This window comes from Anastrepha ludens, chromosome 2, assembly GCF_028408465.1.
Source record: "Anastrepha ludens isolate Willacy chromosome 2, idAnaLude1.1, whole genome shotgun sequence".
Taxonomy (NCBI): Eukaryota; Metazoa; Arthropoda; class Insecta; order Diptera; family Tephritidae; genus Anastrepha; species Anastrepha ludens.
In genome coordinates, this window is record NC_071498.1 from 152,948,362 (window position 1) to 153,020,450 (window position 72,089).

General features: G+C 38.4%; 3 protein-coding genes across 7 annotated transcripts; 1 reads left to right on the top strand and 2 right to left on the bottom strand.

The window, feature by feature from the left end:
* Positions 1-5,735: 5,735 nt before the first annotated feature.
* LOC128855628 (actin nucleation-promoting factor WASL) lies at positions 5,736-48,523 on the bottom strand. Of its 4 annotated transcripts, none has more exons than XM_054090684.1 (8): positions 48,222-48,523; positions 47,310-47,485; positions 16,975-17,202; positions 13,946-14,045; positions 13,313-13,866; positions 13,040-13,237; positions 12,794-12,970; positions 5,736-12,724 (listed from the first exon to the last, which is right to left on the bottom strand). In XM_054090684.1, the coding sequence occupies exons 2-8, from the start codon at positions 47,439-47,441 to the stop codon at positions 12,461-12,463; spliced, it is 1,653 nt and encodes a 550-aa protein (XP_053946659.1). In that variant the 5' UTR covers positions 47,442-47,485; positions 48,222-48,523; the 3' UTR covers positions 5,736-12,460. The 4 variants fall into 4 exon arrangements, with proteins under 4 accessions (XP_053946659.1, XP_053946658.1, XP_053946657.1 ...); XM_054090683.1 differs by having other exon boundaries at positions 48,213-48,523; XM_054090682.1 differs by having other exon boundaries at positions 47,310-47,500; positions 48,213-48,523.
* Positions 48,524-64,912: 16,389 nt separating this feature from the next.
* Positions 64,913-66,139, bottom strand: LOC128855382 (uncharacterized). The gene has a single exon (XM_054090246.1). It carries the CDS (start codon positions 66,137-66,139, stop codon positions 64,913-64,915), a length of 1,227 nt encoding a protein of 408 aa, XP_053946221.1.
* A 1,041-nt stretch (positions 66,140-67,180) lies between these two features.
* Positions 67,181-68,887, top strand: LOC128855629 (sarcocystatin-A-like). Of its 2 annotated transcripts, none has more exons than XM_054090687.1 (3): positions 67,181-67,269; positions 67,524-67,633; positions 68,620-68,887. In XM_054090687.1, exons 1-3 carry the CDS (start codon positions 67,267-67,269, stop codon positions 68,816-68,818), a joined length of 312 nt encoding a protein of 103 aa, XP_053946662.1. In that variant the 5' UTR covers positions 67,181-67,266; the 3' UTR covers positions 68,819-68,887. The 2 variants fall into 2 exon arrangements, with proteins under 2 accessions (XP_053946662.1, XP_053946661.1); XM_054090686.1 differs by having other exon boundaries at positions 67,213-67,335.
* Positions 68,888-72,089: the final 3,202 nt, after the last annotated feature.

Below are 72,089 nucleotides of genomic sequence, written 5' to 3' on the forward strand. Positions count from 1 at the left end.
CAAAAACTTTAAATAGTCCGAAAAGTACGGTGAATTGAGTCAAAAAAGTTTAATGAAACTTTATCGATGGAACGAAGACCTGGCAGTGGAAGAAAAAAAGGATTTCCGTTGGGAACAAAAGCCAACAAATGGTGTCATTATTTCGAAAAAAGCTGATTTTGAGATGCTGCAAAACAGGCTCGTATGTCGGAAAGATACGCAAAAGAGTGCAAAAGTGAAGGTTTACGATCATGTAAGAAGATTGTTGGACCCAATCGAAATGATAAATAAAATAAGAGTAATAAAACACGTGCGTGAAAATTATTGTATATAGTAAAGATTTTCATAAATATGGCTGGGCGGTTATAGACGATGAAATATACGTAAAAGCAGAATTTAAATAGATTCAGGACGCTGAGTTTTATACTGCAGCCAAGAGGAAGGAGTAGTCCCAAGTGCCTTTAAGCTAGAAATATTGGACAAGGGCCTAAAAAAATGTTTGGTTTGCCAAGCCATCTGTCAATATGGTATGAAAAGCAAAACGGATATGGATGGATATTATGAAACAAGAAATTTATATGAAAGAGTGTTTGCAAAAACGTTTGTTGCCATTTATAAAACAATATAAATGCTCAGTTCTGTTGCGGTCCGATCTAGAATCGTATTATTATATCCGTTCTACAGGGTGGGCCAAATAAGACCTACTAATGTCACGCAGCAGGTCCATAGTTTGCCTAGCAGTATGCGCAGTTGTTCTGTCTTGTCGAAACCACAAATTAGGATACTGCTCCGCCATTGGCCGCAAAAAGTTTTCAATCAATGTTCTGTAAGAAGGTCCTGAAATCGATTCCGGCGTTTCATCCTGATTTTCGAAGAAATATGGACCGATAACTCTAGTGGCCATAACACCGCACCAAACAGTAAATTTAGATGAGTGCAACTGATGTTGGTGTGTTGCCCTTGGATTTTCAGAGCCCCACAATCTACAGTTTTGTTTGTTGACATAACCATTTAAATGGAAATGCGCTTCATCCGACATCAGCCGATATTTACGCTGCGTTAAAACAATTACTCGTTGACAAGAATAGAAGAACTCGATAATTTTAATGCGTTGTGTTGTACTGTAGGGTTCCATAATAAATTTCCAACAATTCAATTATAACCTACAAAAAGAGAAAAATAAATATGTCAAAAAATAAAAAAAGTTATTTGCGCCTAACATTAGTAGGTCTTATTTGGCCCACCCTGTACAATGAACTGGTACGAAAAACATGGGGTAAATATTGCTCAAAAGGGCCACAACCCTCCAAACTGCCCACAATTGTGACCCATAGAAAAATATTGGGCAACTGTTAAAAGAAAATTGCTAAAAACAAATAGTTAAAAATGAATTGGCAGACAGCGGCAGATACCGTAAAAAAAAAAAATGGTGCCCATGACCTAATGAAAGGAGTCAAATCTAAATTGCGCACCTTATACAACCACATCACCGGGTACTCGGCAGCAAAATTTTGCCCGCTCATTTTACTCGTATTCACACACTCAACCAATCAGTCACTGGTGAGATGGCAACGAAGTAATATGAGAGAAGACTTTGTTTAATTTTTTCGTATATCTCCAACACAATCGCATTAAACGACACGCTATCATGAGCCCGGTCAGGTCAGCCAATCAGCTGATTCCTTCGAAATTGCTGAGAACCGGTTAACGGTCTAATCTTGGCCACGCCTCTGCGTTCGTACATCGTGTATACTGTAAAATAGCATGCGTCCATGCCGTTGTCGCGGTGATCGATATGATAGAGTAACTTCTGCAGTCATACGCAAATTTAATTTTTTTTTTTAGAAATAAGCGATTGGAAGTTAAGTGTGCTCTGCACAACCCATAAGAAGGGTGATCCTGCAATCTGTGCCAATTACCGGGGAACTAGTCTTCTAAATATCGCCTATAAGGCTGAAGCCCACCATCAACCAACTGATTGGACCTTATCAGTGTGGCTTTAGACCTGGAAAGTCTACCATCGACCAAATATTCACAATACGCCAAGTCTTGGAAAAGACCCATGAAAGGAGAATCGGCACACACCATATTTTCGTCGGCTTCAAAGCTGCATTCGACAGTACGAAAAGGAGTTACCTATATGCCGCGATGTCTGAATTTGGTATCCCCGCAAAACTAATACAGCTATGCAAGATGACATTGCTCAACACCAGAAGCGCCGACAGAATTGGGAAGGACCTCTCCGAGCCGTTTGATACCAAACGAGGTTTCAGACAGGGCGACCCGCTGTCGTGTGACTTCTTTAACCTGATGTTGGAAAGGATCGTACGAGCCGCAGAACTTAATCGCTCAGGCACAATTTTTTATAAGAGCGTACAACTGTTGGCGTATGCCCATCATCCGCCTTAGTTCTACCTTCTCCAAACTGGATAAAGAGGCAAAGCGAATGGGTCTGGTGGTGAACGAGGACAAGACGAAGTGCCTCCTGTTATTAAACAAACAGTCAGCGCACTCGCGTGTCGGCACCCACGTCACTATTGACAGTTATGATTTCGAGGTTGTAAGATACTACGTTTATCTAGCAGCCAACATTAACACCGATAACAATGTCAGCCTTGAAATCCAACATAGAATCTCTCTTGCCAACATGTGCTACTCTGGACTACGTAGGCAATTGAGTAGTAAACACTAAATAACACTCTACAAGGCTCTCATCAGGCATGTCCTAACATATGGCGCAGAAGCTTGGACGATGACAACATCCGATGAAGTGACGCTTGGAGTGTTCGAGAGAAAGATTCTGCGGAGGATTTTTGGACCTTTGCACGTTGGCAACGGCGAATATCGCAGACGATGGAACGATGAGCTGTATGAGCTTTACGACGACATAGACATAGCGTAGCGAATAAAGATTCAGCGGCTACGTTGGCTGAGTTATGTCGTCCGAATGGATACAAAGTATTCGATCCGGTACCAGCTGGTGGTAGCAGAGGAAGAGGAAGGCCTCCTTTGCGTTGGAAAGATCAGGTGGAGAAGGACTTGGCTTCACTTGGTGTGTCCAACTGGCACCGGTTAGCACGAGAAAGAAACGACTGGCGCGCTTTGTTAAACTCGGCCAAAATCACATAAGCGGTTATCCCGCCAAACAAGAAGATTAATTCCTTGGGATTTGTGCGAGCGAAATTATTATCGCTGTGGCTTTATTGATATTCTTTAGCTGACGCTCAGTTCAAAGTCTGCTGCAGTATTGCAAGTCATTTTGATTAGAACAAGATTCGATTACCATTCGGTAGGACCCGGGTTCCAAACCCAGTGTAGGCATGAAACAACAAATTATAGAAAACGTGTTTTCTTTTGTATAGATCGCCTCTCGGAAGTCAAAAGCAAAGATTCGAATGCATTTCGGTCACGAAAAAAGTTCTCTTAAAAAGTCATCTGCCGCACTGTGGGACCGTAAAGCTGTAGGTGCTTTAATTTGTGAAACACCATCAAAGACGCACACCACAAAATGGAAGAGGTGCTCTGCCAAACGTTCAAAGAATGATGTAGGCGCCAGGTAAATGGTGTTCTTTTAAGAGCTCGAGAACTTAAAAGGATACAACAAAAAGAAACGAACATATTGGAATGAATTTTAATTTTTATTATATTCTGTTGATAATTTCAGGGCATTTATTTTTTGAGTATGATATCCGGCGCTTGATGCGCTTGACGCGGAAGCCCAATTTGGAAGCCTTGTTCTGGTGTTAACCCTCCGTTGGGCACCTTTTTTAAAAATATAAATTCAGAAAATCATAAAGATCGGAGCACTAGAACGACAGTTACAGACCGTGGAAGCGCGCGACTTTATCCATAATTGAAGTGCACGCAAAACTTTAGACGCGATTATCTCGAAGTCGCGTTTTTTTTGAAAATTACCGTCGCGGTGATCATTATTTATCAAACACTATTTGACCGATTTGCATAAACTTTTTTTTTAATTATTGGAAGTTACAACCTCGTGAATCTGAACGGTTCACTTTTTATAAATATTTGCATAGTTCGCTGGATTTAATTTTTTTTTAATTTTGCAACCCCTCAAAAATCGTTTTTTGGTGCAAAGCGGTTTTCATATCGAGAAAAAATTTTTGTGGGTAAATAAACCGTTCAGATTAACTAAAAACATTTTTCTTCAATAATTACTTAAATTTTTTGATTTCAGTTGAGCTGCTCATGCGCTACCGTGATCACCGCAAGCCTCTTCTAAAAAACGGCGTTTCGGGGGAGGGGCGATATCAACAATAAATAATATTTTTAAAAATAAAAACACCAAAATGAGTGTTACCCTTTAGTATGATATATGAAAGAGGATTTAATTGTATTTTTTCACAGCTAAATTCACAGTTAAGTCGCATTGTTATTATATGTTTCGACAGCTGATATAGCAAGGCTTGTGTGCGAATAAGTTCAATTGATTTTAGGCAATAGTTTTTGGAGGGTGCCCTTTTAAATATGGAGAGCAATAAGCAGCATTTTCGTCATATTTTACTTATTTACTATAGAATGCTGCTCAAGCCAGAAAGAAATTAAATATATGCCGATGTGTAAGGAGTAGATGCATTGACGCCAGTGCCACAAATGGCTTGCAAAATTCGGTCCGGCAACTTTGATGCCGAAAATGCACAACGTTCTGGAAGGCCGGTTGAAGCTGATAAAGACGCGATAAAGGCATTAGTTGATGCAAACCGGCGATTAACAACACGTGAGATTGGTGAGAGGTTAAATTTATCGAATTCAACTGTAAGCGTTTTTCAGTAAGAGCGCTTCAACTTTTGAACTTTTTTGAATAAAACACAAACGGTTTGACTTTAATAACTAATTTTTTTTTTATTATCGAGTTTGAACATATACATTTAAGTATGAAATTCGATTTCTTTTGCATGACCACCGCGTCCACGTTTTACGAAGTCCAATCGTTGAACCCAATTGTCGACCACTCTTTTGCATAAATCGGCCGAAATTCCAGCAATTTCGCGTTCTGAGCTCACAAATCGTCGCCGGCTTGTTACTGTAGACCAATGACTTCACATAACCCCAAAGAAAATAATCTAGAGGCGTCAAATCACACGAGCGCGGCGGCCATTCGACCGGTCCATTTCTGGAAATAATGCGCTCATCGAACTTACTCTTCAACAAATCTATTGTAGCGTGTGCTGTGTGGCTTGTGGCCCCGTCCTGTTGAAACCACATGTCGTCTAAGTCCATACCATTCAATTGCGGGCAAAAATAATCGTTTATCATGTCGCGGTATCGATTTCCATTCACAGTAACGTGGCGATCGTTCTCGTCAACGGAAAAATATGAGCCAATTACGCCGCCGGCATGTAAACCGCACCAAACAGTGATTTTTTCGGGATGCAACGGTGCCTCATGAATCACGTGTGGATTGCTTTCTGCCCAGTAACGCATATTTTGCTTGTTGACAAAGCCATTGAGCCAAAAGTGAGCTTCATCACTGAAGATGATTTTTTGGAATTATTTGGATTTAAAGTAGCAGCAACAGAACGATTATTTTCATAAAAAATTTGCACGATTTGCAATCGTTGCTCAAGTGTGTAGCGTTCCATGATGAAATGTATACTAATGAAGTTTACAAATGACAAGCGAAAAATAAAAAATATTGCGTCGTTCGCCCTCCCTATCGGAAAAAATTGAAGCGCACCTATTGAAAAACGCCTTACATAGAAAATCAATATTTGCATATTGAAACTACAGTCGCATATCTTTGGTGATTTTTTATTTATTTTATTTAATATAATTTAAATTGATTACACATATATAGAATAGTAATTCGCATTTTATATATGTATTTTAATAATTAAAATTAAAATAATATTTTAGTATTTCACCAACACAACTTTTACACATACGAATGTAATTTTTTGTTTTTAAATAATGGATTATTCCTATTTTTTAATAATAATTTGCATTGCTAATGCGTTACGTAATTTAATTGCTTACAATGAGTTTTTTTTTTTAAATAATAAATTAATAATTTGATCTTATTTATTTTTTTATCAACTGCATTGCGCGCTCAGCTGAATAGCAATGAATTTTTTACATTTCAAAGAAATGATTACATTTTGTTTTTTTTGCATTTAATGCGTAACTTTTACTTCACTAAGTATAAATTAAATTAGCGAATTGATATTTTCATTTAATTACGGGACTATTAGACTTATCTTGGGATATGCGCACATATACATACGAGTATGTACATCTGTGTTCACAATAATAGCAGCGCAATATATCGCAAAATTTTGACTATTTAATAAATATTTCGTATGTATCTCAATATTTACCACAAATAAACCATATAACTCAAAATTTTAAATTTAACGAAATCCAATACAAAGAAATTCACGAAAAATGTGATGTCAAACTGCAGTTATTTTGTGGATAATCGACTTTATTATTTAATTTCTAACAGGGTTAATAATTATTTTGTCGAAATGTCATACATCTAGAGTTAAAGTGTTAATAAACTTTCGATTTTTTGACTAATCAAACTCAGCAAATTCCTGCTGCACATTTACGCCCGTATGTATGTATGTAAATTGCTCAGTGTGTGCATTAAATCATATTTTTAGCATGATTCTTCGGTTAGGGTGTTTATTGCTGTATTGGATTTCAATAAGTTCTATTAGCTATTTCTTGTATTGCGGCTTTAAAGTGCATCATTGTAGGTTTGTTATCAAATGTTTACATTTTGTTTTCTTTTCTTTCATTCTTCAATTTGATTAGATTAGGTAAGTATGTTTGTAGTTGTAATATTTTTTCAGTCACAATCTGATCTGTGCAGTTCACATTTACAATTCCCTTGCTGATATAATACATACCCACACATACATATGTATATATGTATGAAATCAAATATATACAATATTAGTATTATTATTAAATACATGCATTTAAATTGTAGTTTGAAATTTGTGTTTCTCTTTTCTTGTTTCAATAAATAGGCACGTTTTCACAATTTCGAAAGTAAATTTTTCGAATTCTCAAATACAGTAAAATTCATACAAAACCGACTTCGTTACAGGCCGTAACCGAATTTAAATATGTAAATGCCCCCCGAGTTTTGCTAGCCAATCGTTAATAAGAGAGAACATTTGGGGAACATTTTCCAGTACCATGGCTAGCCATAGAAAATCACGCTAGACTCGTGCTACGTCAAAAATCAATCCTCATAGTAAATACGTCTATTGATTATTTATAATATTTATACTTATTCTATGTATGTATGTCCTACGCACTCGATACTATTATACAAGTTATGAATACATTTTTGGCACACCTGTAACTTACGTATTTTTCAACACACAATTAGACATCATTTTTTCTTTCATTAAATAATGTTTTATTTAATTTTTTGTATATATTTTTTTTAACTTGAAATTTTTTTATCTTTTTTCTTTTTATTATTTTAGTATTTGGATGGTTAATTATCATATATACATACATACATCCTATATATACCAAATATGAACACCAAATTAGCATCCTTAACATTCCAGTCGGTTCTATGTTGCTCGAACGACCGGATTTTCTGATATCCGACCAAGAACTGTCACTCCAACAGCATTCCCCATTCTTATAAGGGGAATATTTATGCTACTACAACAATAATAACCACACTAGCATGGGGTTCACCGATCTAAACGGGGTTGGATCGCTGAAATAACAGACGTTGTTAATATTATTTTACCGCTGGAAAGGTCTTTTGCAAGCCGCCACCTGACTTCACAATGAAAATACAATTCGATATGTTTTTATTGTACATCTGGAATGACTCTGGCGGAAAAAGAGACTTTCGGCGAGAAACTACTTCTGCAATACCACCTTGACCAACAAGTTCCCGAAACAACCGGCAGATGATGCTCTATGTCAACTGATTTTGGGCTCGGCTGCCACATCTGTGATTAACATTCCTACCAGAATTTTATAGCCATTGACATTTTGTTAAAGTTATGCCATCTTGAGTAAATCTACCTCTAGACGCGTTTTCGTGTCAATTAATAAGGACTATTATTTGAGCGTGAACCAATTCAGCAATTCACCAAAAAATAAAGGATTTGTGGGAAAACCACTCGTGGATTTTGCACTATGATAACCATCTGTGTGATCCTTCTGACAGAAAAATGTGAAACACAGATGGCGCTCTAAACAGTTAGAAGGCATTGTTCCTAAGCAACGACAGGTCGGTACTCCCACTACTTAGGACTGGTAGCGGCAGTCTAGTCACCTACCCTGCCAGAAAGCAAAAATATAGTAACGAAACCAACGCAAGACCGAGTCTTGTCGAGGCCCTATGAACCCGAGTAGAGTGACCAAGGAAAAAAAACACATTCGTGTTATTATTAACCGTGAATTTTTGACCAAGCACAAACGAATACCATTCAACAGCCATCGAATTCACCTGATATGGCTCCCAGCGATTTTTGTCTGTTTGATTGAGTCAAAAAACCACTACAACTACAGGGAAGGCGTTTTAACTGCTGAAAGGAAGTAATGGAAAAATCGAGGACGGCTCTGATGGCTATACCGAAGATAGAGTTCCAGAAATGTTACGAGAGCTGGATCAAACACTGGCATAAGTGCGTTGCAGTTGATGGGGAGTACTTTGAAGTCGATAATTTCACTTTTAATGAATAAACTTGTATTTTGAATTTTCTGAATATATTCCGGGAACTTTTCGATTAAGGTGGTATTGCGGCAGTTATTCAGATAGGTATCAGCAACATAATAATTCCATATGTACACCGAATTTGGTAGCATACTCAGGCTCGAAAAATGCTTTATGGAATTTCTAAAAATGAACGTTTGAAAATTATTCGCATCAATTAAAAATGTATAAAAAATATTTTTATTCGTAAAAATTATTGTTGAAATAGATTTTTTTTGGTTTTATATTTCTACGCAGTAGAAGCAAATCATGCGCGGAGAAACAGCAATTGATAGAAAGGGACGGTCGCACTTGGGCAGGCAATAGGAAACCTCTGGGTGTATTTCTGCCATCAAAAGGCTCCTCATAAGAAATATCTGCTGTTTGGAGTCGGCTTGAAACTGTAGGCCCCTCCATTCGTGGAACAACACCAAGGCGCATGCCACAAACAGGAGCAGGGGCTCGGCCAAACACCTAACAGAAGTGTATGCGAAAATTATTTATTTATTTTCTTTTTTAGAAGCAAGTTTGCAGCGTTGCGTATGATTACAAATATTTTACATTCATTTTCGCGTGCAGTGAAAAAAAAATCGAATAAATCCCGTCACGAAATGGATATCAGTAATTTTGTTTTTCTAATTAATTTTTCTAATTTCGGCTTTCGTCATTCGAAAATTGTATCTTAAGTATTTTATATATAAAGTAAAAGATATACATAAAACACTTCCAAAAATGTACACTTGTGGACAAAATAATAGGTGTGTGCTGAATCTGTACTGATTTTACGCCCAATAGTGTAATAACTGTTATTTATTTTTGATACCGCTACATTTTAATGAAACAAAAGGGAAATTTGAACGTAAGTAAAAAACATTTTTGCGACTCAATTGGTAATTTTGCGTGTTATTGGAAAGTAATTATTGTTTGATTGAATTCGCTTGGCCATAAAAATTGGTGTATCAGCATTTTTTCGAAAATACCTTGTTAATTGAAGTGTTATCAAATATGTTTTGCTGCATTGTTCAATTTGTATTATTTTGACTGGTTCAATAATTATTTAGAATGGGTCGTAATAGCCACTGTACCGAAGTAGAACGTCAATTGGTGAAGAAACTTCGTGCGGAAGGGAAAACGTATCGCTACATTGCCAATACATTGGGACGGTCGGAAAACTTTGTTACGAACTCTTTAAAAAATAAGTGTGAGAAAGAAAATCGTGGACGGCCAAGATTGACGGGCCCGGCAGAGGATCGCCGTATAGTTCTTATGACCAAAAAGGATACTTTTGTGTCTTCGCGACAAATTGCAGCAGAAATGGGATTGAATATAAATAAGCTCGCGGACAATACGACGGCGCTTAGTGGACGCTAATTTACCAGGACGAAAAGCTAGAAGAGTTCCACTTCTACGAAAGGTGCACATACAGAGAAGAAAAGCATTTGCTAATGAGCACAGAGATTGGTGTGGTCCTACTGGAGAAAAAAAGTGGCGAAATATTTTATTTAGTGACGAAGTAAAGATGAATTTATACGGTAATGATTCCAAAAGAAGTGTACGCCGCCCGAAAGGCAAAGAATTTGCGTCTCGGTATACCAAAAAGACCATTAAGCATAGAGGCGGAAACATTATGGTGTGGCGATGTTTCTCTTGGCAGGGTGTTGGTCCTTTATTTTGGATAAAAGACACAATGACCGCGGTTGAGTATAGGGATATTTTGCAAAATGTTATGCTTCCATATGCAGAAGAAAACATGCCTTTGAGATGGTGTTATCAACAAGATAATGACCCCAAGCATACCACGAGGTTGGTGTCGGAGTGGCTAAGAAATGCAAACATAAGTTGTATGCAATGGCCAAGTCAATCCCCTGATCTCAATCCTATTGAGAACTTGTGAAGTGATTTGAAGAGGAGACTGGCAGACTTTGCATTCCAAAACAAGGAGCAATTGTGGCAGAAAACCAAGGAAATATGGGATGCTACGCCTTTAGAAACCTGCCAAAAATTAATAAAATCCATGCCCAATAGAATAGGCAAACTTATACAGACCCATGGAGGATATACTGGTTATTGAAATACTCGCGGTTAAATTTAAGTTGAACTGTCTTTTTGTTTTGTTTTTTTGTCATATAATATTTCACACCAATTATTTTGACCAATGGTATTTTTTTGTTTTGTTAAATTTTCATTTGAGTGTAAAAAGTAAAATGAATTTCAACATATTTGTATTTAATGAAATTAAACATAACTAAAACAATAAAAACAAAACTCTTTTCTTTACAAATTTTTGAATGTTATTAAAAAAACTTTGTTACACCTATTATTTTGTCCACAAGTGTATATGGAATGCAGGAATGACAGTCCTTGGAAAGTTATAAATCCGGGTAGACCCGAGTGAAAACCGCGTAGTCGTCTTTTGGTTATGCGAAATATCTATACCGGCAAGTGAGTTGCTACAACAACAATATAAGCCAGTTAATAGTAGGTGACCAATCAAAAGAGAAGAGCAAATTACACGACAATAAGCATCCTTGAGACGTTCGTTAAACAAAGAACTCCACGGGATTTAAACTAGTAAAAATATTACCTAAATAATAAAAATTGTATTTTTTAATGGTTAAGAAACTTCATGCTCTAGTAACCTCTTACAACTCTCCACCAAGACTTTCTATATGGATTAATATCAGCATTTCTTCGATTCGATCTTTTAATCAAGTTTACAAATTTAGTACATGGCGTTCATCATTGGTATATATAAATGTTTATTCAATTTTAAAAAAGATCTAAAAACGCACCGCGCCACACATGCACACATTCCCTCACACCTTTTAAATATTTTTTTTCATGTTAGTAAAGAAACGCAATTAATTTAAATTTTGTTAGAACACTCGTTATTTAAAATTTTTTTTGGACATTCATTATTCTTTCATAGAATTCAAAGTTATATGATTGAAGTTTTTTGTTTTTTATGTTTCCCAATTGAATTTAATATTCATTTCACAGCAGTGAAATATTCCCTAAGACTATCACTTTTTGGGTTTTTACTAGTTCCAAACACATTCACATCTTTTCTTCAATATTAGCTACTTAAATGTAATTTATTTTTATCTTAAATGAGCAGAGATATGCAATTTACAACTGTACTGTATGTATGTATGTATTTAAGTATACTGTCAACGAGGAAGTTAGTACACAAGTTCCGTGTAATATAAAAGTGCCTCACACCTTTTAGAAAAAAGAAAAACAAAAATAGTCCGAGTTTCAGTTAAGAATTCAACAACAAAAATTTTAATGTGCTGCCTTAAAGCACAATATTGCGGCGAGACGCAACTATTTTTCTCAGTAGGAAAATAAATAAATTGTACACACCCGATAATGCCACAACTGAGTGCTTGTTTAACGTTTACATCATTTAAGAATTTGTAGTATAACACAATTTTTATTTGTGGTTCACCTTTGTTCCGCTTATTTGTCTTGTGATTTTTCTTTTTTTCTTTTCGCGTTAATATGTCAATTGGCATCACTGGCTTTAAATTAAAAACCGAAATAATTGATCGAAAATCCATATAGTATAAGCTTTTGGATACGTAGAAAATAATATACAAGTATGCATGTATTAAGACTGATATATGAAATTTATATAGTTAACGAGTTATCAATGCAACATATGACTTTAGAACGAATTCGTTTGCATTGAATACACCCCTCTCTACATGCATTGTTAACGTGTAGACGCATTACATCACATCGCTGTTACAATCGACTCAGTTAGTTAGTTAGCATTTAATCCTCCCATTCATCGTCATTGCCCGACGACTCGTCGTTTTCGTCATCTGACGGCTGCATAACGCGTTCACGTTCGAATAGTGCGCGTCTCAGTGCAACTGCCAGTGCATCGCTGCCAGCTGGGCTAGTGCCGTCATCGCTGTTGCGATTCACAGGCGCACGATCGTGCGATGGCTTCAGTTCGAAACCGCTGCGAATTTCAGACATCAAATCGCTATGTGAATCGCCACTACCAGTACTGAGCGCTGCCGTATCCACTTTCTGTAAGCATTAAATGACAAAAGTGCGTTAAGTATAGAAAGAAAAAAAGCACGTGAATGGGGACATTACCTTTAATGTCGTGCCCTTACGTATACTCTCCAGGAGTGCGCTACGTACGTCCGGCACGACAGGTAATTGCGCTGTTCGCCGTTTAGTTTCAGTCGCCGGCGCATCAGTCATACTTGTTGAATGTGGCTCGGCCATTGCCGGCGGTGGCGGTGGTGGTGGTGGCGGAGGTGGAGGCGGCTGTAACGGTAAAGAAAATCCATTAATTGAAAATTTCAAGTCATTCACATTGGTTAGGTGAAAACGTACAGCTGCCGCTGGTGCAGCCACTGTGGGCTGTGGTGGCGCTGGCGGTGGTGGTGCGATATTTATGGGAGGTGGTCTTGTGGGTGGTGCTGGCGCACGTGTCGCACCTGGTACTGTTGTTGGCACCGGTGGTGGCGGTTGCCTCGCCGGTGGCGGCGGTGGAGGCGCGGTTCTTTGGCTTATGGTTGTGCCATTTTGATGCTATTTTTATGTAAAATTATTTGTTTAATTTATTTTCAAAAATTCCAAAATTTTTTAATGTTCTCAATCACTTACATGCTGGTGACGACTTGGCACTGGTGGCGGTGCAATCGGTGCTGCAGCTTTTGGCGATTCAATGCGCTCCGATTTCACCGATGCTAGCACGTTGTTGCTCTGAATGAAATCGTAAATGAAGGCACGCGTGTCACGATCCTTCAGTTCATTCTCTGAGACGCCAGCTTTGGCGAAGAAGCTCGTGAGTACTTCATCATTTTCATTGCCTGTTAAATCGAAGCCCTTATCAGCATCCCAGCCAACATGACTGATATGCATGAAATTGGTTGGCGTACTTATATCGGCTTTTGTTACTTTTCGTTTTTTATCCTTGCCGGACGATGAACTCGACAGACCAAAACTACTGCTGAGGAAATTTTTGGATGGTGCCACCGGGTTGGGTCCAGGTGTCAGTGTTATGGAGCTGATTTTTTGTGGATGATTACGCAATTGTACACTCGAATCCGTTGTCGTCGTCGTTGTCTGATTGTTCGCTGTTGTTAATCTGTTTGCATCTCTGGTTACCGGCGGTGGTACGGTTGGTGCAGCTTGCGCTTTAGCACGATTCCGTTTTTCTGTGGAAAATGGATACGAAGCAATTTTAATTTCTCATCGCTACTTTTGCTAAAAAAATAAACCATTAATGGCACCAACCTAGTTTCTTTCGATTTCTCGTTTCGATTGTTGTGTCCACAGCTCTGTAAAATGATTCGCACTCTTCCTCCGACACAAAGTTCAAGCCTACGTGCCCATCCTGGCAAAGAATTGTAGATTATGTACATTGATTGAAAATTCTAGTTAGCAAATTTAGACTTTTCCGGTAAAACAATGTTTGGTTTTATTCGATTGTTCCGATAGTTTATACATTTTTTTGAAATAATTTTGTTTGAAAGATAAATCCAAACTTCTTTGTCAAGTGCTCTTAAAAGTTTGGCGGAAACTTGAAGATGAAGTCATTTTAGGACTAAAGCTCACCACAAATCAGGTGAAATATTTATACATTACGGCTTTTTTTCTTTGCTCTGTTCGTCGATACTTCTAAATTTCTCATAAAACCAAGCATGCCATATATAGTACGTCAAAAACTTTGCTTAAGTCTTCTAAACGTAACCTTTCTTGCTGTATAATCTAGTCAATAGGCCCAACGGATATTCACTACATTCAGCCCTCTCCTTTCTACTTCTCGCGTGCGACATAAAGTAGGAGATTAAGGAGCCCTTTTAGTGTTTCTAGGAGCTCCTGATGTTGAGTTGATCCCTAACACTACGTAGTTTTAACTATATCTTCATCAGCACAACCTGCTTGTGCTGTGTTGTAGAGATCTACATTTTCGTTGTGTGTAGAGTTCAGCTTAAAATAAGTTTCGCTAGACTATTTATAAGTGTGGGGGCCTATATTGGTCGAACCTATTAGAAACCGATATCTTGGTTACATAGCTCATAAAACAAATACCGAGACTGACGTTACTGTAGAATAAGTACGCATGCACCAAACGCTAACGCCCACCAGTAATTTACCTCTGGTCTCGAACCAACCAATTTGTATTTTCGTTGTTTTACTTCAATTTAAAATCCGATACCTCTGAATAGATCACGCCTTGGAATCAAATCATTTTAAAATTTCCCATGGAAAATACTGCTGAAACTAATAATTTATTAAACAATTTTTTTTTTCTTATATTTTTAAGTAATCTAAACGTCGCTATTATTGATAAATCTTGTGAATAATTCACGCTTGGGTCGTGTTTACGTTAAATATGGATTGGTACTGTGTTGGTTAGGTCTGCCAATTTTCTTCGGATTCCTGAAGGTTCAAATATTAGTCAGCATTACTACCTTTACATACTTATTGAATTTAATGGAAGAATAATGAAAGATCGAAGCTCAAATAGCCCTTTTCACAAGTGGAAGAAGTTGGAGCTATTACCACAATTCCTTGAATATATTAGTTTAGGGAAAAGGAAATCCGTTATTTTCGAGTAAAATTTGTGTGCAAATAATTTAAAATTGTTTTATAGTCGGTCTTTAGTTCCTGGGCGATGCTCCGTCTACTAACATGCCTTTCTCCTAGCAAGATCCTATGGATCTACACGGTTATGACCTATCATCACCTATTCATCAGCGGCCTGGATGAGTAGACTCTCTCAAATGGGAGTCAGGAGGATCTTATCGAGACTACAACGCACTGCAGCTATCTGTTGCAATGGATCTTTTCCGACTACTTCAGGCCCGGCATTAGATGCTCTGGTTGGTCTACCACCACTTAGGCTGAAACACAATGGAAATTGGTACGGCCCCTGTCTGGCATTGGACAACAGAGAAGACATGGATTTCGATCCAACGATTCTCTCCATACCATCAATAGTCGTACTTTATTTAACATCACGAGATACAATGTGGTGCTGCCAGAGGCTCAATTGTGGTCAAACTCTGAAAATGAGCCCGCCAAACACTGTTTTTGTATTTTCACGGATGGCTCCAGGACCGAGTCCAACTTCTTTGATTCGTAGCCCGTTCTGTCACTTCCTTCTGAAGCCATCAAAGCCAAGGTTAGCAAATGGGTTACTATTACCCACAAGCGAGTTTGGCAGGCTGAGAGAGGCTGCAGAATGGACTAAACAGATGTTACCTGCCATGTCTGACCGACTGTAGCACATCCTGTAGGCGAAGCACATGGAAAAGGTAGGCATCTCCGACAGTGCACCCTGCCCAATTTGTGGAGAGGAGGATGAGACGGCGGACCACTTTCTGTGCGTTTGCCCCGCTTTCGCTCGAATCAGGCTCGAGGTCTTTGGCACTGATGTGTTAAGAAGCGACCGCCTTGGTTCCTTGGCACCACAAGATCTAACCAGATTTATTCGGAGTTCGGGTGGATTTAAAGAACATTAAAAGAGAATCCGAGTGCAGTACAATGGACTTAATGTTGACTGAGTGCTGTACTTGCTAGTTGACCCGACAAAAGAAAAAAAAAAACTAACATGCCCCTGAAGTTCGACTTTTTCTGTGATTTTATCGACATTTTCTTTAACATAAAAAATGCCTGAATTGAATCGACGAAACCAAATTGCACGTAATTTTCTGTTACGGTAACGGCACCATAAACATCATTCACATTTTCATTTCACGGTCTGGCTTGCATTTTCGCCTTTAGCAAAGAAAAGCTGTAAAATGTACCGAATTTTCTCTTTGTTGAGCTCCATTGTTAACACCCTGTAACTCACAACTGAATGGAACGGCAAAATAATTTTTTTATGTGAAATGTCACCTTGACATCGAGCCTAAACTTTAAATTGTTTGATCGGTACTTTACGAGACATCGAACACTACAGCCATCTACGGAGAAAATAATGGATTTTTTATCCCCAAACTGAAGATATAAATATTAGTCAGCATTACTAGCTTTACATTTTTACTGAACTTATTGAAAGAGTGTGGAAAGTACGAGTCTTGAATAGCGCTTTCCACATATGGATGAAATGGGGGCTATTTCCATAATTCTTCTTACATATTTTTAAAAAATTTTTTAATCAAATTTAATTGTTAGCATTTTTGCTACTCAACATAAATACCTTAACTTTTCTATTAAAAACGGCAGTTTCTTCTTATTTTATTTTATTACTTGCATTGCAGTGAAGTGTGAATTTTTGACACTCTACGACGATCATTTATTTGAAACCCACTTACCTGGCCTTGGAAGGTGAGTAGAAAGGGTCGCGCTTTAATGATTTTCATCGCATCATATAACTCATGCTCCCATATCAGTTCGTTCTTTATCAAACAATAGGCGCGCAGGAAGTACGATCGCATTCCACTATCCTTGACGAAACAAACGACGCCCGTGTGCTTCTTCTTCCAATGGGAATGGGCGGATCCCTCCGTTTTGTAGATCTGCACCACCGCTGTATTCAGCGTCTGAAACATAGTAAAATTACACAATCGATTAACTCTAATGAATTTATTAACATTTTTCACAATTTTCAAATCAACTCATTACAAAAAATTTTCGTTAATCAAAATTAAATAAGTACAATAAAGTACTTTAACTTCGTTTTCAATTAATTAACCTTCGTTGCTTTGATCATTTAAATCTCCACTTTGTAACTTTGAGTCTATGTCGTTTTATAATTAAGTTGTTGTCTGTTTTCGGTCATGCGCCTATCTTTCCCGATCGATAGCGCTGATGCGTCTAAACTCTGGCAATGCACTTTCGTTTTCATTTGGCCGCTTTGCGCTTTGGCTTGGCGACGACGATCGGTTGCGCATAATGACAGCGACACAAATGAACGGGGGCCGACGAACGGATAAAATGGACGGACAGTTCGTGTGGTAGGCCTAATAAATGTATGGGTGGATGGATGGTCGTTTGCAGTCATAGATAGGTAAGTGGACGGTTGGATGGATGGATGGTTCGGTTGGATGGAGCGTATCTATTTTTATGCGCAAAAATCACTTATTTTGCATATCAATGCGTTTTGGTAATGAAGAAAAAGTTGTATGGCAACAAACTAACATTCACTTGCAATTAACAAAACGAAAAAAAAAAAAAAAAAAAAAAATTAAATGAATGAAGTTTAGTTTGCTGGCAATTTCAGGTGTGGATTGCGCATGTGCGCGCGGTCGATGGGCGACGAATGGCTACTGTTCGTATTCATATGGATTTTGGCATTGTAGGCACGTAGAAATCATATCAGCATACAGATTCAACATTTGACAATGTCAATGGAACTTGCCCGCAACAAAACCAACAAGTATTTTCGTAGTGCATTGCGCTGCTGAATAAGCAGTAGACAAAAGTACTTAATACACTTCGTTGAAAGTTATGTGTAAACCCAGCAGGAAGAAGAGCCTTTAAAAATGCCATTAATCTTAAGAGGTAGAAAGTTCTCAGTTGACCTAAGCCTCTTTACCCAAGACAACGCGAAGTGAAAGGAAATAATTTCTTTTCTGTGTGATTTTGTATGAGCCACGCGAAGCTGAAACGTCTGTAGGTATCCAAAATGAAAGGGGTGAGTTTATTATATCTATGTAAGTCCAGTATATGTATGTCAGTTTTTTCAATAACACTACTGAAAATTTTAGGTGAAGTAGGTAGGCTAATGGTGGAAGTACCGGCCTTCCCAAGTAGCACTAAAGCGCCGTTTTGATACCAATTTGTGACCTCCAACGGGCAGTTATCAGCAGCCGATCAGAGCTGTTTATGTAACGGAGAAGGTTGATAGGTTTTAGGTTGGAGCACTGCCCCAGGCTGTCGAAGAAAGGAGCACTCAATGACCTTAATCGTCTGGCTGCTAAGCCCGGACATTTACAGAGAAAGTGCTCAACAGACTCCTTCTCTGAAAAGTCCCCACAGTTTCTGCAATGGGGATTAAATGGTAAACGCAGCTTTTCTGCGTGAGCCCCGATCAACTAATTACCTATAAGCACAGGTACAAAATTGGAAATTGAATGGCGTGGAGTTCACAGGACTATCTGCGTTCTGCCTCAATTGTACTGGGGCCATAGGATTTTTGAAATAGCACACGATGAAATGGAGCGCCATCTGATCTGAGCTTTCTTTAGAAATAAGTTATGCAATTCCCCTTTAACAACACCCAAGAGGATGCCGATGACCGGGTGGGAACCCCCGGTGACCAATTCAGTCGACCCTTTCCCGGCAAGCAACTTTATTTCTCTCTATGTTTCATTTTCCTTGAACTCCGATCCGAATGTTAACTGTGCATCCAAGAAATTTCATCTCATCCTTAAAGGAGTTGACCAATTAGGATCTGCATGTTGGCGTCGTCAGAGCTTTAATTGCAGCTTGATTATCGGAAAAAATTTTGATATTTCCCTCGCATCCGTGTACCCTGCAAAGACTTCTGCCTGACAAACACCAGCAGTATTCGGCAGTTTTAAGGAAATAGATAAATTGGGTGATTTAAAGACTACGTAAAGTAAAAACTTTTTAATCTTTTCCGCTTAATGCCGTTGTGAAGTCATATCTCTTGATGTATACAGAACATCGGCCCATAATATACGGCGATTTGAAGTTGACACCACAGGCTTAAAAAAAATCGTATCAAGAAAAGGTTTCCAAATGTAGACCAATCGCCGAAAATGTTGAGAAAATCATAGAGAGGGTCGGAAGGGCATGCGAACACTCACTCCATTGTCTAGGCTTTGAAAGCTAGTCAAAAAGCTGTTTAGAACCTTCTGCATAAGGATAAGTTATAAGTAAGTTAATCTTCTCTTATAATTTCTTCTTCACCGATACTGGCATAAAGTCTTAAAGAGGTCGTTCTTTGGTATATGTAGAAAGAGCAGCAGCTAAAACAATTCAGGCAGGTCGCGATATATTCTTGCGTGTTACAGTCTTCGATTTCCACCTTTCCTCCCCCTAAACAATAGAACGATGACCACACAAAACCGTGCATTACAAAATAACTGAGATTTCTTATACTTGCTTTATTAAGACTGCCCAATCACCAAACGATAGCTTTACCACAAAACTTTCTTTGTATTCCAATAAAAGTAATAAAGGGCACCAAATACCGTGAGGTCGAGGTGCAAAACCATGAAGTAATCTATCTAAAATAAATAAAAATACATGTCTTCATGGCGTTATGAAAAAAAATATATGTAGGCTCGTTTCGAAAAAAAAAAATATAATAAAATAAAATAACAATAACTTGCCTTCTCATTGTCGATGACTTTTGACACTCTATTGAGCCAGATGTCGCATGAGTGCTAGCCATTAGTAGCCACGGTAAGCAGCTAATTGCTTGAATCAATGCCAGCAAAAAAAAAAGGAGGAGAGCGTGTTAATTGGGATTGCATACGAACATTGGCAAGCCTCACTCGGAATCGGACAGATAGAAGACAAGAGGAACTCAAAAACAAAGCTACGTTTACAGAGCACATTCAATTCGGAAGTTTTGTGACGCGACTTGAGGTGGCGGTAGGTTAAGTGGAATAAAGCTTCACACCTCGATGCCTCCGCCACTATAGAAGAAAGAATGGACCAGTACCATTCCAAAATGGGCTAGCCCTACTCTGAGTTAGATATAGCCTGATTTACTGCCGGGTAGAATGGAAATAAACACGTACATAGAAGTAATACAATGCATATGTAAATGCGTTGGCTATGATGGAAATTTATGTAATGCTATAAAATATGTAATGTGTTTGTCCGGAGCCAGTGACGACAAGAGCATGGCAAGTGCGTGAATTACAGGGGTTAAGAGGAAATTCCATAGGTAGCCGGCAAGCATAAATCGATTGCTCAATTGCAGATGCAGTAAATATGGAATAAATTTTTAAACGCAACGGAAATTGCCGATGACTCTGATGGGTTGTATATTTAAAGAGGAAATTTCAAATGTTTCATAAAACACAGTAATGAATTAATCGTAGTAAGCAAACCCCTAATTTGTACAAGTAAAATCAAGCAGTTTCTTATGTTAAAAAACCGGTGTATAAGTGATTGGGTTTTCAATTTGCAAATAAGTTTTTTAGCGCTTTTCTCGTTATATCGGCAGTTTTCACACCTAATGTGAAGTGATCCAAGTGAAAAATACCACTAATGTACGTAGTGACGCTTCAATAGATTAGCAAACGGAGGTAATACACTGATGTGTGTTAGCACTTCGCTAGAATAGTACCGGGGTTTTTTAAGAGCTTGAGATTTTAAAATGACACAGAAATATTGTTGGGATAATTTTTTTTATTATAATCTGGTAGATAATTTTATGGCATTTATTTTTTAAACTAATATTCGGCATATCTCTGCCGTGGTCAGGAGTTACATGGTCCATTCGATCAGTCCAACTTTTGACTTTCCAATAAATCTGTCTGTATGGCGTCAATGGTGGCTTGAATATATGGCAATAAATCGACTGTTAAGCGCGCTGTATTGCAAGTTGCGCCATCTTGATTCCAAAAATATCGTCGATGTTTAGTTGATTCATTTTTGGAAATAAAAATTCATTCAGCATGGCTCGATAGCACTCGCCATTCACCATTCAGCAGCCGAGGTCCTTCCTTATTTCGAAAGAAATAACGACCGCCAGTGTCCTATGAACTTAGCGAAAAGCTTCATTTTTTTTTTCAAAGTGAATTTCCACAATTTGGTAGCATTGTTCTGGCTTTAAACGATTCATGATGACTTGCCAAACCGTACTGAACAAAACTGTCAACATACAATACTATGTCATTCTCAGCTGCTAAATTATAGTTACCGATATCCATAGTTTTCATGCAACTAAACAAAACACCTGATATTTTGCACTGATATTTCACTGGTTGGTTATACGTATTTCAATATGACCAGAAGAGTTATGGGAATCTCACCTCGAAATTTTTAAGGATCACCGACCTTAAAAAAAAATCTGAGTTGGAGTGTTTTTCAAAAATGGCAAAATAAATTTTTTACCAAAAATAAATATTTACTAAAAATTTCGAACAAAATAATTAAATTTTTTTAAGCGTACTCTTGTTTTTTGTCTTTAATTAAAAAAAGTTATCAAAATCTGAAAAAGAATCGAAGATACATCAATTTAAAAAACCCTATACCAAACTTGTTTTTTTACCAAAATGTTTTCGGTTTATTGCTTAAATATTCGAATAAAACCATTTTGCAAAAATTGTATGACAATGTCCAACTGACAAATAAAGGGTGATCAGATTGGAGGCACTTTTTTCAATAGGGATCTTTTGGCAGAAAGAAATTGAAATTTGAATAGGTCGAGTCAAGGAGCATCAGGAGATTTGGTGGCTCCTAAAACACTCAGGCTAAAAAGCCCATTGTATTTAAAACTCTGCAAAGAGGGTAGATAGTCAAGGAGGGAAGGAGAAAACTATCAAAGAAAGAGATAGGAAAGAATAGAGACAGAGATAAAGGTAGTTAGTTCTGTAAGAATTTTCCCGATTCTTTGGCAAATCTGTAAATATCCTCCAGTTTTATAGGACGAATTTTACTCATTCTTACGACATCGGAACCCAAAACTCGTAGCCTTGCTCTATCAAAGGCAGGACACTCACAGAGAACGTACTCATTGGGTGCTCAATGATTCCAATGGTGGTCATATGCTGACCCCATGGGTTGTGCCCTGTAATAATACCGACCATCACCCGAACGTCTTTCCTTCCAAGTTTAGTAGAAAGTTTGACAATTTTCTGTTCGGACTTGTCACAAAACAGTTTGCAGTTCTGCAGCGTTCTAGACCGGACCATCGCTCTTTATGTAAATTGCATACATAATCGCTGATCCAATGATTGTCAAACTAAATACATAATTTTTTCAGTATTCATATGGAAAGACTCAAAAGACTCTCAACAACGTTTACAAATCGTACAATTGTATTACGAAAATCGACCCCAATGTAATGACTGATTAACACGAACACGACTTTTGAACATGATGATAGATTACCAAGTTTGGCAGAACGGAATCGAACAAGTAACTTCGGCTGCCACGTTTTAGGGGATTCGTCGACAGAATTCTGTCCGCTCATTTCACACACTCATCCAATTAGTTGTTGTTCAGACAGCAACGAAGCAAAATGAGCGTAAACTGTGTTGATTTTTTCGTATAGCGCGACAAATCGCAGTTTTTCCGTAAACAAATCACTGTCATGCTGCTGATTACGTCAGTCAATCAGCTGATTCTTTCAAAATCGCTGAGAGCCGGTTAACGGTTTAATCTTGGCCACACCTTTTGAACTTTTCCCACCATGGTAATCTGTCATCGGTGCCATATACATATATATGTATTAGGCCGGGTCGATTTGTGGGGAGGCAAAAAAATCGCCCATTGCTCTGTGAAAATCATATTCTAGGGATCAAAATAAGAAACTTTGCCGAAGGAACCATACCTCTAAAACGAATTCTGATGTCCCCCAATTTGGGTCGAACTTTTTAGTTTCTTTTCTCATGTAAAGGCCAAAAATGGTGATATTTTGAAATATTGTATGGGGAACCCCTCAGGGGAGTTCCAGGGGGTGTGCCACTGGCATGGGTGGATCGGCCGTCCAAAGTTAGTGAGGGTCGGTCATACATTTGGACTCGATTGGAGCACTCTAAATGTGTCAAAGTGGGATTTTTCGTTCGACCAAAATTGGGGGACATCAGAATTCGTTTTAGAGGTATGATTCCTTCGGCAAAGTTTCTTATTTTGATCCCTAGAATACGATTTTCACAGAGCAATGAGCGATTTTTAAATCGATCCCCCTAATATGTATAATTGGCGCGTACGCCCTTTTCGGGTGTTTGCCCGAGCTTCTCCGAATATACTTGGAGTTTCTCCATAGCCTGCCGAGAAGCGAACGCTATTAGAAAAACGTTTTCTTCGTTTTGGTGATCCTCCGAGATTCGAACCTGCGTTCTCTCTGAATTCCGAAAGGAATTTGTATAGAATTTTATCATAGTAAACATTTATGTTTAGAAAACATTTTACATACAGCTTGTGGCTATTCAAAATAATGCATCTAATGCAGATTTTTTAATTTTTTATTTATAACGAGGAAAAACAATAAATTATTTGTACGTGAAACAAGGAGTACTGGCTGTCAGGGTCTTCGGCTAATGCAGATTTTAACATTTCCTATTATAGTTTAATCTTTCAGAACACACTTGCAACTATATTGGATATCGGATGCTTAGCTAATCCTCTTAATTTTATTATGTCATTGAGTATCACAGTTATGACTTGTTTACATCACACTCACAATGTGCCAACTGACCCAAAGCAATCACAGGAACGTATATGTGTACACACTCTACATATAAATACATATAGGTATGATATATGTTTGAGCTCAAACTAAGGTTTGCCTCTTTGTGGCTGTTTTGCAGTTGGACGCGGTGTATGTGATGTACCCTAAGCGGTCTATATGTGGCGCCACATTTTAACCTGCATTCTGTCAAATCGATAAATTTGTCGTTTTTGTTCGTTTCTCGTTTCTCAGTTGCTAGATTCTATTTTAGTGCAATGCATTTAAGTAGTATGAATATATGTACGTACGTACATATGTATGCTGGCTGACCTTGCTTGAAAATGTTGTTTTTTTTTTTAGGATAGAAATTGGTGCAATTGCGACATTGCCAAAAATGTGTGTCGCCGGTATGTCTCGTTAGGATGAAAGGCTTAAAAGAGAATGAATGTACCTTTGTAATGCAATTTGGATTGTTAGCACAAAAGATCTAGTTAGATAATGTAAAAATTGTTAATGTACTACAATAGTAAGTACTTTTATATGTATTATAGTGGCTGGTGCTCGCGGCTTTGCTTGCGTATAAAACGAAATAACTAAAGTATTATAATATATTTAAAACTTATAAAACAATTAACAACATTAGATTTTGTATTTTTTTTTCATATTTTATAATATATTATAGAGAAAATTGGCTGTCACCCCTATGTAGAGTCACAACACGCATATACTAAAGGCAGACCCACAGAGACTGCGTTACACTCACTAGTGTTAAGTATAGAAAAAGCTCTAGAGTTTAAAGAATATGCTTTAAGAGAATTTCTAAATATTAATGGAGCACTCATTAATGTGTCGAGAAAAGCCATTTTAAAAGGTTTAGATACAACAGAACCCACTGTCCTTTTATATGTAAAGGGTGATTTTTTTGGAAAAATGCATGAAATTTTTATTTAAATCGATAGTACAGTCCATATAATTTGATGTTTGAAGATTATTTCATACAAATGTTGACCACGACTGCGCTTCAAATGGTCCATCCGCTTAATCCAATTTTGGCATACTTTTTCAATGTTTCTGCCGGTATCTCACATATAAATGCTTTAATGTTGTCTTCCAATGCGTTAATTGAAGCAGGCTTGTTTGAATAGACATGAGCTTTAACATAGCCTCACAAAAAATAATAAAGGCGTTGTATCGCACGATCTGGGTGGCCAATTGACAGGTCCCGAACGTGAAATAAAATGTTCACCGAACTCGCCTCTCAACAAGTCCATTGTTACGCGTGCTGTGTGGCATGTGGCACCGTCTTGCTGAAACCACATGTCATGCAAGTCAAGCTCTTGCATTTTGGGCAAAAACAAGTTGGATATCATTTCACTAAGAAGAAACTCGTAGCGCTCACCATTCACTGCATCTTTGAAGAATTACGGTCCAACGATACCTCCAGCCCATAGACCGCACCAAACTGTGTCCTTTTCTGGATACATTGGGAGCTCTTGCAATTCTTCTGGCTGATCTTCACTCCAAAATCGACAATTCTGCTTATTTACGTACCCACTGATTCAAAAATGAGCTTCGTCACTGAACACAATTTTTCGATAAAAAAAGTGGATCTTCGGCCGACTTTCCAAGAGCCCATTCACCAAGAGATTCTGCGTTGCGGTAGGTCGTTCGCCTTCAATTCTTGCACCAGCTGTATTTTGAAAGGCTTCACACCTAAATCCGTTCGCAAAATTTTCCACGTTGTTGAGTAACAGAGGCCCAATTGCTGCGAACGGCGACGAATCGATAATTGATGGTCATCATTAACACTGGCCGATACAGCTGCGATATTTTCTTCAGTTCGCACTCTACGTAAGCGTGTTGGTGGTTTGATGTCCAATAATGTACATTTGATTCTAAATTTAGTCACAATAGCTTGAATACCCGCTTCAGTGGGTCGATTAAACTGACCATAAAATGGAAGAAGCGCGCGATAAACTTTCTTAACAGAACACGCATTTTTATAATAAAATTCAATGATTTGCAAGCGTTGTTCGTTTGTAAGACGATTCATGGTTAAATTATAGACCAAACTGAAGATGTTTGACAGTGAAGAAAAACACGAAACGTGCGTCAGCTGTTAAAACCAACTGTTTAAAAAGATAATAGCTAAAAAATCACCTTCTACAACTAGCTGTACCCGGCGCGCGTTGCTACGCCAACAACTAAAATAAATGTAAGAAAAATAACTTAAAAGAAAGCTACTCTGCAGCGCCACCTGGTGGCGAGTGGCATCAATGAGCAAATTCTATAAACCTTCTCCGTGGATAAAATACATAATATAATATATATATTCCAATTTTTATAATAATCGGGCCAGTAGTTTTTGAGTTCATCGATGACATACAAACAAACATTCATTTTTATATATAAAGAAGAAGGTGACTCACAGCTTATTTGGTGCAGCCAAACAAAAAAATTATTAAAATATCAAATATATTTTATGGTATTTCCATTACATAGAAAAAATTGTTGAATAACATGTTTTATTTAATAACAAAAAATATAAAAAAATGTTTCTTCATAATTCATAAGAAAGATATAACAACTTAAAATAATTCAGTTACAATTTTGAGGTCACAGCTTAAATGATGCACTAAATTAAAAGTATTCAAAAACATTAAAACGTTAATATATCGATTTTGGCTGATGATTACGGCTAATACTTAGTGGGCTATCCCTTTTGATTCAGAACAGCTTTTAATCGGGAATTCATAGATTTACATGTTTTGCTGTATAATCCGAACTAATTTTGTCCCATCCTTCCTGTAGTGCCCGTTTCAGATCAGAAGCATTAGAAATATTGTGGTTTCTTATTTTATTTTCCAGTGCTGACCACAAATTCTCAATGATGTTGAGATCTGAACTCTGTGCAGGTGTCTGTACTGCATGTGGGCAGTTCCAGATAAGCCAAGTTTTTAAAATACCAGACGTATGCTTGCGATTGTTGTCTTGGTAGAACCTAAACGAACCCCTAATGCCCATTTTATCCGCACTTTTTACTAAATTTTGTTTTAGCAGATCCAGATACATCTCTTTATTCATGTTTCCTTCGATAAATATTAAATTCCTGTATAGGACATGCAACCCCATTCCATTACAAATTAGAGTGCAAATTACATGGTTGAAGCGCGGTGTTTGGTTTACTCCAAACGCAGGACTTCCCATCAGACCTGAAAAGGTTAAATTTGCTTTCATCCGCAAAAACAACGGACTTCCAGAACAAAATGTCTTTGTCTGCAAAACTCTATTCTATTTCTATTACGAGCATTAATTAAAGGCTTATTTCGGGCAGTCCTTCCATGAACTCGCAGCAGAGCTCTACGAACAGTTTCAGGGTTACAGATCATGCCAGTATTTTTGGACTCCGTTCGTTAATATTGGAGCGCTTAAATTGGGGTTTTCTTTAACTTTGCGAACAATCCACCTCTTATCTGCATCATTAAATATTTTATTTGGCGCAGAGTTGCACTTATCTTCTATCCTGTTTTCGTGGCGAAACCTTTATATAATGTGCTGGAAAGTTGAGGAATTAATGGCAACAATTTCTGCAATTTTTCGTTGGCTTTTGCCCTCTATAATGACGAATACTGGCTTCCCTTTTTTCAAATGAGGTCCGTTTTCCAATTTATAAAATTTTAATTTTTTCAACTTTTCTTTACAAAAATTTTTTGAGAATGATTTAAGACGATAAGCTTTAACAGAAGAAAATACATTACACCGTTATTGCATTCTCAGAGAAAATATGAAATACACTGCTTCATTTAAGCTGTGAACATATTTAGAAGAGAAAACTATTTGTTTCTATATTTCTTCAGCAAGCTTTGTTTTTGTTATTGTTCTTTCTGCAGAGGTAAACATAGTTGGTAGTCACGCACCAACCCAATTGGCTACGTACGCCTCGAGGTGGTGTTCTATCGCCACTTCTTTGGTTACTCGCAGTTAATCAGCTTTTAAAGAAATTTCAAGGTACAACATCGAAACTAGTACCATATGCAGATGATATAGCCATAGTAGTGACAGGTAAATACCTAGACACCCCGAATAACACATTGGCAACAGTGCATCAATGGAAAACACAGGCAAGCCTGGGGATAAACACTGAGAAAATGGACATTAGAAAGAAAGTAAAAGATCCTCAGCCCTCGAAGCTGAATGGCGTAGAACTGACTCTTGGATAGCAAACTGTCATGGAAGTACAATATATCAGAAAAAGGAAAAGGCCACTAACGCACTATATGCATGTAAAAGGATGCTGGGAGTTACATTGAGTCTGTCTTCTTTTATAATGTACTGGTACTATTCAGCTATAGTAAAGCCAAATTTATCCTACGGTGCTTTAGTGTGGCGGACCATGCTAAGGAAAACCACATATAATACAAAATACTCACGTCTTGGTGCACTTTGCACTACAGGGGAGATGAGAACTACTCCAACGGCAGCGCTTGAATATAACTCAACCGGTCACCGATTGACATTGTGGCAGAATGCCTAGCAGCTGAATATTCGGACATAGCTCAATAGGCAATCTAACGTAGAATTTCTCTTGCTAACAAACTCTCTCTCTCTCTCGACAAACAAAACTAACACTTTATTAGGCTATCATCATGCCCGTCTTAACGTATGGCGCAGAAGCTTGGACAATGACAATATCCGATGAAGTGTCGGAAGCTTTAGAATATTTGAGGGAAATATTCTGCCGAAGATTTTTGGACCCTTGCACGATGGTGTCGGCGTGTATCGCAGGCGGTGAAATACGGAGCTGTATGAGCTTTACGACGAGAGACATAGCGCACCGAATAAAGATCCGGCGGCTTCGTTGGCTGGGTCATGTTGTCCGAATGGATACAAACGTTCCGGCTCTGAAAGTATTCGATGTGGCAGAGGAAGAGAAGGCCTTCATTATGTGCTACTAACGCTTGGACAAACGATTACTACTCTCTACTAAGAGCAATTCATGAGATTTAAGCAAGCAAATTATTTGAGACGACCTGAATTTTTAGTGCATAACCAACAGCAAAATAATTTTTTCTTCCTATGTGGTCTTACAACCATTTTTCAGTTGGGACGGGAACTAACACTGCGACGGCGGATCATAAGTGCCAAGAATGCTAGAATATAAAATGAAACCTTCTTAACCCTTTACCGCAATTCATCAGATATACGGGGTTTGTTCAAAAAGTATCGCGAATTTTGATTTTTCGCAGGTTACGTGTATTTGAATTCGATTTTTTTGTGGCGATATGTTGGTACTTATGTCTCTCACTCATGCCGACGAGTTCGGCCATTTTGAATGCTCAGTTAATTGTTGCTTTGCTTGCACGTGTTTCGGCTCGTCTTCGATTTTTACCTATTCAAAAAGATGGATCAAAGAACCTGTATCAAATTTTATGTGAAAAACGAAATTAAGTGCGCGGATGCATTCTGAATGTTGACTGTGCCATACGGAGAAGCTACTTTGGACCGTTTATCGGTGGTACAAAATGTTCTCAGAAGGCCGAGAAGGTGTGAATGACGAAAAGCGTGCCGGACGCCCGAGCACTTCAACAACAGATGAAAAAATTGATGAAAAATTCGTACCAAAACTGCTCAATTTTGACCAAAAGCAGATCCGCATGAACATGCTAACGAGATGGTGGACTCTGTCCGCGACGACCCAAATTTGCTCCAGAGGATCATAACAAAAGCGCACCAAGTTCGGTTGAATGTAAAAGTTTTGTTTACCGTTTTCTTCGATTACAGTGGCGCTGTGCATCCTGAGTTCTTGCCACAGGATAAAACGGTCAATAAAGAATATGCCCAATTTACGCGAAGCAATCCGCCAGAAAAGCCCGGTGTGTGTTCTTTCAAGAGACGCTACTAACTAAACATAGCTACTAACTAGACATATACGCCGATAGAGCCATCTCTCTGACTTTGCGCGAACTTTTCAAATGACCCTCGTAAACTGCTTTTTGTGGAAATCAAAATTAGGCAACTGTTTATTAAATTTCGGAATAAATTTGAACGAATCAAAACCTCAAAACAACACAGTAAACTCCTACAATCTACAGAATTTATATAGGTTAGGTAAGTCTGTGGTGAATACTCATATGACTTGAGTGTACAACGTATATATATACACACATACATATGTATATATGCACTACATGCAAGTATTAAACTATTATCATAGATTTTCAAATCGATGCGAAATCTAACGCCAAACAAACAACTTTGCCACTTTCTGATAAGTGCCATACGCTTTTCTTTTGTCTTTGTTCGGGTGGTATTAGCGCATTTATGATTGGCACAGGTGCCCTATCCACATTCGCACTTGTAAAGGGTAAACCATCGGCTGAACTTACTTTAATTGTAATGATGTCTCTTTTTTGCTTCTTGTGTAAGAATTACGTTGCAAAGGACTACTTTTATTAAATACCGTTTGTTGCTGTTGTTGTTGTATCAGCATATAAATTTCACATACAGTTTCGGGGAATGCTACTGGAGTGTCATTCCTTGGCCGGATATAAATCCAAGACGTTCCGGTAACGTTGTACCGACTGTCGAGGGAACGACGTCATCTGCAGTTGTTGTTGTAGCAGTTCACTAGGCCCCACCAGTGCGATGTGGTCACCAACCGTCATTGTCTAACTCATCTAACGGTAGGCCCAGAAACGTGCGACAGGTGGGAGAGGTGGGTGCGATCGGAGGGAGAGGGGTATTAGATGAGTGGGTTTAAGGGGGCATGTGAATAGGTGGTTAGTGTAGTGCGGTGTGCTCTAACATGTTGGACATATAATATATTGAGTATATCGGGTTCGATTCTGAATAATTGAACCAAAGTTACGCGAGTCTCATCAGGCAGCTGATGGCCTTTGTCTGCAATAGGTGGTGATTGGACTCCGATAACGGCATTCGAGGGTCGGGAGTTTAGTAAGGTGGTGTGAGCCTCCCGATGAATGTCGTTTAATGCCTGTTAATAAACTGTCCGGTTCAGTTAGTTGTGGTTATATTTGGTAGGGGCATTTTGCTCAGCTCCTTGACCGGGGGTATGGATGCCTCGTTGTGAAGGTGTTGCAGGGGAGACATCAGGAGGCATTGAGTGGTTGAAAGCTGAAAGCAGTTTTTTTACCGGTTTGGAGTTTGTCCACTGCGAATCACTAGTGTCAGGCGCCCAGACGGGCGCAGTCGAACCCTTGGGTTGAATTTAGATTTGGAGGACTCGTATTTATTTATAATGAAAACAAAATTTAGCTCATTAAATAAGTATAGGAAAAAAACTCTGAAGTTTTTACAGAAATACAATCCTTATGTTCGCAGAGCTCTTTACCAAACATTTTTTCCTTTAAACTTTTGCGCATTGCTTGAATAACTTCGAAAATTGAAAAAGTTCAAAATTTGGTTGCGGCTTTCCTTGCGTGCCCAAAGTACACATGAATAAAAATACGAAATGTCAATACGATGCAAGCGAAATGTCAAAAAACCCCTTCAATTTCGCTGCGCTGAAAAGTCACCCAGGGTGAATAGTCATCGTGTAAATTAGCTCTTAGAAAAATATTTAATGGGTGGTGCCATCTGTCACACGACTATTAAAAACAAGATTTCTTTGGCCCTATGTGGGTATAATCAAAAGAGGATCAGGCAACTAAACGCTCCCTAAGTGTAATATAAGGACAAACTGAGTCAGCTAACTGAAATCTGGACACTGAAAGTTAATAATATAAACCAGCTATTGCGATTTGAAAAAACTATAATGAGAAAAATCTACGGTCCTATTCGGCCTGAAAACGGCACGTATCGCATCCGTTCCAACAACGAAATTGAAAACCTTATTGATGGTGAAAATGTAACATGTTTTATTAAAGCGCAACGGATTAGATGCATTGGCCACATCATAAGAATGCCCAAAGAAAGAATCCGAAAAAGGAGTAAACACCCAATGTGCGTCCAATCGGAGGAAGAAAGAGAGGCCGACCAAGAAAGAGATGGCTTGATGACGTCGAAGCAGACTTAAAAGCGATGAACGTTCGTAGTTGGAGAAATGAGGCAAGAGAGTGAGACTGAATTGGAGTAGGATTGTATACCACAGACTGTGAAGCGGAGAGAGAGAGAGAGAGAGAGATAGTCTGCTCACTGGCATTATCACAGGTCCCTGCAGATTGCGCAGTCATCTTCACAGGCTGGCTATGGTCCACCAACGTTTGCCGTTTCTGTGACCAATTCTCGGAAGCTCCAACACACCTTCTTCTCGAATGTGATGCTATCGTGAGAAGAAAGATTAGATATCTCGGCCAGAAGAAAGGCAGGGGACAGGAGGAGACAGGGTTTGGATGAGGTAATGTGATGAGTAGAGCGCACAAAACAAGACCGTAGGGTTGAAATGCATTCCTCATTTTCATTCATTCATGTGTACCAATGGCCGGGTTCGGAGCTGATGATGCATAATGACGCTATGCCCTCTAGGCTCTTAAGCTTAAGAGTGCGTGAAAAACCAACAAGGTGATCATGGAAAATCGGGTTAGTAGATGAGCTACTGCAGACAACTATTAATATGGAATTATATTCGGAAGATTTACTTTTTTTTAGTGAGCATAAGTCATTGAAAAATATTGAACGGTATCCAGGCGAATGCACCAGCCCATGACTACCATTTGGGAGTGCGTAGGTTTGCATCTCCGTGCATGAAACAGCAAAATGATAGAAAAAGTTTTTTTACAATAGCTTTCGCCCCACGGCAGGCAATGGCAAACGTCCGAGTGTATTTCTGCTATGAATAGGCTCCTCATAAAAAAATGTCTGCCGTTCGGAGCCGGCTTAAAATTGTAGGCCCCTCCATTTTTGTGGAACAACATCAAGACGCAGGCAACAAATAGGAGAAGGAGCTCGGGCAAACACACAACAAAAGTGTACGCCCCAATTATTTATTATTTTTATTTGTTTTACAACTTCTTGAAAAAGAAACCAGCTGAGGGTTTGCCCTTTACAATGCAGCCAAATATGAAATAATATGCGATTAGCATTTGTCGGGGTTGAAATATAAGCGCGTATTTTCAAGACAAGCCTCGCGACACACATCACAAGTATTCGAAAAGTGGGCCAGAGGAATATGAGGTTAACAACAACAACAATTCGGATGTGTGCCATTAAGAAACAATAAGAGACTGAGTGTTGTAAATATTAGCTGAGTGCAAATAGCTTAATGCGGTACTTATTGCTTCCAGCTTGCCAGCCGGCAGTAGTAGACGAACGTATAAGCAGCACCATAAGCACATACACACACATACGTAAGTATGTATGTATCCATGGGGTCTGAGCGTATAAAAATCAATATGCCAGAGTATTAATTTTTACAGGTGCTTATTAAAGGCCAATGTCAGCCATTTTGCTGACTTCCCTCGACCGATCAGTGGTCAATATGAGTAGGGTGCACTCTGCAGCTTTGTTTATTTGTACGCAGGTGCTGGGTGATTTGCGGCTCGCATTATGCAACGAAACTGTTGTGACAATTAACAAACACAAACTTAACATTTTTGATAAGAATAATCAAAAGTATTAGCCACAGTGTACAGTAGACCTACTTATTACGAAAAAAAATAATGATAAAGATATGGTTGTATATTACTAGGTTGTTCAATAAGTCTTGCGGTTCGATACGGTTCGGCGTTGTTACTAGCCTAAATTTTCTTTGTTTCTTTTGAAGTTCCATTTCAATCTGTCATTTCATTCTTTGTTTACAAGCCATTTAGTGTCGACGTGCCATAGAATTTTCTACAATGGAAAAAATCGAGTATCGTGCAGTGATTGAATTTTTATTTTTGGGAGGTTTAAAAGCAAAAGTTCATAAATTACGAATGTTGAAAGTGTAAAAGGACTTTTCGCTATCGATTAGTACAGTAGAAATATGGGTTGCTGAATTTAAACCTGGTCGTACAAGCCTTGAAGGCGGTCCACGCCAAGGACGCCCAAAACAACACCAGAAGTCGTAGAAAGAATACAGAATATCGTATGGGAATACTGTCGAGTGACTAAAAGAGATTTAGTAGAAGGCATCTCATTGTATTGGGTTTCAGAAAGCTGTGCGCACAATTGGTGCCGCATTCGCTTACAATAGAACAAAAACACATTCGAATGCGACTTTCGCAGCAACATTTAGAGCGTTTTCGAAAGGATAAAGTGGATTTTGTGCATCGATTCATCACTATAGATGAAACTTGGGTTTATGATTGCAAAACAAAAGAAGAGGCTAAAGAGTGGTGTGAACCTGGTTCTTCGGCTCCGAAACGAGTTTGTGCCCAGAAATTGGCCAAGATGTTAGCATCAGTGATTTGGGATGCGAAAGGAATTTCGTTTGCAGATTACCTACTTGAAAATTGGTAAACCAATAAATTCTAAATATTATTGTAACCTTTTAGACCAGCTAAAGGAAAAAATTTGTGAAAAAAGACTTAGTTTGCAAAAGAAAAAATTCTGTTTCGTCGGGGCAATGTATGCACCGAGTCACAAGAGCATTTTGACAATGGCTAAAATCCATGAATTAAAGTTCAAATTGTTGGAGCATCCACCGTATTCACCAGATTTGGCCCCCAGTGACTTTCATCTGTTTCCAGAGCTAACAAAGTTTATGTGTGGAAAGCGTTTTTCATCAAATGATAAGGTCATAACAGCTGTGAAAGTGTTTTTGCAGCACTTCCAGACTCTCACTGCAGGGATGGAACTCATAAACTGTAATCTCGTTGGAATAGGTTTATTGATGTACAGAGAGACTATACTGAAAAATAAAGAGTATTACAAGCCATAAAATTGTGTTTTTCTTATCGAACCACAAAACTTATTGAACAGCCTAGTAGTTGTGTGACCATCAAAATTTACATACCTATGCGCATACAAATGACCACGAAATGGTTTAAAAACAAATTTCAACAAATACCTAAGGCAATTGTTATAGATAAAAATAAGTATGATTTTGCGTTTTTGTGGTTCTAGAATTATGGTTTTAAAAATTAAAAAAAAAAATTTAATATTTAAGCAAAGAGCATTTGACTGAATCGTGGGGGAGTGCTTAAAGTCACTTACTACCTGCTTGATTTCATTGCCACCTCATTTTTAACATATTTTTAAGCAGCGCCAGAGTATTTTCTTACAAAATATTGCTGCAAAAAAAGCAGTTAGGTTAAATGAAGCGGGTCGCTGGAAAGAAAAAACGTATGTTCTTTCAAGCCTATTGTTGCGACAAACTCAGTTAACCTCGAAGAGGGCTAACTACATCGTCCCGACGGGAACATTCAATAGGAATTTTGCCACTCCCTTTTCATCTAAAGAAGAATTAAATAAGGGATTCTCTCTAAATAACTTCGGCACTACAGTCTTTAAGATGGCAGTAAAATGGATTGTGGTATTCGAGCTGGTATATATTCTCACAGGCCTAAAATTGACAAATCTGCGGAAGTACTGGCAATTGGGGAAGCCTGTAATCAACTAATCTAAGATTTCTCTTTTAAGGGCAATATCGCTATTCTTTCGGATAGCCACGCTGCAATTCAGACACTAGCTTCGGCTACAACAACCTCTAAAGGGGTGGAATAGCCTTAACACTTTGAGCGTAAACTATAAAGTTACTTTAATCTGAGCCCCGTGGCATTGGAACATTGAAGGTAACGAAAAAGCAGATAAACTAGCAAGAGGGGAATCTGCCATGAGTAACGATCTTGCAGAATCGGTATTCACACCATTAGGTGCAGTCAAGAGTAAAGTTTTCCTAAAATACCTTCGACAATATGCAAAATTACTAGAACCTTATGGCCCACCTACAACCTCGAACAATCGTCAATATTGTTAAACATGAAACGACGTGACGTCTGGGGACTAACGGCAGTCATAACTGGCTCTTGGTCTATCGGAGAACAAGCAGACAAAATGGGAATCCCTCATACAGGGTTTGATTGAAAAGTAATGAGCCTTTCCGCGCGGAGCGTTTGCCAAGCGATCAACTGAATCGACTGGTGGGGGAAAATGATCGTTGGACTTTCCCCTTCCATTAGAAACCGGTCCCAGTTCGCTGGCAACAGCGGTGCAGTCAACATATGTAGCTCCGCGCGTGAAAGCTGTTTTAAAAGTGTGTTAGGATTTTGCAGTGATCGTTGAAACAACGTTACTCGATCAAATTTTGCGTAAAGCTAAACAAAACGAGTACCGAAACCATTGGGAGGCTTACCAATCTCTGTCCAGTGCCCAGGTAAAACGGTGGCACAAGTCGTTCAAGGAAGGCCGGGAGGAGGTCGAAGGTCAAAACCATGCTGATCATATTTTTCGACTCTCGAGGCATCGTCCACAAGGAGTTTGTACCTCCAGGAAGCACTGTAAACGCGGCATTTTACCAAGAAGTGCTCTTTCGGCTGAAAAACCGGGTCGCCCGGATTCGGCCCGACCTCGTCAACTATTGGACCCTTCATCACGACAATGCGCCGGCGCATACCGCCTTCCTCTGCACCTCTGCATTGGCCAAGATGGGGGTTCCGGTGCTTCCCCACCCTGCCTACAGCTCAGACCTGTCCCCTCCGGACTTCTTCTTGTTCCCGCGCCTGAAAAGAAAGCTGAAGGGGAGGCGTTTCGACTCCATCGAGGCGATTCAAAAAACTGTGACAGCCGAATTGAACGCGATTCCTGCGGTTGAGTTTAAAAAATGTGGTGTATTGACGCTCAAGGGTCCTGTTTTGAAGAATATTAGTTGTATAAGCCAAAAGGTTTAATAAAACTGCTTAAAAAAATAAGGCTCATTACTTTTCAATCAAACCCTGTAGTACATACTGTCACAGTTGTAAACAGCCGGAGAAAAAGGAAACAATCTGCCTTTGCCTCTGGTAATTCCTTGCTCTATGGAAGGGCAGAATGTTAACCCTGGGCCAACCGCTGTTCGAGAGTCTCGAACAACTTCCTGGCTTAGCCGTTAACAACCTAATAAGGTTCTTAAACCGCCAAGACTGGATTAAGTCTTGCTGTAAATTACTGTTAAAGGAGTTGGTAGCGAGGATGTGGCAAAAAAACGGTGCGGAAGCGCTAGTTGAATTCTGAAAAAATCACCACTTTAACCAACCAACCAGCCAATTGCTGCAAAAAATATTTCTGTGCTGATGCATATTTCACTGTAAAGTGACTCATTTAAAATAGTAGTGGAAATGAAGTATGTTTAGCATTACCAAAGAGAAATATTTGAAATTAGTCGGCTGGAAAGGTAAACATCGACTCAACAAATTTTTGACTTTGAATTTCAAATAGCAGCGACAGGTTTGTGCGTATTAATAACTTTGATATTATAGCAGCAGTTTTTCAACAACTTATCTTATCACAGCCTATTACACACATACTCACATGTATATCGCACCTATACACACATATACATATATAGTATATGACCACACTTAGGTATTTATATAACTGTTAAAAAACTGTAGATATTTTTCAACATTCTATTGGTGTGCCTGTGTCACAAAATTTCTTATAAAGTACATTTTCAATGACAAATCATTAGTTTTCGAGAAATGTAAATTACTAGCTTTCGGGGGTAAATTTACATAAAAAATGCATGCTAAGCTGAACAGGACTTTTTCCCGCAAACATGCTACCAACTTCGTTCTATAAATCTTCCGTTTTAAAATAAAATTTTCCATTTTTATTTGCTTAAAAGGTTTGTTTACTTTCGAACGCACCTTTTGTAAAAGTATTAATAAAAAATACCAAGCAGTAGAACATAAATGTTATCGTTTATCAATTTTCTACCTATCTGAGCGATCTGCACACAAAGATAAACTATTTGTATTACTGAAATCTATCGCACCCCTTTGCCAGCCGCAATACATTTATAGGAACTTATTTTCTTACTCTTCTTCTTAGCTTCACCAACAATTTTTCTACACTTTATTTTATTCTATCCATGGCTTCAACTCTCCAGTTGTGTACGTTCATTTCCTTAATACCTGATTCGACGTATCTAATCATCTTTTTCGTGGACACCCTCGTTTTCTTCATCCAATGGGTGTTAAAATAAAAGCTTTCCTAGCATTTCGCTCTTTCGACATGCACAGTACGTGTCCAATCCAGCTAATCATTTCGGCTTCGATAAAACGTATTACAGTTTGTCTTTGAAGAATTTCTTCGATTTCATTGTTGCGAGCGAATGCGGTAAGTGTCGTCTATTATTTTAACCGGACCATATATTTTCCTTATGACGCGCTCTAAGTGGTAGTATCGAAGTTCAAACCGGTGTTAGGTAAGGATGTGTATGATCTCCACTCTTGTTCAACCTAGTCCTGGACCTAGCAATGCGACAAGCGTGTGCGGTCAGCAGGGGCATTTGCTGGGGTTTATGCGGCCGGCTTGAAGACCTAGACTATGCGGACGATATTTGTTTACTATCGCACAAATACTCAGGTGCATCAGCTAAACTACCATACAAGCGGTAAGCCATGCAGTAGCACAAAAAGGTCTAAAAATTAGCAAAGCAAAGACTAAAGTTATGCGGATTAACACCACCGAACGCAAGTCCTTCAAATTGCCGACACGCCGTTTAAAGATGTAGATGAATTTTGCTACCTTGGGAGCATAATTTCAAAAAACGGCGGATCAATAACTGACATACGTAACCGAATATCTAAGGGGCGCGTTGCATTTGGCATGCTAGACAAGGTATGGAGATCAACCCTCATATCCAGGCACACAAAACTGAAAATATTTGATACCAACGTGAAGTCGGTACGGATGCGAAACATGGAACTTAACAACAAGCATATCACAATCATTGCAATCCTTCCTAAACCGTTGGATATGAAAGATAATCCGGATATTTTGGCCTGATATTATCATATAAGCAACAATGATCTTTGGGCGGCTACCGGGCAAACACCAGTTCACATAGAAATAATGAGTCGCAGAATTACGTCAACAAGAATTTCAGAGGCTATGCCAGGCAGATGGGGTGGGCATACAACGAGAGATGCAGAAGCTGCATTCAAGAAGAATAGTCGTTCACCATCTGTGCGAGGTCGCAAGTCTGGGTGCTCTACGATATAGAATGCTGGGGGATTTCTCGATGTTAACTTGAAAGAAATTGCAGAAAATAAAATAGACGACACAGGCAGATTCAAAGTCAAATCTAGAAGGTTCGACCAATAAAAAGTAGCGGTGTATCAAAATGGCATCTTTGTGCTAATTGGGTCTCGGCTGTGTCACTCAGACAACACCTCCACCACCACCATAAATATTCCAAAGTTTTTCAAGCTGTGACCGCTCAACAAATATATCCGCCGAAGTCACGTTTATCATTTAAGGCGACACGGTGGTCTAGAAATTTCAAAAATTGATGTTTTGTTTTTTCGATATTTCGAAAGTACAGTATCTTAAGAAAATACTGTGAAATTTTCATACGGAAATTCCCCATATTATAGCTCTTACAGCCCATTAACTAGGTAGAGAGCGGTCCGCGCCCTCCTGTACCTTAAACTTTGAACTCATTTATCTCGAACGACTTTTTTCGGCCTGGTGTTGTCAAAAAAACAAAAAAAAAAAACTATTCAACCGAATCGTCTGTAATTTTAATATGTTGTTCACAACATCATTGGCTATCGCCTGTACTAGAAACATATTATTATTTTAATTATTTCATATTTTTTTGATTAAAAAACTGAAAAGAAACCGATTTTTAGAGTGTCAAATTCAAAACCGCGACATTTTGTGAAATTTTTTTTTATTCAAGTACGGGACATAGCTACTACAAATCGCACTGATTATTAATTTTTTTGGTTTTTGTGTTTCAGATAAATAGAAGAATCAAAATGGACAACCTCGTTCAGGCCCAATTTTTCGGGAGGGTCAGCTTCAGCGCCATTTTTTAAATTTAAATTTTAAATTTTTTCAATTGCCGCGGGTCGATTTTGGCGCCCTATGGCAGCCATTTTATTTTGGTGACATCTGTCAAATCTTTTGTTTATTATTCAGTTGTTTATGCCAAATCATCATGGCAAGTTACACGATTGAACAGCACTTTCAAATTATAAAACTTTATTATCAAAATGAGTGTTCATTAACGCAAACGTTGCGCGCATTGCGCCCATTTTTCGGTAGACGTGGTGGCCCTTCCATTTTCTTATGTCCCATATTGAACCATATGGACTTAGACGACATGTGGTTCCAGCAGGACGGCGCTACGTGCCACACAGAAAACGCCATTTTATTCCATTTCAACATCTACCCGCCCTTATTGAAAAACCCTTTAAAAAAAATACTAAGTTATATAAAAAGCCTGAAAAATTTAAATATAGTTTTTTATTTTGTTTTATTGTATAAAAAATCCCTGATTTTCGAGCTCTAGACCACCTGGACCCCTTAAGTGAATTTGTCTCTTTCTGTACGCGTGTGCTTTCTAAAACTTGTTCTTGTTGTTGTTAAAGTATAAGCATTTGAGAAATGCTGCCGAAGTAACAGTCTTCGACCCGATGTAAATTCTGATCGATCTGATAATGTAGAACCTACTGTCATTTTATGATGGCTCGTGAAATACAGAGTTTTCCAATGAGAGGTGTTATTTTGATAGTCAAAATGCTACGTTTAGGAAAATGCTACTTTTTAATATAAATGATCGGATGTTTATTTCATTATAAAGAGGAAGGTGTGCCGTTAATAGTGGAAATAACATCAAGTAAATGACCACCACGACCACGCTTACAGGACAATATTCTGTTCATGAAATTTTCCATAACCGAATTGCAAAGTGGCTGTCCTGTGTCCTCGATAGCCTCACTAATTCCATCTTTGAGGTCTTGAATCGACCCTGGGCTGTTGGCGTAGGCCTTCTTTTTCACGTGGCCCCAAAGAAAAATGTCACAAGGAGTTAAATCACAAGATCTCGGTGGCCAATTGTGATCGCCTCTTCGAGAAATAACACGTTCCGGAAACTTTTCCCGTAAATGATCAATGATTTCGTTGCTTGTGTGGCACGTAACGCCGTTTTGTTGAAAATAAACGTTGTCCAGACCAATACCATCCAATTACGGTCATACAAAATTGTTAATCATCTCTCCTGTTTAACGCCTAACACCTGTTATTGGAAAACCCTTCAGTATACGAAGGGAACTTAGAGAACGAATCAGTGACACACAGAACTTAGATACTTTTGGAAATTCCTCTCCTTTGTCAGCACCTTGCGAGAACTGTGGAGCTATAAACTGAAATATTAGCAAACCAAAGCAAAGCCGACAGCAAAGCCAACGACATTCGCGCTAGTACGAGTATTCGTAATTTGTTGTTAGACGTAATCGTAAATATTTGTACGAGTATAATTTACGAACAGATGTTTTGTGAATGCACAATCGTTTTGTGGAATTGTGATTTACATACATATGTATGTATGTATGTATGTAGCAGAGATTTATGTCTGTAAATATAATGCAAAACAAAACTTTATAATTGCCTTACGTTTTTGATGTCTTTGAAATTAACACACAAAAAAATGTGTCTATTAGTTACTCTTTTGGTGTCTTGCGTGTTTGTTTTCTTTAAATGTATATTTATTTATTTCTGTTGCTTTATCTATCGTTCATCGGCTTTTTGTCAAAACCATTATTGTTGTTGTAATCGATTGTATGCTCTTTAAAAGCGCGTTTTACCATTGTTAATGTTTGTTTTTATCTATGCCTCTACTTTTACTAAGCCAGTGGATTTTTTTTTGTTTTTTCATTTTTGTTTTGTGCAATAATTACAAAGATGGCAAATCGACTTTTTTAAGCTGACCACGATGACTGAATGTATACAAGTCCCGTATTTGGGTCGCTTTTTAAACGTAAGGCATGGGTTTTGATTTGAGTGCCTACATGGACTGAGGCGAAGGCGACAGGTTTACAACAGCGTTTGGTCGTAAGTAAAAACATAGCTTCAGAGCGGCAACAATATGCATGTGTGTATGTGGTAAGATATTTGTTGTAAAATCAACAAAAAGAATTGCCATAAACAGTCGCCCTTATTTCAGATTATTTGGCTTTGTATACATTTTTCGTAAAAAATGCTGCTGGAAATCTATGTATAAACTTTCATATTTGCCGTGCTGATACAAGAGCTTTATTCTAATAGGCAAGCTATGGCAAGATTTGCCATGTAGAAGTTCCATCTGTCGTTCAAGAAGCACAACACAAATTAGATGAGAAGCTTGACCAAACAGCCAACAAAGGATGTTTGCGCCATGAAACGAATTGAAGAAGGATGAAACTCGCACTTTGACCTTAAGGGGGGCAGCTCCTCCAGCACTTTCAAATTTTCCATTTTTTTGTTTTTTTTGCTTTGAAAATTCATATGCAAAGTAAAGGATATCCCTTCAATGTTTTAAGCTCAATAGAAAGTCTAAAAAGTCCCCAGAAAGTCAGTGAAGTGATGAGCGTCGAACGAAAGACGAGTAAGTACGCAAACATTAGTCACGTTTTTCTGGTAATACGTTTTTTCCCGCGCTGTCGAATATACCCTATGATCAAAAAGTACCGTGAAGGTGATGTTATGATGAATGTTTACTTCGATTGCCAAGGCGTAGTGCACCATGAGTACCTTCCATCAGGCCAGACAGCCAAAAAGGATTTTATTTATCCATTTTGAAGCCTTTGAGAGATGTTATACGTCACGAACGGCTGGAAATGTGGGCAAACAGTTCTTGGATTTTGCATGATGATAACGCGCCATCACACCGAGCCCAAATTGTGCTGCATTATTTGACCAAACACCAAGTAAATACCATCGTGCAAGCACCGTATTCTCCTGATATCGCCCCGTGCGACTTCTTTTTGTTTCCCAAGTTGGTAACTTCGTAGAAGGCGATTTCAGTCGATAGGGGAGATCAAAGGGAATACAGCGATATTCTTTAATATATTGGCATTTGCTTGTACCGAAAATTGTATATTAATTCTCACTAAAAATATTGGCTTGATCAATTTGTTTATAAAAAAAGTTGCATTTTTTTTGCACTTATAAAATTTTCATTTTTTTTTTTGTTAAAAAAAGGTAAGAGCAAAGCGTAATAACTTAGTTTAATGAAAGTTTTTCGCGTGGTTAATTCAGTTGAGTTTTTTGTATATTCATTTTAGCATGAATATTAATATGTAATTTATTTTAAGATAATAATAAATATTATCAGCTTTTCGCAAAAAGTAATTGCAAAACTTGTTGTCTGCAGGAGCTGGCCTCTTTAAGGTAATTTGCGCCCTCTACTCATCACAGTACCTCATACAAAATCAGTTTCTTCAAATGTACTCAGCGTCAAAAGAAAGCGTACACCATATATTGATATGTTTTGAGTATTTATTTATTTATTTTGTTATTAAAAGCTATATAACGGATAGACACTTCATCATAAAATACGACAATGAATGCTCTGAAATCATCACAGCGACAGCCGGAGTGCCTCAATACAGACAAAACACAAAGAGAAAATCTGCAAGATATTTAATCCAAATTTAAGGAAAATATGATACATAAAAGTATACTCAAATATAAAGTATTTAGGTATCACGATTGACTTAAAACTCACATGGAAACAACACATATAGAACAATGGGTTGAAAAACAAATTCCGACCACTCTACTGGCTACTAGGAAAACAATCAAACCTAAGCGTATTTAATAAGCAAATAATATATGAGTATAAATCAATAATAAGACCGACATGGACATACAGACTATAAAAATGGGGAACTGTCAGTAAATCAAACCTACAATTTATACAAAGCAGCCAATCTAAGATGCCAAGAACAATCACAAACACAGATTGGCACATAAGAAATTGCAATATACACCATGACCTCGGCACGGACACAGTCACTGAAACAGTAAAGAGAAGCAGCTGTAAGTATATCTTGCGACTACTAAAGCACAAAAACCTAAAAATGAGTCTGATACCGGGAGTCTAAAAATTACCCTAATAATGGGACTTCAACCAAGAAGACTAAAGCGCAAAACACCACCAGGTCTTGCTCGTATTTTAATATAATTTATGTTAGTAAAATTATAACTAAATACTAATACTAAAGCCTATAAGGTTCTAGCGAGCGTATTGTGTGAAAGGCTGAAGCCCACCGTCAACCAACTGATTGGACCTTATCAGTGTGGCTTTAGGCCTGGAAAGTCTACCATCGACCAAATATTCACAATACGCCAAATCTTGGAAAAAACCCATGAAAGGAGAATCGAAACACACTATCTTTTCGTCGGCTTCAAAGCTGCTTTCGACAGTACGAAAAGGAGTTACCTATATGCCGGAAGGAACTCTCCGAGCCGTTTGATACCAAACGAGATTTCAGACAGGGCGACCCGCTGTCGTGTGAATTCTTTAACCTGATGTTGGAAAGGATCGTACGAGCCGCAGAACTGAATCGCTCAGGCACAATTTTTTATAAGAGCGTACAATTGTTGGCGTATGCCCATGATATCGACATCATCGGCCTTAACAACCGCGCTCTAAGATCTGCCTTCTCCAAACTGCATAAAGAGGCAAAGCGAATGGGTCTGGTGGTGAACGAGGACAAAACGAAGTACATCCTGTTATTAAACAAACAGTCGGTGCACTCGCGTATCGGCACCCACGTCACTGTTGACAGTTATGATTTCGAGGTTGTAAGAAACTTTGTTTATCTAGCAACCAGCATTCACACCGATAACAATGTCAGCCTTGAAATCCAACGTAGAATCTCTCTTGCTAACAAGTGCTACTTTGGACGAAGTAGATAACTAAGCAGTAAAGTCCTCTCTCGACGAACAAAACTAGCACCCTACAAGGCTCTCATCATGCCCGTCCTAACGTATGGCGCAGAAGCTTGGACGATGACAGTATCCGATGAAGCGACGCTTGGAGTGTTCGAGAGAAAGATTCTACGTAAGATTTTTGGACCTTTGCCCGTTGGCAACCGCGAATATCGCAGGCGAAGGAACGCTGAGCTGTAGGAGCTTTACGACGACATAGACATAGCGCAGCGAATAAAGATCCAGCGGCTACGTTGGCTGGGTCATGTCGTCCGAATGGATACAAACGCCCCGGCTCTGAAAGTATTCGATGCGGTACCAGTTGGTGGTAGCAGAGGAAGAGGAAGGCCTCTTTTGCGTTGGAAAGATCAAGTGGAGAAGGACTTGGCTTCACTTGGTGTGTCCAACTGGCGCCGGTTAGCACGAGAAAGAAGAAGAAAGCCAATAATGCTCTCGTCCAAAGGAAAAGAACATTTTGATTCTAACCCCCCACGCCAATTAGTTATTGTTAATATTGACAGATAGTTGTTTGTATTGAAAATAATAAAAAAAAAATGTAATTTTAATTCTTTTTTTATAAAAATTTAGTTTATACTACAACATTCGTAAAAATTTAGAAACCATATAATTTTAAGTTTTTATATCAAAAAAAAAATTCAATAAATTTTCATAAAAATAACAAAATTATACGACAACAACAACCATTCGTAAAAATTTAGAAACCATATAGATTGAAGTTTTTAATAAAAAAAAAATTCAATAAATTTTCATCAAAATAACAAAATTTTTACCCAGATTTTTTAGAAAAATTTCAGTTTTATAGTTCAATGATTTTTGGTTACGATCAAATGCAAGTCTCAAGTGGTTCAAAAATTGCGTTGATTTCTGACCTTTTTTTCTACTGACGGTGTTGGGTGTTTTCTTTCATACAAAAAAATGTGGAGTATGCGTTAAATGTAGAAAATGCAGAAGACCGCGACCGAAAAAATTCTCCATAAACAGTTAAATTTTTGACCTATTTGACACTTGCACAACATTTAATGAGCTATAAAATTGCATAATTAAAAATTTTTTTCAGAAATTCTGAGTAAAAAGTTTGAGAATTTGCCTAAATTTTGCGAAAAATTTTGTACAAAATTTAAAACTTTGTTTTATATAGCTATTGTTGTATTACGAACTGTGTGTTTATAAAATAATAATTGAAATTTAAAAGTAATTAAATAAATAGTAAAAACTTGTCAATATGTATGGGGTACGGTGCACACTTTCTTTTGACGTCGAATGTATATCGCATTTATTTAGCACCATTTTCTAAATGCTTGATTCAGCGGTTAATCAGAACATAATCTGTAAATGGCTAAAAAGTAATTTTTCAATGTCTGACCAACGAATATCTGTCAGTTAATTTCTAATAATTTCTGCTGAACGAAATAGAAATTGGCAGCTGATAATAGTGAAAATAATATATGCAATTCCACTTTGCCAACGATTCGCAAGTGCATAACGATTTTTTGCTATAAGACGGAAATCTTTTATTTATTATCATATTTAAAGTTATTCCAAACATTCTAGAGATTCTCTAAAACTCTCTATCGCTTCTTCTTCGCCAGAGAAAGCGCTGCCATCCACTTGTTTCCCATAACATTGGGGTGTCGCTGTTGTTGTTGTTGCAGCAGTCCATGCGTACAAGGGGAATACTGCTGGAGTCGGACTGTCACATAAATTCGACTGATTCCGATAACTTAGAACCGATTGCCGTGAGAACGATTCGGGTGTCGCTCAGCGGGGTTTCTTGTTTTATTTTCTATTACTATTAAATTATATTACATATTAGGAAATACAATTAAAATTAAAAAAAAAAATTAAAATAAAAACTCCAATGAAATTGGAGCAATTTGTGAGTATTCATTATGGAGTATTGTGTATTCTGTTGTAAAATATTCATAACGGTCAAACTAACCCGAAGTCACCCAAGCAGGTGCTGGTAAAAATGAAATTGCAATTTCAACTCATGATTCAGTAAAGTTTGTTCTCGGTTAAATACCGGACATTGGTAAAACGGCTCGTAAAAGTACTTTTTTATAGCTTCAATGTGATAATTTTAACCTCGTCAGACACTCGGTGTGTAGTATTAGGATAGGTAGAATATTAATTTAATAGTAAATTATGAGAAATTTAAATACAAGCACTTCGATGATATAAAAGTCACACTCTTGAAATACTATTAAATGAAATTACAGTTTTAACTGGGTCTGCTGAGCTTAAGGATTAATAACGCTCTGGACGACCACTGGAAAAGAAATTAAAGGAGACCGCCACATAGGTAGGTATGACACTCCACTTATGTATCTAAAATAACTTGACCAGGCTTTTCACTCGCTCAGTAAACCCAGAAATCCAACTTAAAATTTTCAAAAGATAATATAATAAAAAAAGTTCCACATGTATTTGTGCCTATGAAAATTACTTTGATTTGATTAAATTTTGTATTGAATTGCTTAGCCGGCCATATATGTATGAACATAAGCATATGCATGCACTCACCTGACACTTTTTTCCGAGCAGCCTGAAGACACTCTCATTCTCCTCTGTAGTCAATAATGTACTAGAAGTATTCATTTTTGGCCGTGGTCCCGACCCCGCCTGTCCCTCCTGTGATCTCATACCGGCACTCATTTATAAATTTGTTATTTTCGACTTTTTTCAAGCACCGAGAACAGCTTTATTTAATGTTTCTTTATTATTTTTTGGGTAAATAGTAAAACAAACAATAGAGCTCTGCTCTTGATATGAGGGGCATAACATGCAAATTTTTGCTTCAATTTAAGTTTACGTAAACGCGTACATTCCAAAACAATCCATTAAAAGACCGATCCAGTGCAGTGACGTGCAGCACTGGAGCTACATGAATGAAACACTCGAATTGTCAAATTTGCTTGATTACTAATATGTGTGCAGCATTAAAAGCTAGTAAGGTTAGTGAGTGACAATAGTAATACCGCCAGCTGAGAAACACTTGTAACAACAGCAAATGCGTGTGAAGCGCAACACAACGAACTGGAATGAGCTGTGCTGGTAGTGTTGGAAGCAGTAGCAGCTGCTGTTGAGTCACTAACTTGGTTTTTGCTGTCTTAATCGTCTTTGTTGTTGTTGTTACATGAAGAGTCTCCTGCATAGATGCCTACTTCAGAATGGAAAATTGAAGCTATCGTTTGCAATTCAATGGCCGTGGATCAAAATTGTGACACTATATATGAGGCTATCCACTCACTATAGCTGAGGAATGCACAATAACACAATACGTGTTAAGTAAAATATTTAACGTTCGATAAATAGCCTTCAATCGTTCACTACTGAAACAATTTTATGTGGGCGTGGATACGTTGTTTTGAAGCTTTTGTAGGCTTTGGCGCTGTAAAATTATTAGACGTTATTAGAAAACTTTACCAGTTTTACTTTGATTTTCATCAATTGATTTTTCGCGTCTGGATTGAGTTTGCAATATTTGCAATGTATCGTTCCCACTCTTTTTTTTTTAAACTGGTTGTTTTCGTTTGCCACACATTCGAGTTTTGTTTTCGTTAAATCTATACAATGTTTCAATTTCTTGGCACCAATTAGTATACGTTATAGTCGTTTTTAACAAGCGAATTGCAATGAGAAGTTATAAAATCAAAATGCAAATGAATCGTAAAATTTTGCAATTAGAAAACTTTTTTCAGAAATTTTTCACCAGCGATATCAAACGTCAAACAACAACTGACGGACAAAGCTGCGCTGCAGGGAGACAAATATATAAAAATAATTGTAATTGCAACAATTGGAACGAGTGGAATAGAACGTTGATTAAAATTCAGTAGGTCTGTTCGGTGATTGCACTAGAGCCATTGTAGAAAAATAAAAACAATATTCTTCTTCATATTTCAGAGAACGTAAATTTTTATTATAATAATAATATATTTTATATATTATATGAATTTACGTTACCTGCCCATTTTTTATAGGAACCCTTGGGTTGAGTTTGACATGCAAGTAAGTGTGGGATGGTGTCAGTGCCTGACCTTTTTGCTTAAGCGTATTGCAAAATAAAATCTTTGACTCGCCGAATTTACAATAACAAATACTTTTAATATATTTCTTAGCTATAATAATGGTTTTTAGTGAGAAATTTCTGAATTTTAAGTAATTTTTACCATGTTAAAAGCGCGTTTTGATATCAGTTGATTTCAGCTATGGACATTTTTTGACAACCAGCAGAGAGTGTTTTTACTTATGGACCTCTACAAAGACTAGAGTACAAGAAAAAGTGTTCGTGGTGTACGTTTTTGGGAAGTGCTGCCGTGCGCCGTAATAAACACTTTATGAAGGTGGCGTATTCCGAAAACCGCTATTTTAAGTTTTGCGGATTTAACATTTGAGTGTCATCACACGGAGTACGGAAACTAAAGGTGTCGCCTTTCGACTACCACTACTTCATTTCTCGCGATTTTTGCAACCAGTGACGACGTCATAGCTTGAAATAGAATCAAATATATGTATGAACTAATCAAACAGAATGAATAGAAATTACTTGTTTGCGAATATTCAATGAATGGCTTGGTAATATTGCGATTTAAAGATTTGTTACTTTTAAATTAAACAAACGAAGATAGACGAAGTGCCGTGTGTTAAATTTTTGAAGCACGAATTATAAAAATACCTCCAAACCAGGTTATCTGCCATCCTTGAAAAAGTCATATTTATCAAGTGGAACTCTCGCCTTCGAGCATAACATTACTCTACTTCGTTTTGAATTTTCGAAATATCGAACACACTGTTGTGTATCTTTTGATATTGTTTAGGGTATTGCCATTTTTTACAGAGTTGCATTGATTCGTTATAAAATGCGTATTTGTAGTAAAAATATTCAAGAACGTAAGCCTCAGTCCGCTGACTGACCTTTAGTCAGAAAAATCATAGTACGAAGATAATAAAATCAAAATAAAAGTCCATGCATAATCTTGATTCTGAAGATATCTGGCAGCACTTGAATATTTTTTTTATAGTTGACAACAAGGCGAATTGAAGACATAAGGTGGCGTCGTAAACAAGAACGGTAGAATACACGATTGCACTTTCCGAATTCACCGTGTCGTAAGAGCCCACGCAAAAACAAGCAAAACGAAGAGGAATTGATTGTTTGTGAAGAAGAGTAGGCAAAAGCAAATGAAACAACCGAACACAAGATATTATACGCACGCACACATACTTTCTAGCCACGGTGTCTTCCACATAACAACGGAAACAAACTGCATTTAGTTTTATATTAATTTCTGCTTTCACTATTTGACACACAGCACTTCGTTCTCATTAGTCTGATTAGTTTAAATCTCACAAATCACAATAATACCAAGCCATTTCCTGGATTTTCACAAACACGTAATTTCTCCTACTTTTGTTTGCTTTGTTTGTGTTTTTTTTTTTTTTTTGTATTGCGAAGGGAGCTGATGTCAAACTTGTCAAAATCGCGAAAAATAAAGAACTGTTTTTTGATGGTTTTTTAGTTACTCCATTCACCTTGTGAAAGAGGTGTGTTAGGATAGTTTTCGCGTTCACTAACACATTTTCACGATATTTACATGTTAATTGCTTAACCACAATTCTAACGATTCGGCAACCCATTTCATAACGAAAATCGATAAGACAAAATCATCTCTCTTGTTAAATAATTCGTTTATCACAAACTAAACGACAAAAATTTGATGCAGTTTAATTAAACAAGAAAACAAAAATTAGTGGTTTGAATGAAAGCTGTGAAATTACATTAACAAAATTGTATCTATTAAAAAAACGCAAATATGTCTTTCGAGAATTTGAGCTCTCAAACAGTGGACTGACATTTGGCTGAATGGGAGTTATAGAAACTATTCCGGTTATCTCCACCCTTGACTGAGGACATAATTTCTCAGCTCGACTGTCATCTAAGAGGCTCCAGAATCACAATGTTTTCGACTGAGGTAAATCTTGGAAAATTCAGGCAAATTCAATTGTAAATTCAGGCTTAATATAATATTACTAGGTTCTAGCTGCACTGCGATTTTTATGCAATTGGATATTATGAAAGACCTGTAGGTGAACAATGAGAGTAACATTTTCTTAGAGGCTCTGTTACATTTTTACCAGTACATCCAAATACTTTGGATGATGCACTATTAATTTTATTTTCTTAGTGTACATGCAGAAAATTTAATATCGTTCCGGTGAATATTTTCGAAGTTACACGCAAATTTGAAAAGGCGTTTCAGAGTGCTTAAAAGGGCTTTTCAAACTTTAAACGCGTTTTTCTCGAAAACGGGTCAACTGATTAGTCTCAAATTTTAACACGAGCTTCTTAGATATATCTTTTAGTAATTAATCAAAGATTTTTTCTCACCGATAAATATTTTCTTTTTTATAAACAATTTAAGGCCGAAATTCTGGTCAAAAATCGTTATTTTTAGAAACCGCCATTTTGTGAAAAATTTTTTTTTGCTTATTCCTTAGATTAATTACTAGATTTAACATTACTTTAACGAAATCTGTTTGATTTTTTAATTTCAGAGGATCCAGTTCAGAGATATAGGGGTCACCGCAAAACGTCTCCCGGAGATCAGCTGTAGCTCCTTTCCAAATAAATATTTTACTAATACTAAGTTTTAAAATACAGTTAAAAGATAACATAATATGTGTATAAATTTTTAGATCAATAAATTTAAAAGTTTTCTTAGAAAAAATTCTGTAAAACTCCATTTTTTCGGCCTCCTAATTATATATATATATACCTATATATAATTGGCGCCTACGCCCTTATTTGGGTGTTTGGCCGAGCTCCTCCTCCTATTTGTGGTGTGCGTCTTGGTGTTGTTCCACAAATGGAGGGACCTACAGTTTCAAGCCGACTCCGAACGGCAGATATTTTTTATGAAGAGCCTTTTCATGGCAGAAATACACTCGGAGGTTTGCCATTGCCTGCCCATTGAACATATGAGAATTTTATCAGCCAGCAATTTAAAGATTAACTGTTTAGCATAATTGAAATATTTATTGTTGCACTCCAATCAAAGTCACTTAGATTCTTTTCATTGTAAAATATATTTTTTTTATATTTTTACGGTAGAGAAATTCTTGGATATGTTATTTTAGACATAAAAAGGAGTTAAGATATACACAAAGCAATATTATTTACAGGCGAAAGCTGGTGCCAATCAAACGGCTGCATAAAAAGGTGTACGCTATTACTCATTGAATGACTCTTCAAGGCCTAGACGAGGAGTAGGCAGTATAATCGCGAATAAGTCTTATGGGAAGGTTAGCGAGTTCATCCCACACTTCGACAGGATGGTGATACTAAAACTAGAAACAACACCAGTGGATTTAAATAATTTACAAGTAACACATGCGCTGAAATGTCCCGGACCTAACAAAGAAAACCCGTTTGTTTTTGTTCAAAATTAGCTTTACTCGTCAATGTAATTTCCATCACGAACAACGTGCCGCTCTAACATTTCAATATCACTTTTGTAGAACGATTTATGTATCTTTCACCTCTTTGTTCACTCCTCTCGGGAGTATGGGACCCCGACAAGACATTTGTCTTGCGTTGGTTACGCTAATCTATTAGATTTCTGACAGGGTAGGTGATTGGCCTGCCGTTGGCAGTCCCAAACTTAGGAACAACGCCTTCTTACTGCTTGAGCGCCATCTGTGTTTAACATTTTTCTGCCAGAAGGATCGCACATATGGTTGGAGAATTCGCTAAAGTTGATGTGTCTGCGCTATTACCGCGGTGGCCCCTTCCGCTTCCTCGTACTGGTGCCACTGATGCAATGTGTAACTTTGTGTTTTTCTTTGTTTTTTATTTTTTGTTTGTTTTAGCAGCCACAATGCAAATAATGCGCTGACTATTAAGCGGGAGTGAGGATGGAAAGGATGAATTTGGGTTTGAGGGTGAGTTTTTTTTTTTTTTTTTTTTTTTTTTTTTTTTTTTTTATTATTATTTACATTGTAACTAGTTAATAAATTATAAACTAACGAACAATTTGGATTTAATTTTGTACAATACAACTAAATTTAAAAATACTCTGCATCAGGCTTGCAGGGAGATGGGCTACTGCGTGAGTTGGTGCGGTTTTTTTCGTTTCAGCCTTTCTTTCCATTTAACGGGGTCAATTAGGGCTGAGGCTTCGCTATTTACATGGTGGCGTAGTCTTTCCATATGAGACTTAGCGTTGATGTTGATCGAAGTGGCAACTGATTCGATGCCAAGGTCGCGTTCGATATCGGTGTTACGGACGTACCAAGGTGCATTAACAGCGCATCGTAGTACCTTATTTTGGAATCTTTGTATGGATTTTATGTTGGTTGAGCTTGAGCAGCCCCATAGCTGGATCCCATATGTCCAAATTGGTTTAAGCACCTGCTTATATAAAAGAATTTTATTGTATAGGGATAAGGCTGATTGGTTGCCCATAAGCCAGTACATATTTCTAAATCTGATATCTAACTCTTCTCTTTTCTTTTTAACGTGAGCATTCCATCTAAGCTTGGTATCTAGTGTCATACCTAAGTATTTGGCGGTGTTGTGATGCGGGATTTGTACGCCGTTTATATGTAGTGGCAGATATTTGATTTTCTTCTGTGTGAAGTCTAAATGAACCGATTTTGTTTCGTTTAGTTTTATGCGCCATTTAATGGTCCACTCGGAGATTTTATTTAGATAAATTTGAAGGTTTTTGATTGAGTCAATCTGAGTTTCTCCTACCGATAAGATGGCTGTGTCGTCAGCAAAAGTTGCTGTGGAGCAATTTATGTCAATAGGTAGATCACACGTAAAAAGAATATAAAGAATGGGCCCCAGCACGCTGCCCTGTGGGACGCCAGCTTTAATTTCCTTAAGTTCGGAATATGTGTCTTCGTATTTTATTCGGAAAAAATGATCGGATAAGTACGATTTTAGAACATTAAAACATTGTATTGGTAGAAGCGCATTTATTTTGTTGAGGAGCCCAATGTGGCAAACTTTGTCAAAGGCTTTAGACACGTCGAGAAAGACAGCAGAGCACACCTTTTTTTCCTCAAAGGCGTTTTCAATGATGCGAGTAATTCTGTGCACTTGATCGATGGTAGAATGTTTTGTGCGAAAACCAAATTGATGCACTGGTATTATATTTCTTTGCTTAATAATTATGTTGAGACGTTTGGCTAAAAGCTTTTCCATCAGTTTTGATATAATTGGTAGGAGCGAGATAGGCCGATAAGATGTGACATCATGCGCACCAGGGAAGCGGTTTATTAAACATAATTATTTCAGCAGTTTTCCAATATATTGAGATATGGTGCAATTTGAATGTGGCGTTCATTATTTCAGTAAACCTAGATATCGTGCATTGAGGAAGTTGTTTTAAAATTTCAGCAGTAATAAGATCATACCCAGGCGCTTTTTTTGATTTTAGTTTATTTATTTCACCAAGCAATTCGGACTCCGTAACAAGGGGAATTTCGGCATCAGTTTCATAGGTAAGTGGCTGCATTCCGGCTATCCTCGACGTGCCATATGGCTTAAAGATGCCCTCGAGGTACTCAGCAAAAACATTAGCTTTTTCCTTACTGCTTTTGGCCCAAGAACTGTCTTCTTTTTTGATTGGTGGGTACTGTGTTACTGGCTGTGAAAATTTTTTTGTACATTTCCAGAGCGAGTAATCAGTGCTGCGTTCGTTCGATAAGCTCTTTAGATACGTACTCAGAGATCTGTTTTTAAAATCTTTTATTTTCCTGGAAATTTCTTTCGTAATTTTATTTAGTCGTTTTTTGTCGGAGGGAGATCTTGTTTGCTGCCATCGTCTTCGTATTTTGCGTTTTTCTGCGACCATATCTTTAATATCTTTGGTATATTTATGACCTGATGTGACAAACTTTTTTTCCGAAGTGCTACTCCAGGCTGCCAGTTGTATAAGGTTAGATAATCTTAATATTTCATCATCTAAATCGGAAGTGTTGGTAATTTCTGCATTGTGATTATCCGCGGTTAAAACGTTCCTAAAATATTCCCAATCCGTATATTTATTTGTTAGCGTAAATGGCAATTTCTTGATAAGCGCATTTTCATATAATGTTAATAAAATTGGAGAATGATCCGAGTTCATATCCAACCCGCTTTCTATGCTGATATAATTAGCTGATATTTTTTTGGCAATGAAAAAATCGATTAGGTCGGGTATTTTTTGTGAATCCGTTGGCCAGTATGTTGGAGTCCCAGTAGAAAATGTTATACATCCAGTCTGTTGAAGAGCTTTGCATAATTCTCTACCTTTTGTAGTGGTTAATCTCGAGCCCCAGTGTGTGTGCTTCGCATTGAAGTCACCGCCCATTAAAAATCGGTTGTCGTGACTATTAATTAGCTCTATGTATTGATCGCATTTGATCTGATGTCTTGGGGGACTATAGACTGCAGTGACTGATAAATTCCTATCACTCTCCACTGTTATGGTTATTGCTTGAAATTCAGGTATAGAGATGCTGCCTTCTTCGTAATGCTTTATATTGTTTCTTATAATAATAGCAGCGCCTCCTCGTGCGGCGTTGTTTGGGTGAATTGAATGGTATGTACTGTAGTTTTTGAATTTGATATATGACTGTTTGGTAAAGTGCGTCTCAGATATTAGGCAGATGTCGATTTTTTCGGTTTCTAAAATCATTTCCAGCTCGCTTTGATGTTTAAACAAGCCGTTTGCATTCCATAGCATTATTTTTAAAAATTTAGCCATTTTTATTCAACTAGGTGTAGTGTTTTTTCGATCTTCTGCAATCTCTTTTCTAGTGCAGTCATATACTCGTTTTGTGTCGTTATTTTTTCCAATATTTGTTGTAGTATGTTAGCGTTTTCCGAGTGATTGTTTCCTTTTACTACCTGTGAGAATGTGGGTTTTTAAGTGGTGTAGTATTGTTTTGCAAAATTGGTTTGCTGGTAAGGTTATTTGGGTAGCTACCTATAATATTTTTATTTATATTTTTGCCTTGAGTACTATTTATATTATTTTTTATTTTTGAGCCAGCTCCTTGATCACGTATCTTTTGTAGTTCTTTGGCAACAACACATCCCCTGTAGTTCGCAGGATGGGACTCACCACAATTGCAGCATTTTGGTTGTTGTTGTTCAAGAGGGTGAGTTTGAAAATGTTTTTGGGATAGAAAATGATTAGAAAGAGGGAAAGTAGGTAAATGTGGAAAAGTGCGTGGACCGTGCTTCACGTGGGATTCGAACCCGCAACCTCTGGGATGGCAGGCGAGTGCACTTACGCTAGACTACCGAGGTCGATAGCCTCTTCATTCGAGAAAAATTTCTTACCGGCGAGCATATTTTTAGGTCTGTGAGTAGCCAGTGGTAAGTGGAAGCCAAATCTGGCGAATACGGTGGATGTGCCATTGTTGTGCGTTGTCTTGATGAAACAAAATGATGAGCAAACGGTGCACCCCCTTTGAACAGAGCATTCTTATGTTCAAATGCTCATGCAATATAGAGCCAACTCGTTCTTTTGAAATCTTTACGATGTCGGCACACTCACGGCCCTTCACTTTTCGATCATTCAAATTTTGTGGATTTTTTTATATTTCTGAGGTTACCGTCTCATTTGAATGTGCACTGCATTCATCGGTGTCTCTACGACCACTTTTGAAGTCAGCAAACTCTCGTTTTGTTGTTGTTCCCGATGGAGCGGAGTCCCCATAACACTTTTCACGGCATTGCTGCGCTTGAACGGTATTTTTCCTCACCAAGAAACAGCGTAAAATTAAAACACGAAATTCTTTTTGATTCACTGTTTTGAAAATAACAAAGTAGCGCCACTCTTAGCGTCAATTACTCACGAACTAATGAATGGAATATCATGAAATTTTTACAGCTATTTGTTTAAGGTTAGAATTTGTACTAACTGGAAAGGAGGTGAATGCAATAAAACTGATTTAGGTCCGGGATTTTTCAGCCCATGTGTTTTTTGCTCCCAATGCTGACGACGAGATTGAAAGTTTTTATAGTGGACGTGTGTAAGAGTAAAAAACTTGAAATACCTAAAAGTATGGCTGAACGACCAATGGGACAAAGGTCACGAAATAAGCGGTAGAAAAGAAACTGCTAGAGCGGCCTTCATGGAAACTATTGAATTCGCGGACATTCAGTATGGATGCGGCAACCCAGAAGCATAAATTTTCCACTAATCATTTCTATAAAATTTTTATTTTTTCATATACACACACGGGCAAAATTATGTGCACAACCACTAATTTTTCATTCGATAAGCTGTATCTTGAGAAAAAATTAATGTTAAATGTTATTCTTAGAAAAATATTAAAATTTATTGTTTATTTAAATCCAGCATAAACTTAACAAAACTTTACTCCATAACGAAATTTATACAATTCCTCATATTTTTAAGGGACAAATTATTCACACAAATTATTCAGGAATTTTAAATTTTAACTGATTTCATTTTTCTAACAAAGCAACATATCGCACTTGTTACGTTAAAGCGTAACAACTCAAAATTTCCAAATTTTAGTTTTTTGCAAGAAAACAATGTACAGTGGTCATTTCTACCCACTGTAAAAATCGTTCAGTGGTTTGTCTAGTCTTTCGTTAAAAAAACCGTTATGACTCTCTCTTTGTTTTCAGAATGACTTCTTTTGTCTCAACTAAAGAGTTACATTTTTAGTTGTCTCCAAGTGTTTGAACAAATTTGTGTCACATAAAGTGTGACATTTTGAATTGTGCCTGTTTACAACCAAACGGTTTGTTTAAAATATTATATACCACTAAGTGTATAAAAAAATTACAGGAAAAGAGTCACAACTCAAAAATTTGTTATTTTAGCGCAACTACTAAACAAATAAGAATGAAACAACCGTTGTATTGTTTTTAATGATATTTTCGTGCAATTATTGTACATATTTTATTCCTTGTAATATATTACTAATATTTACGGAAACAGTTTTTCGTCTTTACTGAAAATGTTCAGATTTTGAGTTGTTACGCTTTAACGTAACAAGTGCGATATGCTTTCTAATAAGTCACGATAACTCGAAACTCAACTTATTTGGTGATTTCAAGTTTTAGGTTACGTTAGGCTAGGTTAAAACATTTTCCCTTCATGGCCAAATGGAATAGGTAGAAGTCACGGGGAGCCATATCAGACGAATACGGTGAGTGATTGATGGGTAAAATGCGATTTCTAGTCCAAAAATCAGTCACAAAAGTGGATCGGTGAGATGGTGCATTATTATGCAATAAGCGCCAGCTTCCTCCTTCGCGGATGGATTTACCCGTTTGATGGTTTTACCCGTTGGCATGAACTCCTTGTGGACAATTCACTTGGAATCGTAAAAACAAATGAGCATCGACTTGATTTTTTACTTCTCCAAACACGATTTCTTGGATGTTGGCAGTGTACGGCCTTCCATTCGGCACTTTGACGCTTGGTTTCAGGTTCATGTTGGAAACACCACGCTTCATCACCAGTTACAATGTTTTCAAGGAAGTTCTCGTCTTTTCTCGCCTCTTTAGTGAATTCTGAGCAAGTTTTGGTCCTCAGTTAACTTGTGCAGAATGAAACGTGCACAGACCTTTCGTAAGCCCCAACCCAGTGAAAATGCGCTAAATCGATGTTTTGGAGATATTCAACTCCGATTGCATGAAATTCAACGATGATTTCTGTTCACTTTTAAGTACAATTTCGATGGAGTTTTCGGTGATTACTGATTTTGGGCAATAACTGACACTTTAGACGTAATAACATCGCCTCCACTGAACCGAATGTCACCAAGCTTTCATTAAAAGTCAGCTATGGATGTGACTTCCAACCCACTAACTCATTAAAAAGATGGCGCCATCAAAAACATTTGACGCCAGTCTTGTTTATTTTCGACTTCACCTTGTATTCCAGTTTCGTGTAAAATAAATTAACAGAGCTGTTATTACGACCAGGGATTGAAGATGCTCCGCTACTTCCTAGTTTTAATTTTTACTCTCGCTACTACTTTGAATTTGAACAGATTAGTAGTGTAGCAGTTAGCGCAAAACGCGGAATCAATTGATTTGCTCCGCTTCAAGCTACGTTTCATGACCACTAGTAGTTCAGAGTAATAGCTACACTCATTTGCTGTCCTCCAGCTATATCTCTTACTCTCGCTTCTATTGCTCTGCTTTACTCTCATAGATTTGGTTTTGTTTTGTTATGTGCATTTTGTATGCGTTTTTGCGGTGTTTATGTAGCTTTATGCATTCTTCGTTTCATGTATTCTAGTTTCCTGTAGTAGAAATTGACAGAGCTGCATTTGCGAATCCCCAAATCCCCCGCTAAAAGCTCATTCCACGCAAATGCGCAACGCTGAGCATGGGACACATTTCCCGCAGTTAATTGGCGTTCTCTGTGCTAATTGTAAAACACATAGCACATACATACATACGTTGTATGATTCATTGTCACACTGTGTTTGAAATTTTTCTTCTACAATATATTAATTGATATTTTTTAACTATTTATTAAATAACTGCACAACAGCTGTTTAAATAAATTGTAATGTAGAATATCTTGCCACAAACTTAATGTGGCATTTAATAATTATACGCGATATAAATATCTAACATTTAATGACCTAGCATCATCTAGATTATTTTTCTAACGCTGTTAGAGTGTGGAACTCATTACCCAATACTGTGAAGGCTGGACTTAACAGATTTAACGACAGCGCACAATTCTATGATTACTTTAAAAGTGTTTGATTGCATGGAATTAGGGCATTAAAAGTTTCTCTTGATTATCAAATAACTACTTTTTTCTTTTTCTTAATCTACCTTATATTTTCTTACTATCAAAGCCGTGTCTTATTACCACTGTTAAGTTATATTTATTGGATTGATTTGTTAATGAAAAGGTGCACAAATTTAGATTAAGAAATTTTCATGTTAAAATCCTTCTAGTTGCATAAAATAATGTTGAAGTACTATTAAAATACCTAAGTCATAATCTGTACTACTACTAATATAAATAAAATGAAATATAATAAAATGAAAAAAATAGAGTTTTCAGGGTCCTGTAGCCGTGGGCAAAATAATGTTCACAATTAAAAATACAGGGTCCGCCACTCGAGGTGTAACCAACTTCAGACCGCTCGTACATCAGCTGTCTGTTAGTTGGCTAAATGACAGCCCAGAGTATTGTTTACAAGCGCGCAGAAGCATTTTGCCGAGAGTAAATGCGATTGTTTGTACTCGTATTATAATTGACTGGAAAATCACAACCAGCGATTGTTCATGAGCTCGAGCTCCTTAAAGTAAATAAAGTTTTTGTTTATCGCACGATTACTCCCTACAATGATACTTGTAGCATCGCGAAACGTCATGGAGGTGGTCATCAAAAGATTGCAATGTCACGTGAAACGGTTAAAAAGTGAAGACGCGACTTGAGCGAAAACCCCGCGAAATGCCAATCAAATGGCGAAAGAACTGGAAATATCTGACCGTAGCATCCGCCGCATACTGGAAAATGATCTCAAAGTCAATGATCTTACAAGATCCAAAAGGCGCCTGATCTCACACCAAAGCAGCAACAAGTCAGACTTGAGACAGCAAAGAAGTTGCTCGCTTGGCTGAAAGTGGTAAATTTCCGAATATTGCGTTTTCTGGCGAGAAAATGCGATAGGGTTTATTTTACCGCCCGTTCATACGAGAATTTGCGTCATTGATTAGCCACCAGGAGGCAGCACCCGCCACAGATAATGGTTTGGGCTGCTGTAACCGCAGAAGGGCGCTCTCCAATAATTTTCATCCAGCCTGGCGTCAAGGTAAACACGAAATATTATCGGGAAAGTATTCTGGAGCTTACTTTGAATCCGTGTGCAGACAAACATTTTGGGGGCAGACCATGAGTGTTTCAACGGCACTCGGCACCGTCTCACAAAGCTCGCGTGAGCCAAGAATGGCAAAAAACTACGTTCCGATTTTCAGAACGTCCACACAATGGCTCTCAAATTAACCAGACGCGAATCCGATGGATTTTTCTTTTTGAGCCATTTTGGAGAGCGAGGTCCGAACTAGAAGATTCACCGGTCTCGAGGCACTGAAAAAAGCCATTGTCCGCAAGTGGGCTAAAATACCTGCAAGTCACATTCGGGCAGCTTGCGATTCGTTTCTGGACCGTCTCAAGGCCATAGTCAAGGCAAAAGGTGTTCATATCGAGCAAAAGTAAATTGATTCTTAATTTTGTATTATTTTCACACATTTTTTATTTTGAATTGAATAAAAGTAATTTTCCAAACTAAATTTATGGACTTTTTAATTGGTTACACTTCGAGTACCGGATGCTGTAATTATTTTTCCTCTTTAAAGGAATTTTCGAATTTCCTATTAGTTCCTTTATACCCACTGATTGTAGATACATACATTGGTTGGTTGGTTTAAAGTGGTGATTCTTCCAGAATCCAACTAGCGCTTTCGCGCCATTTTGTTGCCACATCCTCGTTGCCAACTTGTTTAACGGTTTTTTACAGCATAACTATATCCAGTCTGTGCGGTTAAGGAACCTTATTAGGTTGTTAACGTCTAAGCCAGATAGTTGTTCGAGATTCTCGAACAGCGGTTGGCCCAGGGTTAACAGTCTGTCCTTCCATAGGGCAGGGCATTCACAGAGGAAATGGAAGATTGTCTCCTTTTTCTCCGGTTGTTTACAACTGTGACAGTATGTATTGTGAGGGATACCCATTTTGGCTGCTTGTTCTCCGATAGACCAAAAGCCAGTTATGACTGCCGTTAGTCTCCAGGCATCCCGTCGTTTCATTCTTATTAATGCCGACGATTGCTTGAGGTTGTAGGTGGGCCATAACGTTCTACTAATATTGCATTTCGTCTGGACTTTCCACCTACAGTCAGCGATTCGGAGGTATTTTTGGGAAATTGTGCTCTTGACTGCACCTAATGGTGTGAGTACCGATTCTGCAAGAGCGTTATTCATGGCAGATCCCCCTCTTACCAGTTCATCTGCTTTTTCGTTACCTTCAATGTTCCGATGTCCCGGGACCCAGATTAAGGTAACTTTATGGTTTTCACTCAAGATGGTGAGGCTATTCCTACTTTGTTCCACCACTTTGGAGGTTGTTGTGGCCGAACCCAGTGCCTGGATTGCAGCTTGGCTATCCGAGAGAATAGCGATATTACCCTTAAAAGAGAAATCTGCGATTAGTAGCCTACAAGCTTCCCCAATCGCCAGTACTTCCGCCTGGAAGACACTGCTGGTATTAGGGAGACGCACAGATTTCTCAATTTTAAGTCTGTAAGAATATATACCAGCTCCAACACCGCAGCCCATTTTACTTCCATCCGTATAGACGGTAGTGTCGAAGTTGTTTAGAGAGAATCCCTTATTCCATTCTTCCTTAGTTGGAAAGAGAGTGGCAAAATTCCTATTGAAAGTTACCGTCGGGACGATGTAGTCAGTTCTCACCGAGATTAACTGAGTTTGTCGCAATAATAGACTAGCATGACCATACGTTTTTTCTCTCCAGCGACCCGCTTCGTTTAACCTAAATGCACTCATGGTTGCCGTCTTCTTAATATGTAGGTCTATTGGAATAACGTGTGTCAGTACATTGAGAGCCTCTCTAGGACATGATCTGATTGCACCGACCGTTATTGCACATGCTGATCTTTGTATTCTGCCGAGTAGTTTGGTATTGTACTCTCTCCCTAGAGCCTTCCACCAAACTACCGAACCATACGATAGAATAGGTCGTATAACCGTCTTATACAGCCATAATGTATGCTTAGGTTGAAGACCCCATCTTCTTCCAAGCATACGTTTACAGGCATATAAAGCAATTTCTGCCTTCCTTACCCGTTCTTCAACATTTAATTTCCAGCTTAGTTTGGAGTCCAGAATTACCCCTAAGTACTTTGCGCTGGGTGATAGTGAGAGAGTTTGTCCGTTAATATTTGGTAAGGTAAAACGTGGTACCTTATATCTGGTGGTGAAAAGCATAAGCTCTGTTTTACGTGGGTTTAAACCTAGGCCACAGCCTGTGGCCCAAGAGTTAAGCTCGCCTAATGCCCTTTGGATGATCCCACTGATCGTATTAGGACACAGTCCTGACGCCATTAACACCACATCATCAGCGTACGCCACCGCTTTTACCCCACCTCTATTAAGTTTTATTAAGATTTTGCTAATAACGCATAACCAGAGAAGTGGAGACAGTACTCCCCCCTGTGGGGTGCCTCTGTGGACCTTCTTGGTTATACTGATATTACCCATATTAGCTTTGATGATCCTGGTTTCTAGCATAGAGATGACCCAATTACTGATGCAATTGTCCACCTCTAAGTCTATCAACGCCCGTTGGATCGCATCTGTACTAACATTGTTAAAGGCGCCTTCTATATCCAAGAATGCCGCCATGGTATAATGTTTGTTCTCTAGAGAGCCCTCTATTGTTCGGATTACCTCGTGAAGCGCTGCCTCCGTAGATTTGCCTTTAAGGTACGCATGTTGTGCAGTAGATATACTAGAGCTCTCCAAATAGCTTCTAAGATATATTGTATATCCAAAAGTCTTTCAAAGGTTTTTAACAGGAAAGACGAAAGACTGATTGGCCTATAGTCCTTCGCTGATTCATGTCCCCTCCTGCCTATTTTTGGAATGAAGACTACCTTGACTAGTTTCCAACTATCTGGAATATGACCTAGGTTTAAACACGCTTTAAAAATTTCCTCTAGCCATGGTAGGATACAGTCCAAGGTTTCCTGTAACATCTTTGGGATGATCCCATCTGGCCCCGGAGATTTAAAAGGTGAAAAAGATTTAATTGCCCATGCAACTTTCTCCTTTGTAATTATTTCTTTTGCAAGGTGCTCCGCCTCATACTTCCCCTCCCACTTTCGTGGACGCTGCACCCCGGGAAATGCGTGTTTAGCAGAAGTTCTAGCGATTCCTCTGTCGTAGCTGTCCAAGTACCATCAGGTTTCTTGACCCAAGAAGCCATTAAATGATCTTTGGACAGAACACGGCTAAGCCTGGCAGAATCCCTGGTGGATTCGATTGACGAACAGAATTCGCTCCAGCTCTCTTTCTTGGCGGCCCTAATTGCCTTCTTGTACTGTCTCCGACTCTCTTTGTACAATTGCCAATTTCCTGTCGAGTAGCTGAGGTTAAACGTTGATCTAGATTTTTCCCTTAGTTTTGAGAGCTCACTGCTCCACCAAGGGGGATGGGATTTTTTACTGAATTTTATGGGGCAGGACGTTTTGTAGGCCCTACTAAATGCCTTCTCCAGTGTTGTGACCCTACTCTCAAGGTTTTCGGTGAGAGTGATTTTGTGGATGGGAATCTCTCCTATCCTTTTATTGACTATGTTTCTGAACCTTTTCCAGTTGGTTCTTAGTGGATTTCTATACGGTAAGGGCGGATCAACATTAAGATCCAGATCGTACAGGATCCAACTGTGATCCGAAAAAGACCTTTTATCAGAGACCCTCCAATTGTCTAACCTTACTGAGCTGTTTTCAGACATCAGGGTAACATCGATCACTTCCTCCCATCCCCTGAAGTACTCCGTACTTGGAAAGGTGAAAGTGGGAGTGTTACCCCTGTTACATACCGACAAGTTAGTGTTAATTATGAAATCATAAAGAGACTCACCTCGGTCGTTTGTTTCGGAGCTTCCCCATAGAGCATGCCTTGCATTGGCATCGCATCCGAGAAGCAGGGTTTTGTTCGGGTTTTCCTGCACGAGTTTACAAGCCTCCTCAGGCGGTGCTGGTCTTTCATGTGCCATGTATATAGAGGCAAGCGTAATTCTGACTCCGTCAGTGGCTTCCACCTCAACAGCCGTCACATCCTGTGAACTATACAATGGAATTAAAAATGTGTTTAAATGTTTTTTAGCTACAATACATGTTCTGGGATTACCTTCTATCCGTTTATAGTAGATATTGTAGGTTTTCCCAGTGAACCCTTTCACCTCGGTGCTCCGCACCCAGGGTTCCTGAATTAGTGCGATGTCCACGTCCTCCTCCGCCAGGAGAACGGTTAGGTTGTCCGTTGCACACCGTGAATGCTGCAGATTGATTTGGACAACCTTTAAACCCATGTTTACTGGTTTCCTTTTTCGGACTCGGTGTCATCTAGCTGCATGCCAGTCAGCAGTTCGTTGGCACCATCGACCTCATCCTGCTCCTCTTCCGGGTTTGCAGGACGGAATATCTTCAGCTGGGTCTTCCTGATCCCAAACTGAAGTTTGTTTCCCACTTTCTCCAGTGGTTCCAGACTCTCTTCTGTAATTAGAAGGAGGAATGATCTGCTGTGCCTTTGCGGAGCCTCCGCTTTGATGATCGACCAATCAGTCATCGGCACCGAGCGATTATGCGCCTGAAGGTAGGGGATTAGTTGATTGGCATCAAACTCCATGTTTGGTACCCAGATGCGGGCCCTCGGCCTTCGTGGAATCTCGCTAGCCGGAATTAGCTTGAGTTTCAAGCCTTCCCAGCTGTTCTGGATTTTACCAATCACATTTGTCAAGAAATGCAGTGAGAATTGGTCATCGCATTTAGTGACACGGCAGCCGCGGACCACCTCCACCGAGTCGAAACCTGGTGTTTGGCCCTCCGGGTTCGCCATGACATGGTCAACGACTATGCGAGACAACCGTGCCTCAATCTCTGACCATTTGTCAAGCACTGGTTTTCCGCGGTTAGAGGTTTCGTCTACCAATGCCATTTGGAGATGGTCCCGTGCCACCTCACTAAATCGCTTGATAGGTTTGGAGGCAACTGCACCCTGATCCGATATCTTGTGCTTCTTTGTTACCTTCCCAGTTTCGTCATGCGAGCGGTTTCGTTTTTTGGCATCTGTCCTGTTGGCGGCTTGAAATGCCAAGTATTCATCAACCACCTTTTGGCATCTTGCCTTGTCGGTCTCATCTTTGGGATGAACTTTACCTTCGGTCTCGTTTTTCCGAATCCTGCCAAGGATAGCGAGAGACCTCTGGTAAAGTTTATACCTCGAGGGACCTTTATTGCCACGCTTTTGCCCCATGGCTTTAGCGGATGTTGTTGGTTCATTTATAGTTGTTGGCGTACTGTGGCCCACAGCTTTGCCCCCAACTGTTTCTTGGCTGGAGGCCAAGAGCTCATCCTCTGAGGGTGACCCCGTCATCCTCAGTTCGTCCTTGCTCGTACGTCTTGTCCAAATGTCTGACTGTTTTTTGAGTGCGTCCGTCACTTCCTCCTGTCTGTCTGTTTGCTTGTCCTGTAGGTCTGTCCGCATGTTTGGTTTTATATCAGTCCGTGCTGTCGATGCGTCAGTATGTTTTCCCGTCATTTTTTCTGTTTGTTCCGTGTTTGTTTTCCCGTCATCCGAATTTTTGAGTTTTTGTTTTTTCATTTCAACTGGTTCGTACGGTCACCTGCCCCGCCGAGGGAGCTGCGCATGTCGCCATGCGCGGTGACCAAAGAGGATAGTGGGGAAATATCCGGTCGACCATGGCAGCGCCCCATACCATGGCAAGGCCACCGTTACAACCTGAGGCGGCCTGATATCAGGAGGGCTCCGTACGAAGACAGCCTTATTTAGTCTCCCGGCTGCCAAACCCACCCAATAGGCACGGGTCGCATCACACCTTGGGTTGAGGGAGTTTTTTTAACGAAGTTTCCGTCTTCGACCTGTGTGGTTCGAGGGAGACCTACTCTCCTACCTTCCATATCTGGGAGGCGTTCCCCTATCCACCAATTGGGGACGCGCCCTATAGGGATAACAGGTTCCCCCAAGGGAGGTACATACATACATATGATAAAAAAATGTAATAATTTTCGTTCTAAAAACTTTGAAATTAATTTATTAATTTTCGTTACTTAATTAAATAAGTTTGTGATTGTTTAATTTAAATACTATAAACTGTACTGAACTGTACTAATGAATTGAACAATCTCGATGTTCTAATTTGTCTAAAAAAAAAATTACTCATACACAAGTGCACTCAGAGTTTTATTGATGTCTATCGAAGTGCGGACAGCTTTTATAAATTTTTCTATGTTCATTTTATGTTTCATGCCTACTGACGTCGTACCCGGTGGTGACATCCGACTGTTGTTCACGTACACACGACTCGCTGAGAACGTTAATGTATACATTGACCGGAGTACACTGTAGTTTGAGAGAAAGAACTTTGTTGTTGTTATGCTTTTGTTATTTATTATTTAACACTTCTCATTTTATTTGCTTACAATGGGAATCAATGGGCGTACATATGAGTATTCATATGGCTTGTGTATATGAGTATGTGCATGTGTGTACGAGTATATACATACATAAAGCATTGTTTACGTGCATACTTATAAATTTGAGAATAGTGAAGCTCACTGGGGTATATAAACAAGCTTTGTTTCAAGTTATATACAGTTTAATTTTCTTATTCTTTCAGAGAAGGTATAGCCAGCTCGAAATTCATTATGGTTAGTACAAAGTTATTTGTTTTGCTCAGTTGTGTTTTCGTCGTAGTTCTCGCTGTGCCGCAAGGAGTAAGTTTATTCTATAGATACAAAGGATTGTATGTATGTTCTTGTATGTAAAGCTTTTAAATATGTTTTTATATTCTTATATATATGTACATATATTATATATGTAAATTTGTATGTGTACACATGTCAGATTGTCGTAAGATCTATTTATATTATATATGTTTTCTTCATCGTTTATATTTATTCAGCAATTAGTTGGTGGCCCTAGCAAGCTTAGTGGGGCTGATTTAAAAGAAGCTGAAGAAACTTTAAAAACCTCTTTAAGCAAATTGGCTGCCGGAGATGGACCTAACTACAAGTAAGTTTGCGGATAGTGCATCAGAAATAATTCAGAAACATACATACATACATATGCACATATGACTGTTTTTGAGTGAAATGGAATGAGTAACATAATATGAATGGAAGAGTATTATAATATTAAAAAGAGAGCTGATATGGACTGCTTTTATGCCTTGTATAAAATTCATAACGACACCTATTAGCGCGTCTTTATATTTTCTTAGGGAGTCACAATATGATAACTGGTCTCCTCGGTGTTTTTAAAACATGAGGAATTTGTAGAAATCGCCGGATTTATGTATATATATATAGGTATATATACATATATATATATATATATTTGTGTGTGTGTATGTACATGTGTTTATCGTAGTTGATATATTATATGCAGCTGATACTGCAAATACTGTTTGGTAAAGTAGAATGTTCAGATATTTAACCGAAGATCATTCCCAGGTCATTAAACTTTTTTCCCACATCTCGGACACTTTGAGAATTTCTCGATGAAATAATTGTTTTTAACAAATCATTTTTTCTCATTTGGTTCAGAAAAAAGTTCTGCTGTCAGTGCATGTCGCACTGGTGAAAGCAGCAGGTAACGCAAATAGTATATTAGAAAAGTCACAAGCGAAAGTGCTGTTCAGGTTTGTTCGCTTAAACCATACTACAAAAACTATAAACAAGTAATAATGATCGCCTAGCGCTGTTTGAAAAAACAAAAATTGATACACATAAATACATATGTACATATTTAACAAAAGAAAATAATGCGTTGTTGGGAGAAACGTATTAATTTGTGGATGGGACGGTGTTTGAAGTTAAAAACGCAGTTCGTAAATTCTTTTTAGCGCCTTTTATGTACGATTTCCGGTTTCACATGTATTCACCGATGATATATAAATATGCAAATATATATGTTCATACATGTGTGTATGCATTTGAGAGTGTGCATTTGCTACTTCATCTACTTTTTATTTATCTTACTTGCTTTCTCTCAAACAGTCTCTCAAAAGTGAACTCAGTCACCCGCCAAATTGTCTCGGGTACTCTCTACAAATACGAGGTGGAATTGGTTGACAGCAATGGCGCTAAGAAGAACTGCAATGTTGAAATCTGGAATCAACCATGGTTGAAAAATGGTACAGAGGTTACTTTCAAATGCCCCGGCGAGGAAGTAGTGAAGAAGAAGCACAGCCCTTAAGTATTATTGTATGAGCTGAAGTAATAGAACGAATAATGATAATATAACGCAAAAAAAAAAAAAAAATAATTATAATATTAGCAAAAACCAAATACAAAAAAAAAAAAAAAAAAAAATTACAATAATAACAAAAACCAAATACCAAAAAAAAAACAAAAATAACAAACCAAAGTGTAGAGTGCTTTTCAATTACTTAAGGTGCTCTCAAACCGATGAGGTACAACGTGTAGTATGTATTCAAAATACAGTGCAATCAGGCTTGAATGAACCCGATAACGGTGGAGTTGACCCGCAGAAAATACGAATTCTCTAGATAATATAAAGTTTCCATCGCAGCTAACTTTTGGGTTTCCTACCGTCAGCTTATTTAAGAGCAAAAATCAGCGATAACACTTCTAAAATCTCGCACAAATACCATAACCCAGCTCTCTTCTCGTGAACTCCTGTAAGGAGGAACTCAAACGTCTCGAACGTGCAAGAAACATTTCCCTCATCTGGGTTCCTGGGCAAAGGAACATAGATGGAAATGAGATTGCCGATGAGCTTGCTAGGAAGGGGGTGGCAGAACCGGTTCCAGCTGCCCCCTTCTCAGACATCGGTATCCCCTTGGCCGTCGTTAAAGGGAAACTACACAATTTCTTTCTAAAAAAAGCGCAAAACAGATGAAGGTCTGTCTCATCGTGTGCCATTTCAAAAGCACTATGGCCTCAATACAATATAAACAGAACGCTTAAGGTGATGGGAATCCATTCAATTTCCAAACTTATTGCGGTGATCACTGGTCACTGGGTGATCGGTACTCATGCGGAGAAGCTTGGAATTCCGTACAACCCCTTTTGTAGAAGCTGTGGGGATCCTGCAGAGAAAGAGACTGTGGAACACCTTATCTGCAAATGTCCGGCTCTGGCGGCTAGGCGCTTGAGATTCCTTAGCGTGCCCTTTGGGGATGACTTTATGAAATTCTCCATCCTAGATCCCTTTGCTCTTCTGGCTGTCTGTTGTGATTGCAGCTTTTCGATGTCGAACATTCTTTGCGTAGGTAGATGTACGTTTTTTGCTGCACAGAGGCGTGTGCGCAGTATGGCTGCAACAAGGTAATGATCCGAGTCGATGTTGGGTTCTCGGATCGTACGTACATCTAATACACTAGAAGCGTGTCTTCCATTTATCACAACATGATCGATCTGGTTTTGCGTTTTTCGATCAGGGGACAGACAGGTAGCTTGGTGGATCTTTTTATGCTGGAATCTGGTGCTGCAGACTACCATGTTTCGGGCCCCGGCGAAGTCGATCAGCCTCTGTCCGTTACCGGATGTTTCGTTGTGCAGGCTGAATTTTCCGACTGTGGGACCAAAAATTCCCTCCTTGCCCACCCTGGCGTTGAAGTCGCCAAGCACGATTTTTATGTCGTGGCGGGGACAGCGCTCATAGGAACGTTTCAAGTGCTCATAGAAGGAATCTTTGGTCGCATCGTCCGTCTCTTCTGTCGGGGAGTGGGCGCAAATGAGCGAGATGTTAAAAAATCGCGCTTTGAAGCGGATTATTGCGAGACGCTCGTCCACCGGAGTGAACGACAGTACTTGGCGTCGAAGTCTCTCTCCCACAACAAATCCGACACCGAATTTGCGCTCATTTACATGGCAGCTGTAGTAGACGTCGCAAGGTCCTATGGTTTTCTTGCCTTGCCTCGTCCATCGCATCTCTTGGATCTCAGCCTTTACTCTCACGAGGACATCAACCAGCCGGGCAGAGGCACCTTCCCCATTAAGGGACCGGACATTCCAGGTGCATGCCCTTAAATCGTATTCCTTATTTCGTTTGCAGGGGTTCTCATCCGAGGCTTTGTTGTTGTTTTCATTGGGGGGGATTTTTAAGTGGTCGGTCCCAAACCCAGCGCACAACCAGCTATCCTGGAATGCTTCGCCTTCTCACGTTAGCTCACTCCCGAACGGGTGTTCGGAAGCTACCCAGAGGATACGTGGGCTAATCCCGGACGTTGTGAGCTGCTTGAACCATATGCAGAAGAATCGTCCTGGCCACTCCCAAGTGAATGGTGATCAGTAACTTTCCCCACTTGCGTGGACTTCTACACATGGAACCATCCTCCATTAAATTGATTAAGAACACAAATAAAATAGTTGAGAACATAACAGTAAGTATTGCAGCAACTTGTAAGTATGGCAACCAGAAAGTCTGCGTACAGCTTGTTTCTTTTAGTAATAACGTTAATTTATTAGAATTTTTTCTAGTTTTCGCACACTTTTCATTCTTTGTTATTATAACTGATGTTTTAATGTTTTAGAGATGAAGCTGAAAGAATTTTTTTTAGTGTGAAATGTCACCTTGATAACGAGCATAAACTTTAAATTATTTGATTGATGAGCCGAAGGTGTTTACACTAGTGCTCCATTCCAATGTAAAGTAGTGGATCTCCTTTACTTTTCTTATATATAATAATAATAATAATATTTGATCGATACTTTACGAGACTACAACCATCTACCGAGAAAATAATGGATTTCTTTTCCTCCCAACTAATATTATACAATATGATATTTTAAATAAAATGCATTTATTGTATGAGCACATAAATTAACTTAAATTGTCTTTAAATGTTTGTTTTGTTTTATGTATATCTTAATGCCTATCTTTATTTTTATTATTTTCCTTGCCAACAATTTCGCCTTCACCTTTGTTGTTATACGCATTAAATTTCATTCGTAAACTGCTGCTTAATACGTTTCTTTAACTCAGCATCACTTTTAAAGCATACATTTAGGAGGCATATATGTATGTATGTACATATTTGAATAATGTTACTTTTGAATTGATTTTTACGCTTTACCCCTTGAGCAGAATTGCAGCGGACAACGGGTTGACGGGTATCCGCAGTCAAAATTAGAACACATTTAATAGCATAAAATTTCACAGAATTGCGGCGGACACGGATTTCTTGCCGTCGGTTGTTTTCAGGGTGGCAAAATAATTAGATTCATTTCTATTTTCTCCGACGGGTTAACGAGTCAGGGTTGCTTCTCTGATTATTTGATGAAAATTTGTTTGTTTATAAGCAACACCAGGCAAATAATAAGTACAGTAGGTTCTGTTTTTATGCGGCTTTTTTTTATGCGGTTTTGAAATAATGCGGTTTTTTTTTAAATTACAAAATGCATGTCGACCTATCGGGAATTGTACATATAAACAAGATTCTAAACCAGCTAAGCAAAAACTCATCACAGATTACATCAGAAATGCTAACCCTACAAGTATG

Bases quoted from the DNA above. Each gene is read 5' to 3' on its own strand.
- LOC128855382 (XM_054090246.1), bottom strand. From the start codon at position 66,139: ATGACGGGAAAACATACTGACGCATCGACAGCACGGACTGATATAAAA.
- LOC128855628 (XM_054090684.1), bottom strand. From the start codon at position 47,441: ATGAGTGCCGGTATGAGATCACAGGAGGGACAGGCGGGGTCGGGACCA. The intron at 14,046-16,974 runs GTAAGTGGGTTT...ATTCTTTGCCAG, and splicing joins TACTCACCTTCCAAGGCCAG to GATGGGCACGTAGGCTTGAA. The intron at 13,867-13,945 runs GTTGGTGCCATT...CATTTTCCACAG, and splicing joins GAGAAATCGAAAGAAACTAG to AAAAACGGAATCGTGCTAAA.
- LOC128855629 (XM_054090686.1), top strand. From the start codon at position 67,267: ATGGTTAGTACAAAGTTATTTGTTTTGCTCAGTTGTGTTTTCGTCGTA. The intron at 67,336-67,523 runs GTAAGTTTATTC...ATATTTATTCAG, and splicing joins TTCTCGCTGTGCCGCAAGGA to CAATTAGTTGGTGGCCCTAG. The intron at 67,634-68,619 runs GTAAGTTTGCGG...TCTCTCAAACAG, and splicing joins GGAGATGGACCTAACTACAA to TCTCTCAAAAGTGAACTCAG.